The following is a 54278-nucleotide window of genomic DNA, read 5'->3' as shown; positions in this document are numbered from 1 at the left end:
CTGCATGAAGATGTTATATTCCAAAAATCACGTAAATCGATCAAGTAGTTTTTTTTTTATTTAAGAAAATCAAATATTATGAGGCATTTTATTGAAGAAAAACTTCACGTCATCTTGTTTTTTAATGATACACTGATAGCGACACCTATTGGGAATGTTTAGAATATAAGATCAGCAAGGGGCAGACAATCGATTATAGACAATCGCTATAGAAAAAAAAAAACTTGGAAAATTAAGACGTTTATAAATTTTTGAGGATGTTGAAAACGAAAATAATGTTTAAAATTCCAGCAAACAAGTAGTTTCCAAGATATGAAGAAATGTTAGTTTAAAGAAATTGGGGGATCACTTTTCTATAATAATTTAACGTATAATGAACACCCACTTTATGGCCACCACTAGTGTAAAACTTGAATTTACGCCACTGAAATATACATTTGCCGAATTTTTGTTGGAGGAGCGTCAACATGTGGGTGCTCAATTTACGTAAAATTCTTGTAGTGACAAGTACGTACATTATAAAGATTTATTTCAGATTTTTATGGTAAAAAGATTACTTGTGGACCATTTATAGACTTGCACCAATTAATTATCAATGAAAATCGCTTTCGAAGGAAATTGCAAGTTTTACTTAAACAATAAACATATTCGGCGCTTCTATTAGAACAAAATTTTGTAGTCGATAAATGGAGTTTCCAGATAAAAAAACCCAATGGTTTCTACTGATTTTTTGTCAATTCTAATAAGTTACAATGGTAGCTTCTAAATTATTCAGTTGAAACTACCTGAATATTACTTATTATTAAAAAAAAATAACAACTTTAATCATGTATGCAAGTGAAAAATTGTTGGCATTTTGTTTAAATCGAAACGGAAAATTGCCTCCCTTTTGAATTCTCCTGTGTCTTACGATCGTTTTCATCAAATTCTATTTTTTATTTTCTTTAAAAAATAATTTTCCACCTTATTGATTTGTGTAATTTTTTTTATCTTAAAAATACGTAGATACCACTGTTTTCATGTGTAATTCAGTACTACGATTTCCGACGAATCAAGATCAAAGTGTAGTATCTGTTCTGCAGATGCTGCACTTAAGATAATATGTACCAGTCGATGGAGGGGAAACCCTCTATACTCGGACAATTATTATTTTTGGTAACCAGAGTGCCCCCTTTTTGCCTACTTTTAGGGGAGCTGGTTTTTACCCCACATTAAAAACGGCCTTGTGCCTAATTTGCTTTGGTGGGGAAGCAAATAAATACACTAAATAGAAATAAGTTACTAATTTTGTCATAACAATTAAGTAGATGACATTGGTTTTTAGTTGAAATTTAATTTTTCAATTTTTGCTATTATTCTGAATCTAAAAAAATAAAATGATATTTTTTGGGTGTTTAGCAGAGAAGCCAACAAACGAAAAAAGAGTAAAACATTCAAATATATAACAAATAAATGCTAGTCTTTGTGTTTAAGTTTTGCATGTTTTAACATATTTTATAGCTTTTATACGGTTCAAAAAACAACTTGTGTCGAGTTGGGAAGTTAAACTGACAACAAAATGGCCGACACGAACATGCCGTCAGTTGGAGTGTCAGTAATCGTTGAAGTTGTGAAAATAAAATACTGATAGACATTTACCGAATTATTGTCACGGTGACATTTATTGGGTAGATTTCTATCTAGTTTGTGGTGGAAATGGGATAGAAATGGATTATTTTGGGGGCGGGGACCTCAACAAGAACTTGTTTACATTGAACTTGAAAACGATCATATTGTAATCAGGTGGAAAGCAAGCCAGTGGAAAAGAAGCTTTGTTCATGGAATTTTCATTTAGATTTAAGAAGAGATAGAGACTGGGAAAAACTGTTGATGGTCAGTGTAGCTAGTTGCATGTTTTTTTGTGAAAGTTTGGCAAGGAGTAATAATTGAAAATCAGTGAAATCGCCCATTTTTCATTCAAATTTAATGATTACCTGCTCTAGTCAGGGACCCATCATGGTGCACCAGGAGAACGCTTCACATACCTCCCCGAAATACCTTAGTCAACAATACGTTGTAATCTTCATTGTACTGTAGAGAACCTACTACTGATTTTATGAAATTATTTTTAGATTAAAGTTTGTAATGCAAAAATCAAGTATCATGGTTCAATTGTGTTCTAAACAGAAACATAAATTTCAAACGTGTTCCTGTCTTTTCAAAGATCTTACTGCTAATTTTATATATCAGGCTCTTCTGCTTGTATGCTGATAAAACTTCTCAAGTTCACTTTTGATGTGTAAGGGTGTTAATTTTGTTCAAAATCGGAATGTTACTTCTTTAAGTGGATTATTTTTGCTTATTAATTTTTCGGTACTTATCGGAGGCACTTATCTAAGAACACTCCCAGATGAATAAAATACATTTGCGTGAAATTTCAAAAAAAAATCGTCCCAGACGTTTTAGCATCCATAGAGAACAAATTAACACTCACCAACGCACGCACAGATAAAGTGCCTTTTATATATAAGTAGAGATAAAATTTTATAATAAAAATATATTTTAAAGGTAATTTATATAAAAAAATAGTCTTTGATTGAACTTTTTTAATCAAATGTTAATTTTTACTAGCTGTATATACCCAGCATTGCCCAGTCAAAACATATTGCAGTGTGGAAGGATTAGTCACATACTATACAAGATACACCGAATATACTAACTTGTTAAGAAAAGTGATCACATGTTAGATTTAGAGAAGCATAAAACACATCCATCTTGGTTTATGAAAATCAAGCGCAAAGTAACTTTCTTAGCTTAAACAGGAAATAACTCTCATAGCTTAAATAAATAAGCTTACTTTCGGTTTTAAACGCAACAGTTGTGAAGAAAGGAAAAAAAATTAAATTAAATATAAATTAAGGTGTATTAAATAAACCAACTTCAAATAATATTTCTAAATAGAACAATTAAAAGAATTTTATTGCAACAAACAATAACATCGAGCTAATCATCAAAGTAGATTTTCTTTAATGTAATATGCAAATGAGGTTATTCATCGAAGGTACATTTCTTTTGTATACACACGCACACACACACACACATATATATATATATATATATATATATATATATATATATATATATAGAGTCATCTACATACAGTACTGTTTTGCTGTATCACAGCACATCAGTGCTGCTAGACAGGCAACTACCTCAAGCTAGGATTGAAACCCGACCGCACAAATGACAGTCAAGGCCTCTACCACTACGTTATTCGTCTGTTGCTGTGCAGTCAGTGAATTAACGATGTTTTGACATCATCTAAATGCCTAAGATCGATTTGTTTACAAAAAGAGCATCGCTTAATACATTAATAGCAGTTTGTATATCACTTCCCAATGTGTGCAACCCAAGATAGAGAGCATTATAGTCATCCACATACAGTACTGTTTCACTGTGGCTATATATATTAGCATGTCAGCCCGGCATTGCCCGGGTGTTTGAAGGTATATGTTGAGCCAAATAAAAAAATAAAAGTGGTAGCAGAAAGGCAGGCTCGAACCCGTACCGCGAAGGAGGAAAAGAATGGGGAAAAAACGTGACGTCTTTGCTGTTACGACCACTGGCAGACCGGAAATGACGTAGGCTTAAATTAAGGCTAGACAATCGAAAAGAGGGGATGACTTTCGACAATATCGGCGAAAAAAGTGACCTCTCCCTGTAGAAAAGTGCCCAGTCGAAGGTGAAGAAATTAATGTTTTTAGCCAATTTTTCGATATTTGTCGTCTGAAAGGTCGAGCTTAAAAACGATACTGATCTTGTGAAAATCCGTCGCCTCTGTCGAAAGTTTTAGGCAGACATGCAAACATACATACATACATTTATATATTGGTAGCTCAAATTTTCAATCCAAACCGATTAAAAAGCTTGCTCTATCTCTGAATACCCTTTATGTAAAATTTCAAATGTTTAAACCAGAAATTGTCTGAGTAATTTGATAGAGACCACAACAGTCCATTTTTTTTAACTTTGACCCCTATTATGACCCCTTAACATTTATTGCTTTGCGCTCAAAGGAACCTATATAAAAAATTTCAAGTGTTTAGACCCAAAATTGGCAGAGGAGTTTGGTAGAGTTCTCAAAGGTGAAATCGTTGAATTTTTACCCCTTAATAGCCAAATTTCTGGCCAAAAACTGATTGCAAAGATTTTTCCAAATCTCAGTACCCTGCATACCAAATTTCGAGTCTGTAGACTGAAAATTGACAGAGATATTGTGTAGGGAAATGTACACACACACACTCACATACACACTTTTATAGACATATACATATATATTGAAAGAGAGAGAAATTATGTTGGGATAAATATCTATAAAAATCCGTTTTCAGTATGAGCATTTATATGTAAAACATATATATGTAAAAGCTTTTGTACATATATATTAAATTGTGAACAAGCAAAAAGGAATAGAACTTTATTATAATACAAGATTCAAGCAAGCAAGGACGCATGGACGACCCACAGAGTTTTATAATTATATAGATATAATATTCTATAATAAGTATACATTTTCTTTTCACTTAAAATGTTTTTCTTACAAGTATTTTTTCATAAAATTCATTTACATAAAACATATTCTATACTGTGTATTTTTTCAATACTAAAATGAAACGAGATTTTTTTTATTTTTTATGTAAGAAAGTACATATATATTTTTATTATACATATTTTATTACAAAGAAAACCATTCTTTAAAATACATTTCAAAGTATATATATATATATATATATATATATATATATATATATATATATATATATATATATAGAGAGAGAGAGAGAGAGAGAGAGAGAGAGAGAGAGAGAGAGAGAGAAACAAAAGTACCCGACGTTGACTGGGTTCAAAAAGAGCCTACAGAAAATGGACTCTGATTTATGAAAGTATGATAGGTTATGAAAAGGAAGGGTTGTAAAGAGATAGCTTCGAATTTGGGGGTATCAAAACCAAAGCAAAATATGATGAAAGTAAAAATAAAATAGATAAACCCCATAATTTATTATACCATACCTGTTCACACGGAAATACTTATCACAATATTCTGTGGATCTATATTAAAAAACCTTGTTAAACTTTGTAACATTTTTCCATTCTATGGAGGTCAGGCGCGAACGAACACCCCATAATTTTATTATACCATATTTCTTCAAACTGAAACATAATTATCAAAGTATACTTACGCAGATAGATATGAAAAGTCTTTATTAAAGTTTGTGCCTATTTCCATTCTATGGAGGCCAGGCACGAACGCAGACCCCACAATTTTATTATACCATCCCTATTTAAGTTAAAACATACTTATCAAAGTATTATTATGTACATCTATATCAAAAACACTTATAAACGTTTTTTTTTTTATTTTTAAGTATTTTATTTCCATACTTTGTGGACCAGGCGCATATGCAGGCCCCAGAATTTTAATGAATCATCATTATGCCAGATCAAACATACCCATTCCTGTGTCTCGATACATTTTCTATCATTATATGTGATCAGTTTTCTATAATAGTCAACCATATAGGAATCTATTCATGACTGGACACACACAGACGTTCAGCTCTCTCTCTCTCTATATATATATATATATAAATATATATATGTGTGTGTGTGTATATATATATATATATATATATATATATATATATATATATATATATATATATATATATTAATTGAAGATATAACCATTCTGAAAAACAACCAAGTTTTTGCTTATTTTAAAACATGAGGTAACTTGTTATGCAAAAAAAAAAAAAAAAAAAAAAAAATCAGAGCTCCTTCTCACAAACTCTGCAATTTTTACTAACTCCTCTTAACTAAATTCACAACCCTCACCATCTTTGCTCTCTCTGGCTTAGCTTTGAAAAAACTTGACCGACTGTCCTTTCTAACTAGTTCTTGCAGCTGATGCTCTCTCTCATATGCAAATTGACGACACATGTATATAAACAATTCACAAACTCACACCTTTCTTTTCTTTTTCTTCTTCTGACAGTCAAAACAGACGTGATGCAGCTTGTTAGTAGTTTATTCTATTAGAGCATCTTTATTTGTCTTTACCTTTTAAACCACACACCCCTCCACGATCATTAAAGATCATTTCACATTACATAGTCCTATGACCAGATCAGCACATTAAGTTCTCTCTGTGGTTTTTGCATTACCACTGGTTCACCTTTAAATTACTTGTTCATAGTTGCAATATTTGTTGTTTATAGCGAGAGACTTTTTTTTTTTTTTTTTTTTTTTTTACTGATGTGGCAACAGTATTCCATCCTTGGACATACTTGGTTTTTATATAAGTAGAGAATTGCATCAGCAGTGAGATATCTTCTGGAGCGGTAGAAGGATCCTACCATTTTTCCAGCGACCTTGGCAATAGACTTGATGTACGTGTTCCATTTCAGGTCAGGAGTAAAGGTCAAGCCCAGAAACTTATCAAAGCATGGAGCTTCCCCTAGTCGAGAGCAATTCATTTCAATTGATGCCAGATGGGGATCAGAGCGTTGATGATGTAAAGATAGGAGCTTGGTTTTAGATGCATTAAAAGTAACCAGCCACCTCTTCCCCCACTGCACCACGCGCTCAAGATCAGAGGAGAGAGAATCAGAGAAAACTTTGTCATTTACAGCCTTTGATGTGTTGCCATAGATGGTTGTGTCATTATTTTTTTCTTCCCAAGCGGAAGCGATGCGTGGAGTCATGTGCAAAAGACGATTTTTCATTTTGTCTCTCATGGTGGATGCGTTAGCATCCGGTTCGGGCGGTTCGCTGCTAATTCTCATCATGTTCCAACAAACGTGAGACGGGCCTTAAAGTAAAATAATACCAATGAATGTTCATAATTTTTGGATATATTATTGCATACTTTAGTTTTTAATGATCTTTTTTTTCTTTTTGAATTTTTGAAAATTTCCACTTCGAAATTGTTAAAGTTTCGCTTAACTTTTTGGTAAAAGCAAAACACTAAATAAATACAGGTACTCATGCAGCATGCACTTATTGATTCGTGCTGAAATAATAACGTTATTATTTTAAAAGCCATTCTTAACATGGGGAGGGGAGGGCGTTTTGTACCTATTCTGTACTTTAACCTTACAATTGAATAAAAAAAAAAAACATATCATAAAACTTTAATTAAACGTGGAAATACGATTTAAAAAATAGCACCTAAATACAATAACACAAAAATGAAACATTAATTATCTATCCATTTATTGAATTAAAATATATTTTTAGGTTTTATAAAATAAGAAAGTTTTTAATTTTTCTTTAAAATTAAAGTGGTCAATGGTCATGGTCATCATATGAAAATGAATGAATTTTTGTGTTTAATAAAAATAAATAAAAATATACTTTTTTTTCAACATTAAACTTTCGTGATAAATAAAAAAAATAATCATGAAATTAAAACTTAATTTTGAACAGTCATTATTGGGAAGTGTGCGAGTTGTTTGTTCTCGTCTTTTTTGTTTTTAATGACCTTTAAAAACTATACATAAACTTTCATATGAATTCTTGAATTAATTTTTAATGACCTTTAAATTAATTTTTAATGACCTTTAAAAACTATGCATAAACTTTCATATGAATTCTTGAATTATCTTCTTGCGATTCAAGTGTAAGTTTTCAAAAATGAAAACAAAAAATTAAAACTATCTTCAAAAACTGTAATGTACAAATGGGAAATTTTCTTTTAAAATTTGCATAGAGTGATCTCCCTTTATTAAAAGAGCGAGCAAATTATAAACAAAATGTCTGCCTAAAATCTTTCTGTCTTATGTAAACTCGTTGGAAGTTGTTTATAATGGCAGTTTACGTATTGTTCTCACCGTTATTCGCTCGTCCTTGTAACCGGCTTCCTTCTAAATCACGCCAATGTTTTAGTCGCTTTTTTTCTTCAAATATAGAACCACAACATGTTGTCATTACCGGAGGAGGCATGGTCGGGACAGCAATGGCATGCGCCCTTGGTAAATAAATAAACATTATTAAATTCATTCTTTCGTCTTTCATATATTAAAAGTCGATATTTAAATTTAATGTATTTTAACCGGTACTTCTGCAGTTTACAGACTGTGCTATTTTTTTTATTTATTTATTATTCTTTTTTTTTTTGGATAGGATTTTCAAATTTAATTCATGTTTAGGTACGTTATCTTTGGAGGGATTGTGCAGTTGTGCACTGACTGCAGTTAAGCCAACAAACGACTGTACACTCATTAACCTTTATCCTCGAATGGCCCCTGGGCCTTGATAAGTGGTGACTCTCATGTTAAAAGGGGGAAAAATCAAATATACAATAAATAGATGTTACCATAGCTAATAAAAGTTGGGCGATTGTTAAGATAATCGACAGATCTGTTTTAAGCCAAACAGTACTTGTCATTTTGAAAATAGTAACATATCCCAAAATTATGAAAGATAAATTTTTACCTGGTTTTCACCTTGACATTTTCCTTTAAAATGACGACTAATTATGGTTTTCGGGTATACTGAAAACGAATATCGCATTTAAATTTTATTCAAATGAGTAGTTTTCCGGATATTAAGCAACGCCATTTCTTATGCTATTGCAACCCCCCCCCAAAAAAAAACTACGCGCAAGCGCCAAGATGGACACCAGCAATAACATAAGAAATGACATTGCTTAATATCTGGAAAACTACTTAAAAGTCATTTTAAAGGAAAATGTTAAGGTGAAACCGAAGTAAAAATTTACCTTACGAAAATTCATGAAGTGGAACAACTACTATTGTGTTTTAGAAATAAAAGTCTATCACTATCGGCTAAAACAAAACGTTACCAGTCAAATAGCAAAAAGGGAGATAAGTATGCCCCCAGTATTCGCACTCTTCAAGATGTTCAGGTCTAGGGAAAATGCCATTTCCCCTCATTTTCTGTAAAAATTACTTTAACTATAAATAATTTTCTACTCGATGAAATTTCGTAATTTTTTTAATATATTACTATTTCCGACATGGCAATTAAGTAAGTACTGTTGTTTTAAGCAAACACAACATATTAAAAAAAAAAAAAAAAATCTGTCGGCTCTATCTTAACAAGCACCAAGAGTTACTTTTCTACCTAACCTGACTTATTTATTTAAAAAAAAAAAAAGAAATGTGTTTATTGTGTGTATTTTAAAGTAGTTTTAAATGCTCTTCATTTAATCTCAAATATTCACTTTTTACGAGTTGTTAGCCAACAAGATGAACAATGTAGAAGAATGTTAGTAGCCATCTTGTTGGCTGCCAACTCGTAAAATGGGAATATTTGAAATGAAATAAAGAGCATTTAAAACTACTCAAAAACACACAAAAAAACATGAGCTAGGTAGGTAGATAAGTAACTTTTATTGTCTATTGTAACATTTATTTATTGTATATTTGATTTTAAAAAAAAATTTTATCCCCCTCCACTTTTTTTTTTTCATTTGATGGTTTCACTATACAATTTCTTACTATTAAAAAACTGTTCAGTGTTTAGGGTTTCCAAGATTTTGGAGAGGGTTTAATTTTAGTGTTTTAATTTGGCTGATGTATTTTTGGGATGAGCCGGATTCAGAGAAATACATTCAATGAAAAACGTTTGCAGTGTTTATGAGAAAAACAAGAGACATGTTATACGGTAAACAAAACAAAATAATAAGTTCAGAAGGCATTCATGAAAGAGATTTTATGTTTAAAATGGAAGTTTACACCAATAGGAAAAACATAAATTGTTTGTAAATATTTTTAGAGTTCTTGTAAAAGAAAGGAGGATTTATTAGCTGAGACAATTAAAGAAGTTTGTATAAATTAATTAAGAGTCATACGTTACAGAGGTCAGAAAAATCGCAATCAAAACTTCTCTGCTCATTTATAAATTATAATTCATTGAAAGTTGTTTATAGGAGTCAATATTCATTTGATTTTGTATTACAAAAATAGTTCAGTGAGAAAGATTGGAAATATTTCAATAGATAAAGTTTATACAGACTGACAAATGATAACGAGTCAATGAATTGTGTATGTGTTCACTAAAGTCTGTGTGTGAGTGGAGAGAAATGTTGCAAAGATGAACATCCAACAGAGGGAGTGGGGGCTAATGATACTGATCTGTGGTCTCAGGTCAGCCGGGCTCCACTGGTTTATTAGAGAAAAAATCTGGCTTTTTAAATGATTTAGGTGGCTCCCAGAAAGACCATTTTGAATAAATTCAGAAAGTTCTCTGATTAGTCCAAAGTATGATTACTTATTTTTATTCAGGATAGTGTATGCTAATGATGTGCGTACAAATGAGTTTATGCATTTTGAACCGCTGCAGGTGTCTAGATGACCTGAACAGTGAAGGTGCTTTTACAGATTAGACCCCATGGCTGTCAATATTGGTTCAATAAAATTTGGTAACAAGTTATAACAGTCAAAAGACGACCATTCAAAATTAAACTTGGGTTCCTGAAATGGAAACAGATAAAACAAAAACATTATATATATATATATATATATATATATATATATATATATATATATATATTTGTGTGTGTGTGTGGAAAAGTTTGGAATCCATTTAAAAACAAACCAAAAAAAACTTGCTTATATTTATTTAATTGTGTGAGCATTTCTTGCGTGTTTTTCACCTGTATCTGACTTACATGTATATTTACATTGTGTTTTTTTGTCTTTTGTTTTTTTTTGGGGGGGGGGGGGTGAAAATGGTAGGGGAGGACCCATATTGACTCAAATGCTTCTGATTGTAATTAGCAAAACAGACCAGAATGACAGTCAATTAGAAATATTAACACTCATTGAAACAATTTAAAAAAAATTTTCCCGATATGTGTTAAAAATCTATATCATATTTCTCTCTTAGTCGGTCTGTCTGACTGTCCATTCTACTTTTTGTTGGAAATTACTGGTCCAATCTGGCTGAAAATTTGTATGGACTTTTGCAGCAAACTTAAGTATTATGGCACCCATTTCCATGTCTTCTGTAGAATCTCAAGTGGTTTGTAATCTTAGCATAGAACCTTGTTTTAAGAAGCCATTAATTTGTATCCAATTTTTTTGTGTGATCTCCTCCCTTAGCTAAATATTTTTCCCATTGCAGGCCTGCTGTTTGTAACATCCATCTATGCACCTCATAAAACATGCCGTATTGCACATGTGCATCTAATGCTTTAAAAGTGCATGATATAATTATTTCCTAAATTGATAAACATTAATCACACATTATTGAGACAAGATAGAAAAATAAGTAAATTTTTTGTGTTTTTATTTCTTCTAGTGTTATCAGGCATGTGTATGCAGTGTGATGAGGTATGGATGTGAAAAGTGGCCAATGAATGTTGCGTGCAGAAACATGATTGGACAATGATAGAATGGATGTACAATGTGTGTTTTAAAGGCTTAGATCTGATGACCTCAGAGAAAGATTTAATCTAGCATAGGGAGATGATTGCAGAAAAGAAGACTTTGATAGTATGGTCACATTGAAAGAATGGATGAGAGTTTGAGGGTCATTAGATGTAGAAGAGTTAAATTAGCAGTTTACAGTGGAAGGCCAAGAAAAACATGGGAGGAAGTTATAAAAATGAACTTGAAAGAATGAGGGATAAATAAAAACTTGACCAGAGATAGATTAGTTTGAAAGTCATTTTTTTAAAGTCATTCAACACATGCCAGCATGTAAAGTGGACATTAATCTAAATGGTATTATGATCATGATTAAAGTGTTTTATGCATTCATTTTTTTGTGGACTGTTATCTTTATTTTCATAGTTGTTGTTTCACTACGTTTTGGCCAACTTATCCTTTGGCCTTCTTCAGGTGGTTAACCGCGATGGGATAGAAATGCTGATTCTTGTAACTGTATCCTCAATAATTGCTGCCTTCTATAGTTGGTGTTGTCTCACCACATTTTGCCCAACTAATCCTCTGGTCTGCTTTGGGTAGGATTGAAACCGCTATCTTCAGACAATGCTCCCTTGAAACCGTAGAGACTCAATGTCTCTATCGATTGTGCCATGTGATGAGGATAACAGTCCACAAAAAAATGAATACATAAATTATGAACCCTCATCTCAAAGGATCCCAAAAAATGATAATATATAAAGTGTTTTAGTTCCAGACGTTTTAGATATCCTGTATTATTATTAATATTTGTATTCTCTACTGATTGCTCACCAATCAAAACAGGTAGTGTTGCTTGAAATCTGAATAACAAGTCTCCCCAAATTTCGAGTACTCTCCTTTCGATGACCATTGTAAATCATTTTGTGTTCTTGTTATAACTGACGCTGACCTTCTTTGGAATCTCATTTATTGTCATCCTCACATTCTGTTTAACGTCCGTTTTGCGTGTTGGCATATGTTGAACAAAATTAACAATGCACTTTCCGATGATCCCAGTACTTTTCATACCCTTCCATTCCAGTGGAGGTCTGAGTAGTGCTCACACTTCTCTGCCTTTGCATATTTTCAGTCCCTTCATTACTACTTTTATTATTATTATTTCCTCACTAGGAGTTCTTGCACAAGACCTTATTGGTGATTGCTGACAATAACAAGTGGTGTTTTCTGTAGCCCGAGTGACAACAAGTCATCCAGCACTCTCCATCTCCTTCTTTAATTATTGCAAATAATTTTGTGTTATCACAACAGCCGTTTACCATTGATTTCTCCCTAGCAGTGATTATTGGAAATTTGAGTGGTAAGAAAGCTTTCTAATGTTCTCTGCACCGTTTCAGTAGAAGTTTGGTTGGTGCTGTTCCTCCTCAGTTTTTCCATCCTTTTTAATAATTTACATATTACCAACCAGAGCCAGTTCCCACCACATATGTCTGTGTGCTTTGTTTGTCTCATTCTGACAGCTATTTACTATTGATTTCTCAAACGCTAATAAGGTTGCATTATCAAAACAGCTGTTTTCCATTAATTTCCTGTTGGCAATGATCTTTGGAATTTTTTAAAAATTTAAGTGGTAACAAGCCTCTCTAAAAATTCCAGTACTTTTTGCACCCTTCCAGTAGATGTCTAGTTGGTGCTCTTCTGTCTTGGTTTTCCATCCTTCTTGACTCTTCATATGACCACTTAATGTACTAAAGCTGAGGCTAATACTCAGTACGCATGTACATATATTGTTTTTGTTAATTAAAAAATTTTTTTCATCAGTTGTGATTGGTATGATTATTTTTCAGCCCATGACCCCAAGTTTGCCAAGAAGAAAATTACACTGTTAGAATCTGGTCCTGAGAAAGTGTTTGATTTGCCTCCAACTTACAAAAATCGTGTCAGTACAATCAACCCAGCATCAGTTGCTCTTTTAGAAAGTAAGTTACTGTTTTTTTTTTTTTTGTTTGTTTTCTTGTCTATGAGTGGTAAAACACAAATATGAAGAAATAAATTCGGCGAAAATGATTCGATCAAGGTCAACAATGTAAATGATTCCTTGAACACATTAACAAATAGACGTATTACTTTAAAATAAGAAGTTTTTCATTGTCTACCATAAGTACTGAATATTACTTAGTACTTTATCCATTACATCATGGGTCAAAGTTTGGCAGAAAGATTCCTGAGTTCGACAAAATACACCTGAAGTAGGTCTGAGATTACATTAATCGAAACGTTGTGCGGATAACATGCAAGATGAGAACAATTCAGATAATCTAAATTATCAATCCCCATCTCAAAACTTCAGAAGCATAATGTAATAAAGCTTTGCGAAATGAATTATCTACAAACTTGCAAAAAAACTTTGATTTACTAAAAAAATTTATTTAAGTGATTAGATTCAGCATTAAATAACTCTCAATGGGTTGATATACTAATAAAACTAAGTTGTATTCACTTAACATTGCCTATGCATTCTCTATGTGTTTACCCTGGCAAGTCATGTTTATTTCTATTGTGTTCTGAAAACTTACGTAGAATTACCTTTCGTAATTATGTCTGTTACTGTGTATCCCTTTTAATGTATAATGTTGTACTCGAGATTGTGAATTCAGAGGTCAGAATTGCAAAAATTTTAATAGTTAGACTCAGATTTTTTAATCTCCAAAGATTCAACATACAGTCTGATCTTGTTTCTATGATAGTTTAGATGGGACTCCACAGAAAGGTAGGCATTTCAGCATGGCACTTTTTCTGCAGGTTGTAACATTCTCATGAAGAATAATTTCCATACATCATGAAAATAAGTTGTATTCACTTTACATAATCCATACATTCTCTATAATGGGTTTACCCTGGCAAGTCATATTTATTTCTATTGTCTTCAGAACATTTATGTAGAATTATCTTTAGTAACTAGGCCTGTTAATGTGCATCCCTTTAATGTATCATGTTGTATTCCATCCCTATTACATTATTTTGAGTAACTTGGGACAAAATAAATGTATAATATAGATACATTCTCCTGCTGAATCCCAATGTTTTAGGTTCAGGCAACTAAGTTGTCCGAAATCCACACAGATGATTTGTATAGCGGTGATGGCTTTGTGTAGGACCATCCACATTTTTTTTAAATGACTGCTAATCTCAGTCGGTGCAAATGATTGCCACAAGACAGAGCAGACATTAGGTTTTACATCAGAGATTTCCTTCTCTTAAAGAAAACTGTCATCTCTCTCAGTGATTTTTTATGTGCCATCAGGCCCACCAACCCCCCGTATTTCCTCCTGTGTCTGAAAACACACTATGTGATCTACAAATATTTGTGCATGATGTTGTCAAGCTAATCAAAAATCTTGATTCCAGTAAAGCAACTGGCTCCGACGGCATTCTTATCATAGTGCTAAAAAAGCTTACACCAGAACTAGCTCCCATACTTACAAAGCTGTCTAAGTGTTGTCTTAAAAAGAATTGCTTCCCAACATCCTGGAAAACCTCATCAGGATGTTCCGTATTTAAAAATCCAGGTGATCGGTCATCTCCCTCATAATACAGACCAATCAGTCTCTTGTGCATCATGAGTAAGTTGCTGGAATCTGTGTTAAATAGAGAAGTAGTCAACCACATCAGCAAAAATAACCTCCTCCATGACATGCAATATGGTTTCCATTCTGTGAGATCTACAGCAAATGTGCTAATAGTTATATCTCATAGGATTAGTGAATCTCTCAATGGAGGCTTCCTTTCTAGGGCAATTGCTCTTGACATATCAAAGGGCTTTGATAGGATATGGCATAAAGGTCTACTCCACAAGATCTCCCACTACAGTATAGCTGGAAATGTCTTTTCAATTATTAAGTCATTTCTCTCTGATAGGTTCATAAGATAGGCAGAAATCAGAAGCTCAGTATTAATGCTGGAGTCCCTCAGGGGTTCATCCTGGGCTCTACTTTCTTCCTGATCTACATCAATGATCGCTCAAATCATATCCTAAGATCATTCGTAGGCATTTATGCTGATGACACTACCATCTATGGCAACACTTCAAAGACTGTAAATGACTAAGTTCTCTCTGATTCTCTCTCCTCTGATCTTGATCATGTGGTGCAATGAGGAAAAAGATGGTGGGTTAATTTTAATGCATCTAAAACCAAACTTCTATCTTTACATCATCAATGCTCTGATCCCTATTTGGCATCAAGTGAAATGAATGACTCTCTGGTTGGGGAGTTTCCATGTTTTGACAAGCTTCTAGATCTGACCTTTACTCCTGATCTGAGATGGAACACGTACATAAAATCCGTTGGCAAGTGCTGCTAGAAAAATGGTGGGATCATTCTACCACTCCAGTAGATATCTCACTGCTGATGCAATTCTCTACTAAGTACGTTCAAGATGGAGTACTGTTGCTACATGTGAGCAGGAGCTACTAGAATCAGCTTATCCTGCCTTCAAAGAGTTCAAAATAGATTTTGTAGCCTAGTAGGAGATGCCCTTTTCTCTTCCCTGCGACCTCTTTCCCATAGAAGAGATGTTGCGAGCTCGTCTCTACTTTATTGTTATTTTTATGGCAAGTGCTTGTCTGAGCTCCAATCTATGGTTAAACAAAAAACACTCGTCTAGCTGAACCACTATCAATAATTTCCCACACTCTTTATCTACACCTAAACCTAAATGTAGATTCCATGAACAAAGATTCTTTCATAGAACTGCATGCCTGCAGAACTCTGTTCCGTTTTCCTGCTTTCCAACTGACTACAATATGGTTGTCTTCAAGTCCAACATGAACAGGTTCTTGATGAGCCATTCCCCTTAAGTAATCCAATTTACCAAATGTCCACTACTAACGATTACTGACTACTGTACACTCATTAACCCTTAATCTTTGAGTGGCCTCTGGGCCTTAATAAGTGGTGACTTCTTTGTAAAAAAAACAAAACAAAAAAAAAACAAGAAATTTCTACGTCTTTACACAATATATACAGGTCTGGTAGTCCCAATGAACAATCATCATATATTTTTTCCTATTTACTTTTGACCAAAGAAAACGTGTATCATCATAAAAACATAAACTAGCATAGCAAATAGACTGGTTTTACATTTGCATAAGTCTTCCCTATCTACTACTTAACATTGATTTTCTATGTATTATATGTCCTGTATGTAAAACTAATTTTGTAATTTTTGTTTTTTCATGTGTTGTAAACCTGGAAAAGGTTTTGGAGCCTGGAGTAAAGTTTTGCAAATGAGATGCCAACCCGTGAAAAGAATGCAGGTAATAATTTCCTGGTTTTAATTGGAATTATTTCCTGGTTTTAAATGCAATTATTTGCTATCAGTGATTATGTTGAAGATATTTAATTGCTTGTTAATGTCAGATGATTTATTTCCCTTGTATACACCAGAAGTGCAGACTATTTAAGCCAAGCTGCTAATTGCTCAATTTTTTTTTTTTTTTTTTTTTTTTTCACCCCAAACAAGGCAAATTGCCACTTTGGTGTAGGGGGCTACTATCAGGGGCAACAACTACTGGGGTACTATGTAGGGATTTGGGCAGCAAGATGTCGGTTCATGTTACACTTGAACTTCTGCACGTCAGTACTGTTGGGGAAGCAGGGACCTGGAATGGAATTCCAGAGTCTAGCGGTTCTGGGGAAGAAACTATTGGAGTAAAAAGATCTTTTACATCTAGGGATCTCTACAGTGTGGGGGTGGGATTTAGCAGCCTGTCGGGTTTGTCGAGGGTGCTCACGTCGTGGGGGCACAAGTGATTGCAGTTCGTCAGAGCATTCACCACTAAAATACTTGTAGAAAAGGCAGAGGGATGCAACATTTCATCGATGGGACAGAGGCTGAAGCTTAGATGCCAGTTCAGGGCCTATCAGGTTTGCGACTCTCTTTTGAACCTTGTCAAGGAGCGAGAGACTAGTAGCAGATGCACCAGCCCAGATGTGACAGCAATACTCCATACATGGGCGAATGGTGGCCTTATAAAGGTACAGGATACTTTCGGGTGTTAGTAGTTGTCTAGCACGGTAGAGAGAGCCCACCTTTCTTGCAGCAGCCCTGGCAATGCCTTCAATGTAATTGTTCCAACTCATGTTTCCTGTGAACATTAGGCCAAGGAGTTTGAAAGATGTACTCTCAGATAAAGAGTCGTTGGCCATTGCTATAGGTGGTAGAGAGGGTTTCTTGTAATTATTGAAGGAAACTAGTTTAGTCTTGGCAGCATTGAACGCGACCAACCACTTTTGTCTCCATTCCACCACAGATTGGAGGTCTTCCTTTAGTGTTTCTGCCATTTCTTTAGAAATGCGTTCATTCGTCTTCCTGTCGTGCCTGCCATAGAGTGTAGTGTCATCAGCATATATACCCATCTCAGAGGCAATTTTATCGGGGAGGTCATTTATCAATATCAGGAACAATAGAGGTCCAACTATAGAACCCTGGGGCACTCCCGCATTTATATCATATTGTTTAGATGTATGACCGTCAAGGACAACCTGGATTTTTCTCTTATCGAAGAAGGATTTAATTATGTTAAGTATTCTACCAGTGATACTGTATGATCTAATTTTCCTGAGGAGACCCTAATGCCATACCCTGTCAAAACCCTTAGATATATCTAGAGCTACCGCTCTGTCCCCCCCCCCTGCTTTGTCCAGTGAATGGTATATACGTTCAGAGATTACAGTTAGGATGTCTGCTGTGGAACGGGCTTGTCTAAATCCATATTGTTTGTCAGTCAGAAGTTTAGCATCTGTAAGGTGATGGACTAGAGCATGGTTAATTAAGGTCTCAAATATTTTTGCAAAAAGTGGGAGGAGGCTAATTGGGCGATAATTTGATGGGTCTGTCCTTTCGCCAGAATTCTTGAATACTGGTACAACAGAAGCAGTTTTCCAACAGCCCGGAAAGCAAGCTTCATTAAGGCATTTGTTGTAGAGTTTGGAGAGAACTGGAGCTACTTCGGCTGAGCACTTTTTTAATAGCACAGCTGGGATAAGATCGGGTCCACATGCTTTTGAAGTGTCAAGGTTTTTTATGATAGCATGCACCTGAGCAGGGGTGGTTTTCAGATCGTCTAGTGTGGCGTCTGTCCACATAGGAAAGTCAGGTAGGGGGTGGTTGAAAGGGTCCAGTGTGGAGTTTGAAGCAAATCGACTGGCAAGCATGTTAGCCTTGTCGGTTGCTGAGGAGACAACCTCGTGATTGTTGGTTAGTGGGGGAATTGTTGATTGCCCATTATTTACTACACTGTTGTAGATTTTCCAGAAGTCTCGAGTTCCTAGTTTTTGTGCTTCGATGCGCTTTTTAGTGGTTTCCGTAAATTCTCTCTTAGCTGTCGCTATTTCTTTCTTAACGTTATTTCTAGCTTCTATATACTTCAGTCTGTTTGAACTGGACTTATGTTGGTTAAACCTACGGTATGCATGCTGTTTTTGAGCAATGGCAGTTGCGCAAGTCGATGTAAACCATTGGGGAGAGTGAGGCTTACTATAAAATTTCCGCATGGGAACATGCGCTTCGATTGCAGTTTTGAACCAATCAGTGGTCTCGTTTGCACACTGTTCAGCAGGGAGAGGAAAAATATTTCTCCATGGAGCATCTCTGATTAGTTCCCTGATGGCTTCCCAGTCAGCCTTTTTATAATATCTCGTTGTTTTGAGCACTGGCTCTTCAGTTTTGGCTCAGGGCGATTTCAACCATTATCACTGCATGATCAGCGTTCCCGAGTGGGCTGTGGGCCTTTGTTATGCAGTCATCGGGAACTGTGGTCAAAAACAGATCTAGAAGTGATGCGTGTTGTTCTTCCTGGTCAGGGAAACGGGTTGGAAACGTAACAATTTGTGATAGGGAGTAAGATATAGTGAAGCTATGAGTTGTGCTGCCCACTGCATCTGTGTAAGTAGAGAATCCAAGCCAGTTTTTGTGGTGGACATTAAAGTCACCAAATACATGTATTTGTGCGCTAGTGTCGAGGGACAGTGCCGTGTCTATGCTGTTAGAGACTTTGTTTATTATGGTGCAGTCCTGAGTCGAGGGAGAGCCGTAGAGAAAATAATAGTAGCTAATGTTGTGTTGCATGTTTAGTCTAAAGCACATAAAGGCTTGATCATCTGTTTCTAGGTTTGTTTCTCTAGTCAGGGGGAGGGTATTACGAATGTAAACTCCAAGTCCGTGCATGTGTCTGTCAGAGTCCTTACGGCAGAGTGAGAGATATCCAGGCATGTTAAAGTGGTTAGAGGGGATGGAGGAGTGTAGGTTAGTCTCACTTAGTGCTAAAATATCCGGGGTATTTGTTAAGAGAAATGCTTCAACATCAGCTAAATTAGTTCTAAGCCCACGGATATTTGTGAATGCAAGCCTCAAAGGAGGAGGCAAGTTGAATTTGTTTGTCCCTAAGCCTGGTTTAAGCTTATTTTTAGATTGTACTGTCATCATGCTATGGAATAAGGGTTAAAACTTGATCAGCATGTTGTTTATATTAATTACATTTCTATTTCAATCTTTTAGGCTGAGATTAAAGTGTAATATCTGTTTTGTCCTCAATTACTAAAAGAAATCTTCCTAGATTTAGGAAATTTTAATTTTTGTACCAATTTAGTATCTCACTTTTTGAAGATCTGGATTTTCTAAAAAAAAAAAAAAAAAAAAAACAACAACCTTGTGTCTAACTCTGCTCTTGTGAGGAGGCCAGTAAATAGAGCCTCTCGCTCATTTATTTATTCATCACAACTCGAACAATAATAGCAGTGTTTTTTCAAGTTAATGTGCATGATATTATGTGTCTATGCATATAATGATGCTACCAGATCAGGCTTCCTGACCTAAAATGCACCAAACATTAATGTTATTGATTTTTTTCTTTCCCTTTGCAAAACTCAAAATCTTGATGGTGCATATACCCATGATGGAAAGAAAATATTGTACACAAAAAATCATGTAAATTGATCAAGTAGTTTTATTTTTATAAATAAAATCATTTTTAAGCACATTTGAGTTTTTCAATGCTTCCTCCCCCTTTCCCATTCTAAGAATAGCTTTCTTAAATCTAAAATTATTTTGAATTATCTCCCTTGTCATGCAAAAATGGCGTTGAGAGATTGTCAATCGTTTAACTATAAAGTTGGATTTTCTGATTTTTAAAATAAAACTACTTAATCAATTTATATGATTTCTAGTGTACAATATTTTTTGTCCATCACAGGTATGTGAGCCATGAAGATTTTTCTTTATTTTTGGATATTTTTGTTTTTATAATGGGAGAGGGTTAGGAGTTATAAACTTGCACTAAGGATTTTTATCTCTTAGAAAAAATGGTTAACTATTATTGTTTGTCAACATTTTATAACCTTTGATTTTAACGTTTTTTTTTTGTTTGCTTATTTGTCAATTTTGCAGGTGTGGGAGTCTTGTTCAGATTCCTTATTGACTTTCAATCAGCCAGACTTGAGTTTGGAACTTGCTCATGTAGTTGAGAACGATGTCTTGCTTTCTTCTCTAACTGATTCTTTGAAAGAGTGCCCCCAGGTCGAAGTGCTTTATGGTACCAAAGTCAAGAACATTGATATTCCAAAAGTCAATGATTTTTCTGACAAGGATTCATTGGTGGACATTTCTCTAGAAAGTGGAAGAATTCTACGTACGCATCTTCTGGTGAGTTATTCTTTGTAATATTATGGACTTACACCCCCCCCTTCCCACACACACACAGTCAAGAAGATTGTATTTGGAAATGTCTCACTAAGATAAGTAGAAGGCCACCAAAATCTATCGAACTCTCAAAACAGGATTGCATCCAACAGTTTTTTTTTTTATAGTTTTCAGGTGATCAGCTGAGAAAGTGAGTAACCAGTGGAGAGTGATTGAAAAAGCGGGGGGAGAGATTTAGGATTTCTGGTTGAAGGTGGATATACTGGTGAAATGACAGTCAGAAGTTTCAGTGAACATTTGAAGAATGTTGATGCTCAAAGAATGACTCACAAAAAATTAAACAGATTTTTTTTTTTTTTTTGTAAGGTGGTCACCACTTATCAAGGCCCGGAAGTCACTCAGGGATAAGGGTTATTGTAAGTACAGTACGTTAGTGTGGAAATTTAAACTGTCTACTTTCATCAGGAATTTGTTTACGTTGGACTTGAAGACATCCAAGTTGAAGTCAGGAGGGAAGCAGGCAGACGGAACAGAGTTCCACAGGCATGCAGTTCTAAGAAAGAAGCTTTGTTCATGGAATCTACGTTTTGATTTAGGCATAGATAAAGTGTGGGGAAAGTTTTTGACAGTGGATTCAGCTATACGGGTGTTTTTCGTAAAAGATTGGCGACGGGGGACCAGAGATTGGAGTTCAGATGAGCACCTGCCATGGAGATAACGATAAAACAAAGATAGGCTTGCAGTGTCTCTTCTGTGGGAGAGAGGTTGCAGGGAAGAGAAAAGGGCATCCCCCACTAAGCCACAAAGTCTATTTTGTACTCAAGGCAGGATAGGCTCTTTTAGCAGCTCCTGCCCAGACATGGCAGCAGTACTCCATCCTTGGACGTACTTGGCCTTTAAATATAGATAGAGAATTGCATCAGTAGTGAGATATCTTCTGGAGCGGTAGAAGGATCCCACCATCTTTCCAGCAATCTTGGCAACAGACTTGATGTACGTGTTCCATTTCAGATCAGGAGTGAAGGTCAAGCCTAGAAGCTTGTCAAAACAAGATACTGAAATAAGATAAGTAGATGATAATAGAGTGGCCTAGACAGGATGTCACCTAACAGTTTAGGTCCTGGATATGACCTAAAACTATATCCAATGGTGAGGCTCCAGCTTGCGGGTCTTGGGGAGTGTGGAGCCATCCTTTAATTGCCATTGCTCCCAGGTCCACTCTGATCCGAAGTGGTAGTACCTGTTTGGGTCCCAACTATGGGTTAAATAGAATCCGACTTAAAAAACAAATATACTCCATTAAAAAATTGTTCCTCAAAATCACTAGATTCGGCATTAAATAACCTAAATAAGGTTCATATGCCATAAAACAAAAACAACCAACCAACCAACCTAACAGTTTGCTTAATAATTTCCAAGTGATCAGCTGAGAAGGTGATTGGAAGTAATTGTTTCCACTGATATTTGGAAGTGACTGAGACAAAAAAAAAAAAAATGGACATTTAGAATTTGTGGTTGAAACTATTTAGGAAAGAGTTCAGCTTAAAGCAGATTTAGGGAGAGCTAGGTGGAGTGAGGTACAGGGCTAGAGACGAAATAGACAAGCAGACCAGTTCGAAAGGACTATATAACAAAGGTTCTGTGAAGCTGACCTTGTGTCAAACTCCTCCTGCAGAAGGGGTAAAGAAATACTATGGACTGTCACCCTCACATCACACCCTAAAACTAAGACCCTGGAGAATGCTGGAGAAATGACTTACAAAAAAAGTTAACCTGATAAAGAAATAAGATGTGTAAGTTTCAGTCAAAACTAAATATATGTAGCAGTATTTGACTTAGATCATATTTAAATTCAGGACTCATCTGAAAAGCAACTGCTCATCAAACCTGGACTGCAGACAAATGGTGATGTGTGATCTTTTCAGATGAGTCTCGATTTTGTATCTCCAAGGGCCACGTGTTTGGCGAAGAACTATGGAACGGTATAACTAAGAATGTGTTAAGAAGTCTGTGAAGTTCCCGCAGTCTTGCATGGTTTGAGGCTGCATGAGTGCTAAAGGTGTTGGTAATTTATTCTTCCTCAAAGGAACTGTAAACGCAAAAATGTACCAAGATATCCTGGAAGCTAATTTATTGCTAGTGTTAGATAACTAGTTTGACAGGGAGGCTACAGACATCATTTTTCAACATGACTTGGCACCAGTGCACTCTGCCAACACCATGTCTTCCTGGCCCTGAGAACAATTGATCCCTGTTCTTGAATGGCCGGCAAACTCGCCAGATTTGAACGTTATTGAAGCCTTGTGGGACCAAATAAAGAGGAAGCTCCGCAAAGAAAAACCTACTACCCTTGCAACCATGAAGATTGCAATCCAGAACACATGGGAGTCAGTGTCTACACAGGATTGCGAGAAGCTTGTTGATTCCATGCCCTAGCGAATTGATGCTTTTATCAAGTGCTGCTACTAAATATTAATTAATTTTATTTGTATTTATGTTAATAAAAAAACTATTTTGTTTACTTACCTGCATTGTTCTATTATTTTGAACTACGAAATATTCAAAAACTGACATTGCAATTGATATGAAAAAAACACTCTGTCGTAAAACAACTATTTCAGTTAGTTTAGCATGATAGGGATATTTTAGAACTAATTACATCTCACAGATTGTCCTCAATAAGAATTTAGTGCTAAAAAACAATGTTCTATTTTTTTGACCAGCACATTATATATATATATATATGTATGTATAAAAGTGACTTTATTGGTTTGTGTGTAAAATGTCTCTACCAAACTCCTTGATATATAGGGCATTTTTACCTCGGGAACACTATTGAATTGGTTTTTAGCTTATAAAAATAGCTGCTAAGGTATTAAAATTGAAAAAAAATATAGTTGAACTTGGCAGAAGTAAATCGACTAACTTCTGAGCATGCATACATAATACGTTTTTAACTTGAAGTCATTTCATTTTTAGGCTTATTTTATCCATCTGATGATAGCTCAGGTGGTAACGACGAAGGCTGAAGTGCTAAATAACAGCTATGACTGGAGTGCTGAATGTTTTGGTTTTGATTCCAACTGATGGCACGAAAGTAATTTTTAAAATCTTTTGCAACCATTACTATATATATATATATATATATATATATATATATATATATATATATATATATATATATATATATATATATATATGTGGGATACAGTATAATAATCAATAGACAATTGGCTTTATAATAAAAAAAACTCCAAAAAATTATCCAGATTAAAAAATTCTAACTGAATGAATAACTCAGAAAGACTATTAAAAACAAGTTGTTCTCACATAGGTTTCTTTTTTGCTTGTCCTTGCACTAGTTTGGCATAAGGCTGCTCACTATAAGCACTTTTGCTTTATAGATACAGAGTGTTTCAGACAAATTTGATATTTCTTTTGGTATTCTTACATTTCAGAATCATTAATTTATTAACATTCAAGTGCAACAGGTAGCAGTTTCTGTGTACGATTGGTTGGTTTAAGAACTGGAGACCATGGACAGTGAGGAAGTATTGGAATATTGGAAGAGAATGACTTGCATCATGAGGATTCGTGTTAGATTAAAAAATTAAAAATTTTAGCTGCAGTTCAGTACTTTCTGAATATCTTGAAGATCCTGAGATATGAACTAGAGAATTGTAACAGATGTACAAGCAGTGGCTAGCAGAAAGGATGACAGCAGGCATTCTAACTGTGTTTGTGTAACAAACTTTGTTGAAGCTCCTTGAATACCTTGACAATACCACATATATATTGTATATTGTTCATTAGGGCATTTGATATTTCGGAACTTTTCATTGTCTTGGTATGGGCTGAAAGATTATAAAATAAAACAAACATGTCAAAAAGAAAAAATCTTGTTAAAGTAAAAGAAATGTTTTTTTTCATCCAAAATTAATGTATCTATTATATAAAGAGTAGTTGTGTGTGTGTCCTGTTAAAAGTGAAAGACTGCAAAACAAACCACAACAAAGTTGTTATATTTTTTGATCAGCATTGTCCTAGAGAAATATGTAAAATTAAAAACAAAATTCATTCCTTAAGAATCAGCAGGGACAGGTTTTGTTGAAAGGGATATATTTTTCAGTCATTTCACTGGTGAGTTCTACAACTGGGAAATACTGAAAGAGAATAATCTGCACTGTGATTATTCGTATAAGATAAAAAAAAAAATCAGAAATCTTAGCTGCAGCTCAGTGTGTCTTGAATATCTTGAAGGTCATGAGATGGAGATGTGGAAGCAGCGACTAGTAGAAGGAATCCTACACACCCCACAGCCTCAACAATTGCTAGTTCTTTCAATCATAGGAAGACTGATCACTTATGACAGCTATCTGGGGCTTGTAATGCAATCAGTCTTTAATGTAATAGTGAAAATGGAAAAAGTGTTTATATAGATTGGTTCTGACAGTTGTTTTGTAGGATCACACTATTCAGTGGCTAGAAGTGGATGAGTATTTCAAACTTAGATTCAAAGCCATATCAACAGTTAAGAACCATGAAAACCTAGTCACCGTCACATGTAAGGGAAAATTTATAAATGATTGTTCATAATTATCAGCTACCTAAGATTGCCCTATTCTTTCTTACAGAGAGCTATACATTTACATTAAATAGGAGCTTATCTTTCAAAGAATAGAGAGCAAATTTATTTGTTTATTTTAAGGCAGATGAAGTGATCTTTAGCTTTGGTAGGTAATCACCAAGAGATGGTGTCTTGATAAAAGCACGTCCTCATCACCCTGACTGAGTTTGCATGAGAAAAGCCATCCAACTTATAAAAATTCTTGCTTCAACTAAGGAAAGGATTTTCAAAGAAAATCTGTTGCATCTCAGATTATGAATTTTAAATACTGATCTATTGTAATGTGGGTACCATCGCAGGAACAAAGGAAAGAAATAAAAATTTAACTTAGCATTTTTTAAAAGTGCAAATGAAATGCATTTATTCATGGTTTTTGTCAAACAACACATTTAATTAACTTGCAAAAGTCTTTTTGCACACGCATATGCTTTTTAGAAGTCCCTGTCCCCACTGCCTCACACTGGCTAGCGGCAGCTCTTTCTCTCCCGCATATTCACATGTCCATCTTGCCTGACGTGCACTTTGCTTCTCTTCTCGACCACATTCTGTCCTTTTTTTCTCTGCTTTTCTCGTGATGCAAGGGCGCTTGCTAATTTGCATACATGCTTTAACGGCGGCTGCTGCTAATATTTCTCCATATGTGCTGTGTTACACTAGGAGAAAAAGAGACAAATAAATACCTGGCCAGAGATAGGTTAGTTTAGAAGTAAATTTCAAAAAATCACGCAACACGTCAGCATGTAAGATGAGCATTAAAACGAATAACACTTTCCTTATTTTGTCCTTTAATTCTCATATTCCCCGAGAAATGTTTGACAAAGGAAGAAAAATTGCTGCTTTCTGGGTCAAAATCTGTCTATCAAACACTTATTGTCAGCTAGTTTGAAGGCAGAAGTAATCGGGTGTTTCTTTTGTCCAATCCACACAATCCTTAAAGAAACAAGGGAAGACAACTGCACTGGTGGGTTGCTAAACTTTTAAAAAAAAGTCAAGAAAGTAATTGTATATAAATATTTTTTTATTTAAAAAAAAAATATCATGCAAAAATATTTTATAAAATTGTTGACCATCTTTCATTATTCAAAAAAAGCATTAAATGAATTTTTTTTCTTTAAGACAAATGCTGATAACATCGGACACATTTTTTACTCTACTCACAAGAGGATTCCCCTTTCCTAAGTTAATAGCAGTAAAATGGAAATAAAAATGTATTGTTTGTATTATTTAGATTAATTGGACAATTGTTCTATTCTTGGATGTTATCTGCACATTTCGGGTGATGTAACCTTTTACACCTGAAAAAGGTCAATGGTTACATTGACCAAAACGTTGTGCAGATAACATTCAAGAGGAAAACAATTGTCCGATTAATCCAAGCTATACAAACAAGCATCCTTCATTTAAAAAATTCAGAACTGTAAAAATGTATTGCTTTGAAAAGAGGACTGATGCTGAAAGTTTAGCCTTTAAAAGAAATACATTTACTTAAAAAAAATGTATGTTGTTATAAAAATGTGACCATCTTCCTTTGTTAAAACCTTGTTTTTTAATTAAAAAAAATTTTTTTTTTTAGATTGGAGCAGATGGCTTCAACTCTGTTGTTCGTAAAACTTGCAATTTTCCTACTGTAGGATGGGACTATAATCAGGCTGGCGTTGTGGCCACATTACAACTGTCTGGGGTAAGTAACTTCATTTATAGGCATTTTTTTCTTCTATATGTTCGGTATTAGACTGTTGACTCTTACTTGGTGCCATTTCTTCTAACATCTTTTCAGCTATACTCTCCAGACTTTTTTAAGTACCTTTTATTGCAGTTAGTAAACCAGTTCTTATAAAAATGATTGATTAGAAGATTAATTACAAGTAATAAAAAATTGCATTTTTTATTGTATTATTAAAATCTTTGATAAGTATTCACTAATATATTTTTACCCCAGTCTTTGGAGGATATGACCATATAGAGAAGAAGGGTTGCATGATCAAACATCAGCACGAACTGCAAATTAAAATCTGGTACATTATCAAAAATAACTTAAAAGAAAAAAAAAAAAAGCAAATGCTGGTACTGCTTTTGAACTGAATAAAACCAAACTATTTTTTTATCCTAACCTAACTTGGTGCTTGTGCATTATAATTGAATATAAAAAAAAATGCATTTTAAATTTAAAAAAAACAAACACTATTACCTAATTTTGTATCCTGTTGAAATTAGTAAAAATTCTAAAAAAAAAAAAATGATCAAGTAGATCTGCTAGAATAATTTTTTACAAAAAAACATCATCTATTATATAAAAGCGAAAATGTGTGTGTTTGTGTGTGCATTTTTTTTTGTCTGTCCAGCAAAGGCTTTTTTCGGGAGAGGGAGATGCTTTGGGGGAGGGGTACGATTTACAAAATTTGCGCTATTTCTTCATCTCGTATGTTTGTTCACGTTTTTCATATATAAAAGCGAAATTACGAAAGCAAAGTCGGGTTCTTGGCCTTTCGTGCCGTGACGTCCTGAAAGCAATGAGCTTTGATCAATGTGGGGAAAACCTGTTATATTAGACAATTACTATTCATTTGGACACTCCCCTTTTTGTTGGGAGTTGGTTTTCCCAAACATCTTGGGGAAACAAACAAACAGGGCAGCTGGCTTGAAGCCAGAATTAACTGCGTGATTTCATTTCTCTATGATGTAATATTTGATCTAGAAAAGCAGACGATCATTTAAGCACCTGCATTTTTTAAGCGTTTAATTTGAACGATTCTCACTTCCTCTGCTCTCTTAGCGTAGCAGTAACATGTCACGTTTTCTTTTTCGACTTCACCTCAAGGCTTTGGGTTCGAGCCTACCTGCCTACCAAAACATTTTTTCCCCCTCCTTCACTTTTTTTTTCCTACACACACCGACAACCACCTGGGCGATTCCGGGCACGCCCGCTAGTCTATATATATATAAAAGGCAAACGTGGTGCGAGCGTTTTTGTATGGACGCGAAAGTTTTTTTTCAGGGGGGGGGGGGCTCTCGACCACGTTACTATTTTTTAGAACTTTTTATATACTCCCTAGATTATAATATCTACGATTTGCGAACGGACATCGTCTCTACATTTATTTTGATTGACTTTTATAAAATTCCCTCTATTTCGTCCTTTCGCGTGTTTGTTCATCTTTTTCGTATAAAAAGTGAAACTAATTGGAGCGAAGTAGGCTGCCAGGAACGTCTTGAAAGCAATTAGCTTTGATCAATATCGGAAAACCCCCCTCATATCAGACAATTGGTATTCATTTGAGAGTTCCCCCTTTTTCAGGGGAGCTTGGTTTCCCCAACATTGTGGGAAAGCAAAATACGGCAGAACCTGGCCTGCAGCCAACGTTCATTTCTGCACCTGCGTGAACTCATTTCTGCAAGTCAACTTTTTAATCGTTAAATTTGAACACTTTTCACTTCCTCTTGCCTCATAGTGTAGCATTAAAATCTCAGCTTTTCTTTCACTTTCTTTTCTGCCTTCATGTCACGAGTTCGAACCTGCCTGCCTGCTTACTACCACGTTTTTTTTTCCAAACACCCGGGAAACGCTGGACACCTCCACTAGTTATCATATCTGCCATTTTCTTCTCAATCTGCCATTTTCTAATTTTTAATAGTCAAAGTTAAAACAAGGGCGATAAGTCAGTTTGTCCACAGTAGAATTTATTCAAGAAATTATATTTTGATTTGTAATTATTTTTCTACTTGATCATTTTTCTAATCCTAAATAAATTATTCACCGGTCATCTTTTTTTCAAAAGATGGAATCACCTGATTGGCAAAGACAACATACAAGCAAGCAAGGTCCACAGAGTTTTATAATTATTATTGTGTATATATATTCTGAAAATTCTATAACAAAAATGGCTCGTTAGGTTAGCTCTGCTGGATGGCATTGTCCTTTCGTAGTTCAAAAAAAATCCCTACTTGTGAGACATCGGCTTGAGGGTCAGCTGGTTGTATGACCACACCCCTAGTCGAGATGAAGTAGGTCTATTCCACAGCTTGATTTCGTCGCGGTCTGCTTGATCTGTTTTGGTTAATAGAATTTCTTGTGTGCGGGGCATTTGCTCAGTTGGTAGAGTGCTTGCCTCGCATGGAGGATGCTCGGGTTTCAAATCCCAGGTGCGGTTATCTCTGACTGATGAGTCCAAATGAGTGCGAAACTCGAGTCTTAGACTTCTGGTTCATTGGCTGGCATGTGGGCTGCGGCATTCTTTGGGCTGTGGAAATAATTATATATAATATCTCACATTCTGAAAATTATATATATATCGAGAGAGAGAAAGAGAGAGATTGTAATAATATAATAACTTCAGTTATGCAAAAGTTAGTTTACTACATAACATAATATTATGTTTCAATTTTCTTTTTCTTAATTATTTTTAGCCTGACTTGTTGCATTTACTGGAGATTTGATTTGAGTATTTTGAACCTATGATAGGTAAATTTACAAGTGATATCTATAATATAAAAGTGAAAATATGTGTATGTTTGTGTGTGTGCATTTTTTTGTATGTCCGGCAAAAGCTTGGGGGGGGGGCTCTCGGTGGGTTTACTCTTTCTTAGAACTTTTTATATACTGTCTAGATTATAATATGTCCGATTTACAAAGCAAGGTCGTCTGTATATTTTATTATGCTACAAAATTCACGCTGTGATTTCATTTTCTCTACTACTACTACTACGGCATGATGTTTGACCTAGAAAACCACACCTTTACGTTCCTTTAACCACCTGTTTTTTTATGTTTATTTTCAACCGTTCTCATTTCCCTGCCCTCGTAGCATCGTGGTATGTTATCAGGCCACTCACCTCAAGGCTTCGGGTTCGAGCCTACCTCGCTCCCTTCAATTTTTTTTTTTTTCTTTTACACCTGGACTATACCGGGCATCCCTGTTAGTCTATTATATAAAGGGCAAATGTATGTGTGTATGTTTGTATGTCCAGTTAAAATTTAAAAACTACTAAAGTAACACCCACAAAGTTGGTATATTCTTGATCAGTGTTGTCTTGAATGTATAATATCTAAAATTTCTAAAAAAAATGATTCATTCTCTGTAGTCAGTTGGACAAAGTTTTATCGGGGGGAGGGGAGCATGTTTTTTTTTTTTTTCAGTACTATTATGTACAAATTTGAAAGAAAATACTGACTCATTCCTTGAGGAATCTATTATATAAATGCGAGTGTTTATCCAGAGAGGAATGAGGTTGTTGCAGAATATAGAGAGGGGCAGGGTGCAGAGCAGGAGGGAAGAAACTCGAAAAGGAAAGGAGAGAAAGTGAGAGGTAAAGAAATAAAAGTTTTAAAAGAAATGTTACAATTTGCCCTAGCAATGCTTGGTAGTCTTGCTAGTCTATAATATAAATCTCACCTGTCTGTTTAAATTTATGTATGTATGCATGTCTGCCTAAAACTTTTGACAGAGGTGATGGATTTTCACGAGATTGGTATCATTTTGAAGCTCAACCCTTCGGACGGCAAATATCGAAAAATTGGCTAAAAACATTAAATCCTTCACCATCAACTGGGCACTTTTCTACAGGGAGGGGTCACTTTTTTCGCTGATATTTTCAAAATTCATTGTCTCTTTTCGATTGACTAGCCTTAATTTAAACCTTTGCCACTTCCGGTTTGGCGATGGATGCAACGGCAAAGACGTCACTTTTTTTTTTCACATTCTTTTCCTCCTTCGTGGTACCCAGGCTAGTTTAATATAAAGCTTCAATGTAATTTTTTTTTGTTTTTCTTATTTTTGTTTAGGAAACAGAAAATACAGTTGCCTGGCAGAGATTTTTACCATCTGGACCGATTGCTATGCTACCAGTAAGTATCTGCTTGTGGTGGATGCGATACACAAGTACCTAAATCAAGTGGTGGAAATAGTCTTGATTTACATTATCGCATGACGTTAAAGAACCTGAGAATGTTATTCTTGTCATAAAGCTGTATGTTGTCTGCATGAACTTTCTTCTCAGCTCATAGTTTTAAGGAATGAAACTCTTATCACTGAAAGTTCTGTTTATTTTTAGGAGCTAATAGTCAAAAACAGCACAAGATACATGTAACAAAGCACGGATGTGTGTATGCAAATGCTGGGCCGTGTGCGAAATGACGTCAACATAGAGAAAAAGGAAAAGACTATAAAAAGAACGTATGCACAGACAAACGAAGATGTTTGAGAGGACAGAGGTCAGAGAGAAATAAATATTTAAAAAAAAAAAAAAAGAGTCAAGTTATTACTTGTTCTATGTTACTTTGCAGCTAAGACTACAACGTGTTGGGTCTACGTGTTAAAATGTGGGTAATGTTACAGGAACCCACAAAGCTGATATATTCTTTTTCAGCATTGCCTCGGACAGAATATGCCCAAAAGGTCACTAGGAACAAAATTAGTTGAATGAGTGGGGGGGGGACGTTTAGAGTGATTTATTTATTTTGATCAACCTTTGGTCCAAAAGTCAAACTAAAATACATCTTCTTGGTCTTTTAGGCTAGGATGTGTTCTATTCTCAGCTATTGGAGGGAAAATCCTTGGAGAGAAGTAGGGAAGAGAAAGATATATAGAGAGAGAGTGGCAGAAAAAAGTAGAAAAAGATATTTCACACTTTTCTTTACTCCTCATTTTTCCGTAGTTAAGCCTCTGGGCAACGCCAGATGCCCTGCTACTGTGGCATGGGTTAAAGAACGTTTACAATACGGATAACACAAAGAGGACAGAACACAGTTTCAGATGATTATGCATTTGCCAATAAAGAAATCATACCTGTGTTCATCTGGATCTTGGTTTATGAATCTGCCAAAAGTTTCCAAAGAAACAAGAGGAGTTTTCGATTATATTTTAGACAGCTTTTATTTTACTATGTTTCCTTGTTGAAAGATTGCATGCTTAGACGCTATTTCACCCCCATACAAGGCCATTATGGCTCTGTTTCCAATCTCTCTTTTTCCATCTAGCTCTCTCTCTAGCTCTGTCTCCTTTTAGTTCTCTTGTATATATGTAACTATTCCTTTGTGCTTACATCACTTGACCAGTATGTGACCGTCAGTCACGTTTTCTGGCCAAATTTATTGTTTTTGTTTGAAAACCCATTCTGCTTATGTCCATCACATTCTTTCCTTGCTATTGTTTGTAAGTTAACCAAAACATTTTACTTAACATTTCTTTGTTTCAATAACATTCTTTCTGCCTACCTTTTTCTACATAAAAATTACAAAACAATAATAATGTTCATTATCTAGCATCTTACTTTTTTTAATAATAATAGATGTTCAAAATCGACTACCAGCAAGACCACCTGATGTTAGCATAACACTACTAATTATATAAAAACAAAACATGTTTTAAAGCCCTTCTTTGTTGACTTGTATATCCTGAGAAATAAGCATACTAAGTTTTGAATTTTTTAGATGGGGATTGATAACTTGTAATATTTCGACTATTGTTATCATCTTGAATGCTAACAATATTTTGACCAATGTAACCTCTGACTTCTTCCGGTGTATCTTTCAAAATTCGTACTAGAATTGTCTGCGAGGACCCATACTATAATGGATAAAGTACTAAGTAAAACTCAGTTTGAAGCGACATTTTTCTGGCGGTTGAAGGTTCAGTCATTGGTACAGGCCATACTAAGAACACAGTTGTGAATTACTTAAAACTTTTACCCAGTCACAAGTCAGAAGAAGAGCATGTTACACCTGTGGGTTAAATTAAGGTTTACATTCGAAATTCTGTAAAGATTCCTGAGTTTGAGACAAGATATACCTGAAGAAAAATGGAAGTTACATTGGCCAAAACTTTGTAAAAATATGACTGACGATGAAGACAGTAGTCTGAGTAATCCAAAACATGTCAAGGATCTGCTGTTTTATGCTAGTTGTATTTATGTCATCTTTTGTTAATATTCCTACAGCTAACAAACAATCTGAGTTCTATGGTTTGGTCGACAAGCCCGAGTCATGCCAAGGAATTGGTGGCAATGTCCGAAGAAGATTTTGTTGATGCTGTTAACGATGCTTTTGTGAGTATTTATGATTTTCATTTTTTTCCTGTCTGAGATTTTATTGCAGAACACTGGGAAGCATCGAAACAAGCAGAGATGCTGATTATGTGGTGGATACAGAGAAGAAATTGTGTGCAAACCAAGGGGAGAAAAGAATAGATATTAAGAAAGCTCGAAATAGTATTTAAAAAAAAATGTGTGTATGACCTCAGTATAAGAAGCTGCATGCAGAACAGGGGACAATAAGTATCAAAATCGGCAAACAGCATCATGGAGAGAAGGATGCTGATTATATGGCAAATGAAAAGAGTCAACATGAAAAAGATAAAATTTTGGAGAAGGGAGGGGATCGATCTCCTTTAGTATACTGGCATGTTTCCTTGCATTATCATAGAGGTGTAGGTGTAAACTTGATTAAATGCTCCCAGTGCAAACTATGGGTTTACAAGAAGTGTAATGGTATAGCTGGGAGACTGGTTGTTGACCTGGATTATGTTTGTCGCAGATGTCTGGGTGTGTATTCGTTTTGGTGGTGAGACAACAACAACTATGGAAGGCAGTATGTAGTGAAGTAGAAAAAAAAAAGAAATTAAAAAAAATATATAAGACACAGCTGTTCCTTCCAAAAGGTATAGCTCTTCAACGTTCAAAAATAATTCACCGTCACAAAAAGAATTCACCGTCACTTCTTCCAACCATCGTTTCACTCTCTGCGCTCTTTCCCTGCTTAAAAAAAAGTACTGTTTATATGCTGCCTATTTCTCCACTTATGCAAATTGACTATCAACCAGAGCCATCTAGTTTTCCATTTCTCCAAACAGCCAATTTGCAAAGGGGGACAACTCAAACCACACAGTAATTACTGAGGATGCAGTTATAAGACTCGGCATTCTTCTCCAGTTGCAGTTAACCATCTGAATAAGGCCAGAGGATGAGTTGGCCAAAACGTGGTGAAACAACAAGAACAATTATGAAGATGAGGATAACAGTCTGCAAAAAAAAAAAAAAATGAATACACAAATTATGAAGCCTCATCTCAAAGGATTAAAAAAAACAACTTTTTTTAATAATATATAATAGATGTCTGGATGTTGATATCTCTCCACTTGATATTAAAACTACCTGAGCGCCATGTTGAATGCTGGTGGTGGTTGTGAACGTGTTATTACTGCTCGCTGTTGGCAAAGGTTCAGGAAGCTGCTGCCAATTCTTACATCTGAACACATTTCAGGACTCTGGACAAAATGTTTTCAACTTGTGTTCGCTCCACCATTTTGCATGGGCTCCAAATGTTTCTGTCGTACAACAGTTTCATCATAATGACTGTGCCTTAATCAGGAGAATGTGCTGCAGCAAACTAGAAGAAACAATTTCTTTCAACCATGCTCTATTAGAAGTTTAGTATTCATGAGATTTGGGATTCCTTACACGATCAGCATCTCCAGTGTCTTGACCATGCATAGTGTACCACCCTCTGTATCAACTCAATAACATGCATGGATACTCAAGACACAAGACTGCATGAACAACAAGGAAGACCTGACCTGAGTGTATAGAAAGACTGCTTACAACATGTCTAGTATCAAACCTATTGATCAGACCACATGAAGAGTAGGCATAAGACGTTGTCCGATGTTGCCATCTCCAGAGTTCAAGACACATGCAGCACCATGAATACCAAAACTGAATGACAATGAAGAAACTGCTTATGTAATGTTAGTTTTGTGTGCAAACGAAAGGGAGAGGAGAATGAATATTAATGAAGTTCAAAATAGGATTTTTAAAAATGTTGTTAATCTGATGACCTTGGACAAAGATAAATATGTACAAAATGTGTACAAAACAGGAGACTTTTTTGCTTTAGTCACATTTGAAAGAATGGATGAAAGTGCTTCGGTTAGTTTGTTTGAAACAGTTGTAGTAAGGCGTTAGTCGGTGAGGAAAGTATGGGAGGAAGTGATATGGAATCCAGTAAGACATAGAGACCAAAACAAAAGATATACTACAGCATATGAAAATGGTTAATTGGGAGGAGGAAAACTATTGTCTCAATTTCTTTACTAACTCGGTGTTTGAGAGATAAAGAACTTTAATTGAACATTCGAATATCTATGTATCTCATATAGAGATCAAGTGTCAGCCCCAGGTAGTTGGCCCCTTGATTTTTGAGAACTTCAACTGAAGTAAAATAAAACAAAAAAGTGTGAAAAAAACATGTACACATATTGTTACATATGTCATGGGATGCGTTAGGATCAATATAACATAAAATATATTTACCATAGGGCGTCCCGTGGGTATGTTTGCAACACATGAGGAAAGAATGGAACAATTATGAACAAATAAGAAAATCATTCGCTGTTACATAACAATATACATTTATTATGGAGACACACACACACACACACACACACACACACACACACACATAATGGCAATTCAAACATAGCACATGGAAGGTTAGAAGTACAAGTATGATAACAGGAACAAACCGGAATGATCCTTACTTCTTCATTTTGAAAGCCACTGTGTTTTCCCTCCACTCTCTGCTTCCGGTTGTTGATCTCATGAGAAATCGTGAGAATTTAAAGTTTAGGACTATGGATAAGGGGGAGGCAACTTTGCCCAAAGTAGTAAAGAGTAACTCCCCTTTGCATTATACTTTTGTATCGTCCTAACACACATGAAGTTGTTGCATAGTATTACTAATATAGATTTTACAACTTTTTATGCATAGAAAATCGACAAACTTCCTCCTTATATTATTTGAACAGTAGTATCCATCTTGCGTGTTATTCTCACATCGAGATGAGAACAATAATTTGAATAATCCGAATACAAATTATAAAACGTCATCTAAAAAAAATTCCAAACAAACTTCCTCCTTTATTTATGTTTTCATTTTATTGAATTTTTTTTAGTGGCATGATGACAAAAAGGATCCAATTGCACAAAATATGGGCAAATCTTTGGAAATGTTTCTTGATCGGATTGTACCAGGTGAGTTCTTTGTGCTTTTAATTCTGCTTTCTTTAATTTTTGGTTATTTTCAGTTGTCTCTTTGTATCAATAGAGTTCGGTTGATCTGATGCAAACACATCTCTATTACTACAGTTGTGTTAGATTATGTTAAGAAAAAAAGGGAAAATTTCCACATTGAAATTAGATTAAGTAGAAAGAGGAAATTTCCACTAGAAGTTAAGATTAGAATATAAATTAACGTGTCAAAAGAAGTGATGTCATGAGTGGGAAGTTAACATTGTAGAATAAACTAGTCTAAGCTTTCTCTTGGGTTTGATCCTGCAAGAAGAACGAATGTGTTTTTGGAGGACTTCTTACTGCCCCGCCTCACAGGGGAGTATTATTATAAATTTACTATTCTCTATAGAAAAATTTAAAAAGAAAATTTTTTAAAAATATTAAAGCCTAAATAAAATTAATTTTTATTTTCCAATTTCAACTACAAAAATAAGTACAGCAAGAGAAACTAGCTGCTGCTGTTAACATTATTAGGGAACCTGAGAGAGAAATGGATTGACTCCATTACGGCCACTATGAATACTGAAAGTGCTGTCACAAATAGGACATAATTATGACAATAAACTAGTCTGAGTTTCTCATGACTTTTATTCTGCAAGGAGAATAGACATGCTTTGGGAGGGGGGGGATTCTTGCCCCTACCCCATGTTGTTACTAATGTATAATCCTCTGCCGAGAAATTCAAGGCAAAAGTAGAAGAAATTGTCTGCATGTCTTCTATCAAAATATTTGTGTTTCACTATCTCTGGTTAGACCAGATTGCACACTGACATAAGAAAATATTTTCCATTGATTTGTTTTTTTTATTATATGATTAAGTTGATTTAAACTTAGCTGTGACAACACGTAGCAATTGTGATGCCGGCATGTGCACACTCTTCCTTGCTTTCATTTTCCTTTTATGATCCCTTTTAGGCATATCTTAGATCAGGAATTTTAACCTTTTTGACTTGCAGACCCCTTTATATTTCCGATTTATCCTTAGGGACCCTTTATAAACACTTATGAAATTTATGCATAAATTTTTGCATTAACGCAATAAATCTGGTTTTAAACATACTTTCGACATAGGTATTCAAATAAATTAATACTCCATGTTGATGCAGAATGCTACAAAATTAAATTTTGTTTTATTAAAAAAAATAGTTTTTTTGTGTAAATTAAAAACAGTAATAATAGTTTACAAATAGTTTTATTGGCAAATACACCGGATTTTTAAGATACATACTTGTTTGATTTTGCACAAACTATAAATTCTTGGTGATATTGTTGATAAACATATGCATAAGTCACTTTCTGGAGCAAGTTTCGATCTGTATTTATTTTTCAAATTGGTTAGGACCCCCTTATCTTATCCTTGCGAACCACAGTGTGAAAACCCTTATCTTAAATAATCAGAAGAAATATGTTTCACTAGACCAGATTGTGCACTGACATGAAAAAGTACTTTCCATTGATTCGTTTTTGTTTTTTTTTTTTTTTTTTTGTTACATCATTAAATTGATTTAAACTTAGATGTAAGCACACGTAGCTATTGTTCAGTTTTCCTTGCTTTCATTTTATTTTTATCACATGATTGGGTTTTTAATGTTTTGACTAATATTCTCATTTTGCATTGCATTTTGCTCGATGTAACTTTTCTTAAGGTGTATATTGTCGATATTTGCAATCTTTCTCTTAACGAATTTCAAACGAAGGCATTATTTAATATACAGGGATAGCATACGCTCCTCTCGTTAGCCATGAACAGTCAGATGTTTTAAATTGTAATAATTCTTGAGTTTGACAGAAAGATTTCCAAGTTTGACTACTTAAGAAAGTTGACATCTGATGAAACATTGTGAGATGAAAACAGTAGTCAAATCAAAATAATATTTATTAATCCTCATTTAAAAAATTCATGACTATTTATAATCCTAGCACGGAGAGAAGTCAAAGGTGACTTTTGATTAGTATTTGAATAAGGTGATCGATAGTATAATTTGTAAGAACACTCAGAATCTCTTAATTAGATAATCCAGCTTCAAGCCTTTCAAGTTTTAGTTCATTGGAGTGATTGGTGTTACAGTTGTCATTTGATGAAGTGCTTTAATTGGGATGTAATCTGATTTCAAACGGAACTTTTTTTTCATGTATCCATCAGCCACGACCAGGTGGAAGTCTTAAGTAATTCATAATTCTTAGTATCATTTGCACTGAGAATTGAACCTTCAACTTCCAGTAGACGATCAATTAAAACTGACTATTAGGTATCACTTTATCTGTTATACCATGGGTGCTTGCAGACAATTCTAGTATGAATTTTAGGATCCTCTTTTGCTTTCATTTTCCTCTAGATAATCCAGTTTCAGACTTTTTGTTATTCTCAGTTTCAGTTGATTACTGAATTAAGTTGAAGTTGTGATCTGATGAAGTTGTTTAATTGGGATGTGATCTGTGATTCTGCTTCAATCATGAATCTTATGATAAGAATTTGAAATGTTTCCATTTTCAGTAGTTAAGCTTGTATAGCTGATTAAATATAAAAAAAATAAGAATAAAAAAAAAGTGAGTTTGTCATCATTTTTCACTATCTCCAGACTGCACACTGACAAGAGAAAGTACTTATATTAAATGTCTTAAAAATTGGTACAAACCTGATTTTGTGCAGGCTGTAGTGTTCGGTGGCATACTAGGTACTGTATATGATCTCTGCTTAAGTTAGCATTTTTTCCAGCTATCCTGGACTTCTTCTTGATGTTTAATTCAAGCTGTGCCAATTCAGGAGAGGTGTGGTTGGGGATTCTGAAGCAAGGGTTGCACAATTATGTGCAGCAATTCTTATAAGGGTTATTCATTGTCTCCCAAGACTGAATAGAGGCTATAAATAATAACTATTTTAATATCTCTGTCGTCCAAAGAGCTGCTAGAAAGACCTTATCCTGCCTTGACAGAGTTCAGAATAGACTTCGTAGCCTAGTAGAGGATGCCCTTTTCTCTTTCCTGCAACCTCTTTTCCATAGAAGAGACGTTGCAAGCTTGTCTCTGCTTTATCGTTATTTTCATGGCAAGTGCTCATCTGATCTCCAATGTATTATCCCCCCCATCAGCAAACTTTCACAAAAAAACACTTGTCTAGCTGAAACCACTATCAATAATTTCCCTCACTCTTTATCTGTGTCTAAACTTAAATGTAAATTCCATGAACAAAGCTTCTTAGAACTGCATGCCTCTGGAACTCTCTTCTATTTGCCTGCATTCCAGCTGACTACAATTTTTTAGTCTTCAAGTCCCTGTAAACAAATTCTTGATGAATCGTCCTGTTAAGTAATCCAATTTACCAAATTTCCAGTACTAACGATTACTATGATATTATCCCATTGACTACTGTATACTCATTAACTCTTATCCTAGAGTGGCTTTAGGTCCTGGATATAACCTTAAACTATATCCAGTGGTGAGGCCCCAGCTTGCGAGTTTTGGGGAGTGTGGAGCCACCCTTTAATTACCATTGCACCCAGGTCCACTCTGACCCGGAGTGGTAGTACCTGTTAGGGTCTGAACTATGGGTTAAATAGAAACCAACTTTTTTTTTTTTTTTTTCATTTTCACCCCAAACAAGGCACATTGCCACTTTGATGTAAGGGGCTACTATCAGGGGCAGCAACTACTGGGGCACTATGTTAGGATTTGGGCAGCAAGATGTCGGTTCACGTTACACTTGAACTTCTGCATGTCAGTACAGTTGGGGAAGCAGGGACCTGGAATGGAATTCCAGAGTCTAGCGGTTCTGGGGAAGAAACTACTGGAGTTGAAAGATCTTTTACATCTAGGGATCTCTACTGCATGGGGGTGGGATTTAGCTGCCTGTTGGGTTTGTCGAGGGTGTCTACGTCGTGGGGGCACAAGTGTCTGCAGTTCGTCAGAGCATTCACCATTAAAATACTTGTAGAACAGGCAGAGGGATGCAACGTTTCGTTGATGGGACAGAGGCTGAAGCTTAGATGCCAGTTCAGGGCCTATCAGATTTGCAACTCTCTTTTGAACCTTGTCAAGGAGCGAGAGACTAGCAGCAGATGCACCAGCCTAAATGTGACAACAATACTCCATACATGGGCGAATGGTGGCCTTATAGAGGTACAGGATACTTTCAGGTGTCAGTAGTTTTCTAGCACGGTAGAGAGAGCCTACCTTCTTCGCAGCGGCCCTGGCAATGTTTTCAATGTAATTGTTCCAACTCATGTTTCCTGTGAACGTTAGGCCAAGGAGTTTGAAAGATGTACTCTTAGACAGGGAGTCACTGGCCATTGCTATTGGTGGCAGAGAAGGTTTCTTGTAATTATTGAAGGAAACCAGTTTAGTCTTGGCAGCATTGAATGTGACCATCCATTTTTGTCCCCATTCCACTACAGATTGGAGGTCATCCTCTAGTGTTTTTGCCATTTCTTTAGTTATGTGTTCATTTGTTTTCCTGTCATGGCTGTTATAGAGTGTGGTGTCATCAGCATATATACCCATCTTAGAGGCAGTTTTGTCCGGGAGGTCATTAATAAATATTAGGAACAATAGAGGTCCAAGGATAGACCCCTGAGACACTCCCGCATTTATATCATATTGTTTAGATATACGACCGTCGAGGACAACCTGGATTTTTCTCTTATCTAAGAAGGATTTAATTATGTTAAAGTATTCTACCAGTGATACCGTATGATTTAATTTTCCTGAGGAGACCCTCATGCCATACCCTGTCAAAAGCCTTAGATATATCTAGAGCTAGCGCTCTGCCCTCCTCCGCTTTGTCCAGTGAATGGTATATACGTTCAGAGATTACAGTCAGGATGTCTGCTGTGGAACAGGCTTGTCTGAATCCATATTGTTTGTCAGTCAGAAGTTTAGCATCTGTAAAGTGACGGACTAGAGCATGGTTAATTATGGTCTCAAAAATTTTGGCGAAAAGTGGGAGGAGGCTAATGGGGCGATAATTTGGTGGGTCAGTTCTTTCACCAGAATTCTTGAATACTGGTACCACAGAAGCAGTTTTCCAATAGCGGGGAAATCATGATTCATTAAGACATTTGTTATAGAGTTTGGAGAGAACTGGAGCTACTTGAAAACAACAAATATATTCTATTAAAAAAATTTTCTTCAAAATCTTTGGATTCGGAATTAAATAACCCGAAAAGAGTTGATATGCCGTAAAACAAAAACAGCCTACCCAAACCAAACCAAACCAAACCAAACCAAACCAAACCAAACCTAGAGTGGCCTCCGGGCCTTGATAAGTAGTGACTATTATGTAAAAAAAAAAAAAATTTATTTATTTTTAAGGTTAAAGGTTCAATCCTTACTAAAGACGTTAATGACTAAAAATAACAATAATTCATTAACACTTACTCCAGTTGTGGTTGACAGGATAAAAAATAATCCACCCCTGTGGATTAAATAAAGGATTAAGTTAAAAATTTTGTTCAAGTTTTTTTAAGATTTGACAGAATCTTAAGAATATATAAGTTTGTTTATTTCTCAGGAGGGACATCAATGAGGCAACTACCCCCAACAATAAGTGGAGTTGATGAAGGATCACGAGCAAAGTTCCCTCTTGGTTTGAATTTATCTTCCCATTACATTCGCCAAAGAGTTGCACTTATCGGGTAAGTTTGACATTTTTTGTTTAAAAACAAAACACACACATACGTATATATTTAAATATTAAGCTGACTTTTATTTATAAGTGACTAGCGGGGGTGCCCGGCGTTGCCTGGGTGTTTGTAGGTGTGTGTTTGAGAAAAAAAAAGTGGTAGAAGGCAGGCAGGCTCAGACCCATGATGCGAAGGCGGAAAAGAAAGTGAAAGTAAATCTGAGAGTTTATCGCTGCGGCATGATATGAGCGGAAGTGTAAAGCGTTCAAATTTAGTGATGAAAAAGAAATGAATGAGAATCACGCAGGCGTAGAAATGAAGATCTGACTGTAGGCCAGTCAAACTTTCTGCTTTGTACCATTTCCCACGATGTTGGGGAAAACCAGCCCCCCCCCCAATAGGGGGGAGCCCTGACAGTGTCTTAATGAATAGCAATTGTCTGATATGAAGAGTTTCCCCCACATTGATCAAAGCTAATCGCTTTCAAGACGTGCTGGCCAGGCAGGTCAGGCAAACAGCTTTGCTTTGCTTTGCTTTGATCAGTTTTGCTTTATTTATATGAGAAAGACAAACACCAGGAACCAGGGAATTTTTTAGAAGTCGATCAAAATAAATGTAGAGACGATGTCTGTTTGCAAATCGGAGATATTATAATCTAGGGAGTATATTTGTGCTCATTTTGGCATTAAATACTAATCCTAATAAATTCCTAACTGTGCATTGAATGGTTATCATAATGCTTGGTTCTCTGCACCTTATCATAACAAAGGTTCATACAATATTTCAACTAGATCACCTCAGTAGTTTCTGAGAAAAAGTAGAGTGGGCAGACAGACAGACAAAGAGAAATATAATATAGATATTTCATATTAGCAGTCATCTTGGCTGGATTAGGTAATTCTAAAAATGAATTGTAACTAAGAATGTTATCGTATTGCTAATAACATGATACAACAGTAGCAAATGAAAATTTGTCAAAAGGAAAGTTTAATTTGTCAACTTAAATGCTATTTGGGTTTGACTTTGAAAATCCAGACATTATTTTATCAATTAAACTAGCATTTCAGCCCGGCGTTGCCCGGGTGTTTGGATGTGTATGTTGAGCAAAAAAAAAAAAGTGGTAGTAGGAAGGCAAGCTTGAACCCGTACCGCAAAGGAGGAAAAGAATGGGATAAAAACCTGACGTCTATGCTGTTACGACCACCGTCAAACCGGAAATGATGTTTTTTAATATTAAGGCTAGACAATCGAAAGGAGAGGATGACTTTAAAAAATATTGGTGAAAAATGCGACCCCACCCCTCTTTAAAAAATTACCCAGTTTAAGGTGAAGATATTAATGTTTTTAGCCAATTTTTCGATATTTGTTGTCTGAAAGGTCGAACTTCAAAACAATACTGATCTTGGTAAAATCCGTCGCCTCTGTCGAAAGTGTTGGGCAGACATGCAAACATACATACATACACACATTTATATATTGGTAACTAAAAATTTTCAACCCAAACTGATGAAAAAGCTTGCCCTATCTCTGAATACCCTTTATGTAAAATTTCAAATGTCTAGACCAGAAATTGTCTGAGTAATTTGGTAGAGACCGCAGAGGTCAAATTATTTTTAACTTTAACCCCAATTATGACCCCTTAACACTTATTGTTTTGGACTTAAATCAAGTTATTAAGTTAGATCCATGTCCAAGGAACCTATATCTAAAATTTAAAGTGTTTAGACCCAAAATTGTCAGATGAGTTTGGTAGAGTTCTCAAAGGTCAAATCGTTGAACTTTGACCCCTTAACAGCCAAATTTCTGGCCAAAAACCAATCACATAGATTTTCCCAAATGTCAGTACCCTGTATATCAAATTTCGAGTCTGTAGACTAAAAATTGACAGAGTTATTGAGTAGGGAAATGTACACACACAGACACACAGCCCAGCGTTTCCCGGGTATTTTGAGATGTGTGTTGAGCAAAAAAAAAAAAAGTGGTCAATTTTTTTTAACTTTGACCCCTATTATGACCCCTTAAAATTTATTGTTTTGGGCTCACATCAAGTTATTAAGTTAGATCCATGTCCAAGGAACCTATATCTAAAATTTCAAGTGTTTAGACCCAAAATTGTCAGATGAGTTTGGCAGAGTTCTCAAAGGTCAAATCGTTGAACTTTGACTCCTTAACAGCCAAATTTCTGGCCAAAAACCAATCACATAGATTTTCCCAAATGTCAGTACCCTTTATATTAAATTTCGAGTCTGTAGGGAAATGTACACAGAGACACACACACACACACACACACACACACACAGACATGTTCACTTTTATAGATAGATAAATAGATTAGAAGATTTTTTTTTAAATTAAAAATATTTTTGTTTAACACTTATGATATGATTTCCTTGATTTATGGATATACTCTAGAGAGCTTCAAACATGCTTAAGAACACAATCTTGAGCCAGTTTTTCAGCTCTCAGGAGCTGCATGTTGATCTGAACACTAATTTGGTTGCCTCATCTTTTTAGTAGTTATTCTATTACTCTTTCTTAAATGAAATCTTGATATGATTTCTTGGTCCAGAATTTCCCCTTATATTAAAAACAAAAATAAAGAAAATTTTATATGATGAACATACCCATGATGAAATGTAAATATCATATTCCAAAAAATGCACAAATTGATCAATTAGTTTTATTTTTAAATAAAAAAACAAACAAATATTATGAGTAACCGAGAAGCCACTAGCTTGCATTGCCATTTTGAAAACAATCTCAAGAAACAAGGGAGATGACCTAACATTAATTCAGATTTGCAAAATTTTTGTTGTAATGCCTATGAATTCTCATTAATCGCTTCAAAATGATTTTCTTTATAAAATAAAACTATTTGATCAATTTATGTGATTTTTGGAATATGAAACTTTCATTTCATCATGAGTACATACATCATCCAGATTTTTCTTTAGTTTTGGGGGAATTCTGGATTAGAGCCATTTTTTTTTTTTTTTTTATGTAGCTGAATTCTATAACGGAAAAATGTCCAAACCATGTTCATCTTATTTTATTTATTTATTTATTTTTTGAATAACAACCAAACATGCCTGAGGACGGTTGAAGGCCAATCCAACCGAAACATTGCACAAATAAGACTCAAGATGAGAACAATAGTCCGACCAATACAAGTAGTATAAACAATCAACCCTCATCTCAAAAAATCAGAACTTTAATATTGAAGTAACTTGTGAAATTTGTTCCACTTATTTTCATTTTCAAGAGGATTGTTTTTTCTTTGATTTTTAAGAGATGCTGCGCACAGAATACACCCATTAGCAGGACAGGGAGTGAACTTAGGATTTGCAGATGTGATAGGTCTACATAAAGTGTTGGCCCAAGCTGTGAGTGAAGGCGCTGATTTCGGTAAGTGGATGCTGTCAATTCGTCAACATTGTCCAGTAAACACATTCGATGCTATTAACTCCGAACAAAGCAGGGGTGTATCAGTGCTCTGGAGGCCTCTTTAATTTTATTATTCACCTCTTAGAATGTTCTTGAAAAAAAATCTTGTACAATCGCTTTTAACAGGAAAAACAGAGCGGAACTTGTGTTTAACATCACTTTTCCTTTGTGTAGGGTTTTAGATAGTGTTGGTCTTATCCATTTGGGGCTTCCAATTCTCCCCAGTACCTTGTGTCAAACTTAATCTTTCCTTATTTCTTTTGTTTTTCTTTTCAAATTGATTTAACTAGGATAAAACAACAACAAAAAAAATGTCTTCCCTAAAATCTGTATGAAAGTAATTACTCAATTATTCTGAATTCAGTTTTAGGGAAACATTTTCAAGAAAACTTCATTTTTGTTCAGGGGTTAAACTTCTTATAGTTCAGTGCATCAGCTGTTTCCAAATTCTGTTCTTTGCTATCTTGTCTAATCACATGCTTCTCCTTCTCTCTCTCTCCCTCTCTCCCTCTCTCCCTCTGCATATCAGCTATTTTTATCTTGCGCTAAATAATTAAAATTTGTCAATAAAATACTTTTTACATGTGCATTTTTTATCATATAAAATTTACTTCCACCTTCAACATGCTTTATCTTCTATGAATTTAATGTCATGTTTTTTCACCTTTTTCAGGGGGGTCAAACATTTTTGTGATATAAGGCAATATAAGGCCTCCATGCTTCTATAAGAGAATGAACATTCCACATGACCTGATTTGTCCTTAGGATAACCTCGATGTTGCAATAGTAATTCAGTTCAAAAACAATAAAAACAATGAATAAAAATCAAAGTAAATACAAAATTGTTTATAAATAAACACGAAAGTCTTGTCGTGTTTTTAAACTTTAAAACCTTAAGAGCGTTAGAATTGCGTAGAATGACAATTTTAACTTTTTTTTTCACTCTTTGTTTCTGGTTTGGTTTTGATTTTTTTTTTAGTATTTTTTTCTTTCTAAAAGCATCCATTCTCTTGCGTGATGGATTTTTCAATTATTATTCTATGCTGCATTGATATGTGCCACTATTTCAATAAAGATGTAGTCAACTTTGTGACTTCATCATCCCCCTATTAAAGTTCACTATTGAAATAAAACATTTTATTTTTTTTATTTTGAGCAATAATTTCCCCCACTCTTTATCTGTGCCTGAACCTAAATGTAGGTTCCATGAACAAAGCTTCTTTCTTAGAACTGCACGCCTATTGAATTGTCTTCCATTTTCCTGCTTTCCAGCTGACTGCAATATCTATATGCAATATCTGACTTCAAGTCTAACGTAAATAGGTTTTTGATGAGCCGTTCCATATAAATTAACAAATTTACCGAATTTTCATTACTAACGATTACTATATTGTCCAATTTCTACTGTACACTCTTTAACCCTTATCCTCGAGTGACCTCTTGGCCTTGATAAGTGGTGATGCCTATTTAAAAAAAAAAAAAAGTTTTATATATTCTGAAGCTATATTAGCCAGGGTTTATCCATTCATTTATTGCGGACTATTATCTTTATCTTCTAGTTGCTGTTTCACAAATAATTAGCCAGGGTATTTGAATAAATATATTGCATGTAGAATTTATTTCCACCTTCAACATGTTTTTCTTCTGTTCATTTATTGCCATTTTTCACCTTGCTCGGGGATCAGATGTTGTTAGATATTATACAAACTCACTATCCACTTCTTAAAGTTCAGCAAATCGGCTGTCCCCAAATTCCACTTTGTGCAGTCTTGTCTAATCACATGCCTCCATTTTTCCTTGGCTGGCCAATCTTCCTGCGATTTAAAGCATCTTCTGCAAAAGAGCAAGCATTTCACATGACCATACCACCATAATATTCCTATGATTTGGGACATTTATGAGTCAAATTTAAAAGAAAACTTATGTCATTTTACCTTCCACTTTCTATTTAGCAGAAATCATTGCTGATGTATACCAAGGAAAGTTTATATAATTCCAGTTTAATTTTAAAAGTTTACATAAAAAATAGTCTTTACATTGAAATGCTTTTTTCCAGAATGGTTTTATTTTTAATGTGTTATAATCAAAATGCATTTTTTAGAATATACTTTGAAATGTTTTTTTTTCTCCTGAATGGATTTAATTTGCATAAGAAAAAAGAATTCTGGAAGTCTGAATCCCAATTCAATAGAAACCCTGAGGCGAAGTTGGAAAAAAAAACGTGCGACGTTAACTGCTCGGCCAGCAAGAAAGAATAAGTGAAAGACGTTTGAATTTATTTAAGTAGAATTGACAGGTGCCCGCTTAATGACGTCAAATAGAAGTCGCGGAATTAAGATTTACGACGACGTAAGCAATGGCTGTTCAGCAGTTAATATTTTCTGCGGGACAGTTTTTAATGAGGTGAAAACCCAACTTTAGGGAGGAAAAGCAGCTTCCCCGTTTATTAGGGAAGAGTGTTGTCCAAATGAAAGCAATCGTCTGATATGACTGTGAAAAGCCGACATTGACCAAACGTTTACATCGCTTTCTGGAGACCACCCGGCAAATTTGCTTTATACCGAATAGCAAAAGAAACACATGGCGATCTAAAAATCTGGAAAATATAGCGTTTAAAAGTCGGGCAAATTAAATACATGCACGACTCCTGTTGTTAAGTCGTACATATTATCATCTAGACAGCATATAAAAAGTTTTAAGAATGAATGAGCCGACCGAGCGCTCCCTTGAAAAAAGCCTTTTGCGGACATACAGAAAAAGTGCACACACATACACACACACATACACTCACACATTTTCGCTTTTATATTTATAGTTGTGCATTGGTAGTCAACTGATGTCAATTGAAAAGTCTTCCATTTGAGTTTCTCGATTTCTGGGATCCTTATTCAGTACTTTGTCCCATAAAACCTACAGTAGGTTATTTTATTTCATTGCCATTTTTTTTTTTTTTAATTTGTATCTTATTTTCTGTTTTCTAGCGATCTTAAAATTTGCTTGACAATGCTCGGCATATTCCGGCAGTTTGCAAACTTGAGCGAACATTTACTGAAATCTAGTTCGCAAAATACACTAGTATCTAAAAAATAATTAAAAAAAAAAAAAAAAAGAAACATTGGAAAATTGCCACAAGAAAACTCCCAAACAAGCACACTAGAGTTACTTCCCTTAGAATAAATCAGAATCAATTAAAATGAGTTATTTCCCTTATATTCACTGGAATTTCAAGGTGTTTTAGTATTTTAAATAATAATGAAATTGTGTACACTGCTTAAGTGCATTACAACTCATCAAAAGTGTATGTGTGGTACATCGGAAGCATACAATTGTCAGAGAATTATATGAGCTTTGATGTACGTGAGTGCATGTGTATGGGGGGTGGGTGAAAACATCAGGTATAGTTTTGTCAAATTTCAGGAAGGATAAGGGTTTAAAAAAAACAAATGCAGTGCCTCGCCACCAACAAATGATGCCATCAGTTTATTCCATGCTCCAGCAATTCTGGACGTGAAAAAAATATGTGTCATTTTCTGATTTTGTAGGCATGTCTGCAGTGCTTTGTGTTGTTATTGGAAAGATGTTAATATTTTATGGATATTCACTAAGTCGGATGATCATTCGCAACAAAATTGCAACAAGTCGCAAATCATTCATAACAAATCATTCGTAACCAACTATCATTTAATAAAATTTGAATGGAAAAAGATGAATGTGTAATTTGCAACCTTTATTTTTATTTCAGGTTCTCTGAACATTTTATTACCGTATGAAACAGAACGACTACGACAGATTGTTCCAATTGCAGTAGCTATCGATGGGCTCCAAAAGTTGTACGGCACTAACTGGACACCTGCAGTTGTCCTTCGCTCTTTGGGATTACAAGCAACTAATGCTGCCACATTTATAAAGGTCAGAGTTGAAAACTATAATCTTCTTCTTTCAAGCATACAAAATTAATTTGCTCTGAGTTTTAAACTTGGGCCTAAATAGTATTGCATGATTCTAACTAGCCGATTTTCCTTTCCTAGAACTGACAACCTGTGGACCTCTCTTCCACGAGCTTGCTTCCCAGCTGACTACAATATAGTTGTTTTCAAAAAAAATGTTTTTTAAAATGATCATCACCTTTAGCTGGTTAAAAGCAGAGAAAATGTAGAACTCTTCAAATCATGCTATTTTTGACTCTCACAACTTGAAGAGTTCTACATTTTTCTTGCTTTAACTCACCAGGACTGATTATTCGATGTGACCTGTGTTTTACAGTGGGTTATTTTTTTTTCACCCCAAATAATTTGAAAGAGAAGGGAGACCGGTGAGAGAAGGGTACTATGTCTTAGCATCCCTTCTGAAGCCAAGCTTGGGTTTCTTTGGATTTGTGGGCTGATGCCGAGTCCTGCTCCCACATTCTTCAGAACATCCAGGTACACTTTCGTGTTGACTTTCCAGCCGACTTCACAGATGTGAGGTGGCATGATGTGGCCTTCACTTGAAACCACACAAAAGACCATAATTGTGGCCAGAAACTTTGTTTTCATCACCCTGGGCATGTCCATTATTCATGGCAATCCAGTGATGCATTTTGAGGGTGTTGGCAATGGTCCAGTTGTCACATCTTGGATCAGTAGAGAGCATGAGTTGTACAGTGATGCATCTCTGATCTCGCTTGTTGAACATTATGTCACTTTTAGACATTATAAAAAGCTCCTATTGTGCTTGGGATTTGTACACAACTGGCCAACTAGTACATGGTTTGCAACAAAAAAGAAAACTGTTTTTTATCAAACGAAAATGAAAGTATGTTGGCTTTTTTAGAGTGACAATTTTATCATTACACCCAGTATATAGGAAAAATAGGACAATAAAATAAGAAATGAATAACACAAAACATTAATTTATTACAGGCAGTTTAAAAAATCGTTATGCAAATTAAACATTCAAAAAGAGGTCTTTTATTTTATAATTTTTATTTTTTTTATTTTTATAATTTAAAAATTTTTTTTTTTTTTTACAAGGCCTCTGAAAGATAAAGGTTAATGGGTGTATGGTGGTCACTGAGACAACTGCATAATAATCATTAGTGGTGAAAATTTGGTATAATTTGATTATTTAAGGAGATGGCTCAACAAAAACTTGTTTACATTGGACTTGAAGATGACCGTATTGTAGTCAGCTGAAAAGCAGGCCAGCAGAATAGAGTTCCACAGGCAGGCAGTTCTAGAGAAGCTTTGTTCATGTAATCTAGATATAGATAAAGAGTGAGCGAAATTGTTGATAGTGGTTGTAACTAGACAAGTGTTTTTGTGAAAGTTTGACAGAGACTATAGATTGAAGCTCAGATGGACACTTGCCATGAAATTAGCAATAGAATAGAGCTAGGCTTGCAATGCCTATTCTGTGGGGAAAGAGGTTGCAGAGAAAAGAAAAGAGCATCACTCACTAGATTTTGAAGCCAGTCAAGACAGGATAGGGTGCTCTGAGCAGATTCTGTCCAGATGTGGCAACAGTACTTCATCCTAGGATGTACTTGGCTCTTATACAAGTAGAGAATTGCATTGTATTTTCAAATATTACATTGTATTATTGTTTTACATTACAGTAACCCATTTGGATGGTAATATAGATAAATGAAAAAGTTTTGCATAAGTTGCTTGGAAATCCACACAGATGATGTGTTTTTAGTGGTGAAGGCTTTGTATAGAACCAACTACAGTTTTTGGTATTATTGCTAACTTTCTTCGGTGTAGATGACTGCCACAGGACAGAGTATACAATATACTGCAGTTTTTTACATCAGAGTTTCCTTCTAGATGCATGCCTTAATGAAGACTGGAGGTGCATCTTTCCTAGTGAACTAATGCGCCCTCAGATACCAACCTGTAAATTTCTACAACTCAGTCCAGTACATCTAACCTTCCCAAATCGTCTAACCTTCCCAAATCATCACCCATCTGGTACTGGTCAGGCTCAACATTGCTTAACTTCAGTGATCTGGCGAGAATCGGTGTATCAACGTGATTGTGCCGGATAGTAGTGCATAATCGCGTTGACACACTGGTTCTTGTCAGATCACCAATGTTAAGCAACGTTGATCCTGGTTAGTACCAGATGGGTGACCATTTGGGAATTCTAGGCGCTGTATGTGCTCTCCGCTTATCTCGGCATTTGTTTCCAGTTGTCCTGAACATACACTCCACTTGCCATTGTTATTTAACAATGTCAACTCAGGAAAGGTGTGGTTGGAGATTGCGCACCTGCTGCCACAAAAATTTCATGCGCATGCACCCCTTCGTGGGTATCCATAGTCTGTCAAAGACTGAAGGATCTCCATATATATATATTTATTTATTTATGCAATGCTTATACATATAAAGACATGGATGAAAATCACATTCTAAATAAAACTCTTTGATATACTTATGTATCAGACAAAAATAAATATCCTCAGCAAAAATTAGAAAAACTTATTGATCAGAAGTTTGCTTAAAAGTAAAAATCAGTTTTATTATAAATTGCAGGGTTAAGTAATTTTGAAGGGGAAATAATTTAGTCCATCATTTAATCAAAAGTTTATATTTCTCTTAAAATGAACGCAAAATGATGAAATTGATTGTTATTTTTAATTAAGCTTTTAAGTGATAATTTTTATTAATTTTTATTGTAGATATTAGGTCGGTGCAGAAAGAATGTTTTTTGACGTTCAACTTTAAAAGATCATAACTCCTTTCATAATAAACTTTATTAATCGAAATAAGAACCATTAGAATCAACATATGTTTGCCAATGAGAAACAAGTTTATTTATCTCATTAGCATAGAAATCCGGAGTTCTGGAAGCGATTAAGTTATTGAAGGCCGATTTGGCATCATCTCGGCTTTTGAAGCGTTTTTCGCACAGGAAGTTGTCGAGATGCTTGAAAAAGTGGTAATCGGTGGGCAAGAGGTCCAATGAATATGGCGGATGAGGAAAAGTCTCATAGTCTAATTTATTCAGCTCCTGTAGAGTCAGTTGAGCAACATGCGGGCGAGTGTTGTTATGGGGGAGAATTGGTCCCTTCATATTGACCCATCTCAGGCACATACGTTGGTGCTTCTGGTGCATTTCGTCAATTTGTCAACAGTACTTCTCCGCAGTAATCATTTCACCCAGATTCAAAAAGCTGTAATGGATGAGACTGGCCGCAGACCACCAAACAGTCACCATAACCTTTTTTTGGTGCAATTTCGGCTTCATAAAGTGTTGTGGAGCTTCTCCAGCATCCAACCACTGTGCCGAACATCGTCGGTTGTCATAGAGGATCCACTTCTCATCACACGTCACAATCTGCTCGAGAAATGGGTCGTTTTTGTTGCACAGAAGGAGGATAGAAGACACCTCAAAACATCGATTTTTTTTATTATCGTTCAGTTCATGCGACACCCATTTATCCAACTATTTTGACTTCCCTATTTGCTTTAAATGGCAAACGACTGTTGAGTTGTCGACCTTGAGTTCAATAGCAACTTCTCGTGTGGTTTTGTGAGGATTCAATTAAGGCTTTTAAATGTTGGCCGGACGCGACTGTCTTCATCTTTAAGTCTTTCATCACCATTGTGAAATTTATTGAACCACCGATGTGTCACATGTTCGTTAGTGGTTCCTGGGCCAAACGCATCATTGATATCAAAAGCTGTCTCAACAGCTTTTCGGCCTAGTTTGAACTGGAACAAGAAAATTGTGCAGATTTGAATTTTGTCCATGCTGTGGAAAAGCCTGCAAAAAATGAGTGTGAGATTGAGAATGATAACGAATAACACGATTCGATAGAGTGAAAAACATGCTTCAAAATGGTATACAACATTGTTATATATATGAATGAATTAATTCAGAAATTATATATAAAAGTAACATGTGAGAAAACGAATGCGATTTTCATTTATCTTTATTTGCTTATGCACCATATATGCTATTAATGTCACAATTTTTATTTTTAAATACATTTTTTTGGTTCTTTCAGGATAAATTAATTCAAAAAGCTTCCAATTCTTGAAAAGGAAATCATTGAATATCATGAAGAACCTGCAACATCAAAAGAGTTCCATATTAATTTGTGTCACAATACAATAAATTGTTTTTTATTCAAATAACTTTTGTTTTTATTTACTTATTTATTAAATCATTTGGGACATCTTGTTTTGAAATCAGTAATTCCATTTTTAGTTTTTATTAAAAAAGATATTAATGTATCACTCACTCACTATCCAAGTTTATTGTCTATGTTTCCTTCAAAAGTGGTTTGATGCTGTCTAGATGTCCTTATACTAAATTGCCAGCCATCAGGATTATGGGGATTTACTGTGTCCATTTGCCAGTTTACTGTCTTGCCCAATGGTTTTTTTCCATGTCTTCTTATGGGACTTGTCTTTCTTTTTGCTGTCCAGTCTTAGACCTCTGCAAGTGCTGATATACTCCTTGCTTCTT

General features: G+C 35.1%; 1 protein-coding gene across 1 annotated transcript; it reads left to right on the top strand.

Annotated features, from left to right (window-relative positions):
* The first annotated feature begins 7749 nt into the window (after positions 1-7749).
* Positions 7750-53941, top strand: LOC145256209 (ubiquinone biosynthesis monooxygenase COQ6, mitochondrial-like). Its single transcript, XM_080114824.1, has 12 exons — positions 7750-8012; positions 13220-13351; positions 16631-16689; positions 20820-21074; positions 27272-27379; positions 31478-31540; positions 33631-33738; positions 36642-36720; positions 42266-42389; positions 45667-45782; positions 49564-49730; positions 53815-53941. Exons 1-12 carry the CDS (start codon positions 7847-7849, stop codon positions 53845-53847), a joined length of 1410 nt encoding a protein of 469 aa, XP_079970950.1. The 5' UTR covers positions 7750-7846; the 3' UTR covers positions 53848-53941.
* Positions 53942-54278: the final 337 nt, after the last annotated feature.

This window comes from Euprymna scolopes, chromosome 32 (genome assembly GCF_053919585.1).
Source record: "Euprymna scolopes isolate OS-2025 chromosome 32, ASM5391958v1, whole genome shotgun sequence".
In the NCBI taxonomy this organism is placed as follows: domain Eukaryota; kingdom Metazoa; phylum Mollusca; class Cephalopoda; order Sepiida; family Sepiolidae; genus Euprymna; species Euprymna scolopes.
This window is presented reverse-complemented; position numbering and strand designations above follow the sequence as displayed.

What these genes read in the sequence shown, in the direction of transcription:
- LOC145256209 (XM_080114824.1), top strand. Translation starts at nt 7,847, where the DNA reads ATGGCAGTTTACGTATTGTTCTCACCGTTATTCGCTCGTCCTTGTAAC. An exon ending in TCTTGATCGGATTGTACCAG is followed by an intron (nt 36,721 to 42,265) that starts GTGAGTTCTTTG and finishes TTTATTTCTCAG; the next exon opens with GAGGGACATCAATGAGGCAA. An exon ending in GAGTGAAGGCGCTGATTTCG is followed by an intron (nt 45,783 to 49,563) that starts GTAAGTGGATGC and finishes TTTTTATTTCAG; the next exon opens with GTTCTCTGAACATTTTATTA.